Raw genomic sequence first — 72,089 nt, forward strand, 5'->3', positions numbered from 1 at the left:
AATTCTATTGGATCATTCAGAGAATTAAGTCAGGCTTTTATTAAGCAATTCATCAGTGGAAGAGTCCATGAGAAAAGTTCAGCATCTCTTATGAGTCTTGTGCAGGGAGCTAAAGAATCCTTAAGAGATTACCTAAATCGTTTTACAAAGGAGGCTTTAAAAGTCCCAGACCTTGATGATAAGGTAGCCATGATAGCGCTGCAACAAGGAACTAGGGATGAGTTTTTCAAGATGTCTTTGGCCAAACGACCCCCTGAGAGCATGTTGCAGCTCCAAGAGAGGGCAGGGAAGTATATCAAGGTTGAAGAGAGTATGAGGAAGACCGTAGTAAGTAATGAGCCCACTGGAGGCAAGAAACGAAAAACTGATTTGGAGTACATCGCTAAGGATAAGTATCCTAGAACTGAACAAAACCCTGATTCAACCCCCAAGAAGGGAGGACCTGGGCAAAAGTTCACTGAATACGCTAAGCTGAATGCCCCCAGAAGTCAGATTTTGATGGAGATTGAGAAAGACAGAGATATTCGCTGGCCTAAGCCCTTGAAGGCTGATCCCGCCAAGCTAGATAAGGGCAAGTATTGCAGGTTTCACAAAGATGTTGGTCATGACACCGATGAGTGTAGGCAGTTGAAAGATGAAATTGAGTTTTTGATTCGAAAAAGAAGTCAGGAGACAAGTGTTTGTCAAGGGCAGATGGAGTCGGGGGGCAGGTTCTTCCTATTGAAGATATGGATGTTCGAGAAAATGATGAGAATAGAGGAAGGCCAGCAGAAGAATTGGATTCGGTTCCTTTAGATCCCAAGAATCCTGAGAGGATGACTTTCATTGGAGCTACATTAGAGGAGCCCCTTAGAGGGAAGTTAGTGAAATTTTTGCAAGAAAATAGTGATGTGTTTGCATGGTCAGCAGCTGATATGCCAGGCATAGACCCGGGGTTAATTACCCACAAGTTAAACGTGGATCCAAGCCGGAAGACAGTGAAACAAAAGAAAAGAAATTTTGCCCCGGAAAGACAAGAGGCTATAAAGCAGGAAGTGGAAAAGCTCTTAGAGGCTGGTTTCATTGAGGAGATTCAATTTCCGGAGTGGTTAGCAAACCCTGTAATGGTGAAGAAGGCTAATGGAAAGTGGAGGATGTGTATAGACTTCACCGATCTGAATGATGCATGTCCCAAAGACTGTTTTCCGCTGCCTAGAATTGATACTTTGATTGATGCTACCGCTGGACATGAGATGCTGAGTTTCATGGATGGATTTAGCGGATACAACCAGATCAAAATGCATAAGGATGACATTCCAAAGGTATCATTTATCACTGACTTTGGTGTTTATTGTTATCTTGTTATGGCGTTTGGTCTCAAGAATGCAGGAGCCACCTATCAAAGGTTGGTGAATAAAATTTTTAAGGATCTTATTGGGAAGACTATGGAAGTCTATGTTGATGACATGCTAGTCAAGAGTCTAGTAAAGATTGATCATATAATCCATTTGAGGGAAGCTTTTGAGGTCCTGAGGTACCACAAGATGATGTTGAATCCCACGAAGTGTGCCTTCGGAGTAGGATCTGGAAAATTCTTGGGATTGATGGTCTCAAAGAGGGGAATTGAGGCTAACCCCGATAAAATAAAGGCAATCCTGGACATGGAACCCCCAAAAACTGTCAAGGATGTTCAGAAACTCACAGGAAGGGTTGCTGCGCTAGGGCGATTCATCTCCAAGTCAGGAGACAAGTGTTTGTCATTCTTCAAGTCATTAAAGAACATTAAAGACTTTGTATGGAGTGAGGAAAATCAGAAGGCATTTGAAGAGTTAAAGAAGTATATGGGCCAGGCCCCGTTGTTGGCCAAGCCAGTTCTGGGTGAAGTTTTATTCTTGTACTTGGCTGTTTCAGAAAGCGCCTTGAGCGCGGTGTTGGTTAAGGAGGAACTGAAAGTCCAGAAACCCGTATACTATGTCAGCAAAATTTTGCGTGGTGCTGAGTTGAATTATTCAGCCATTGAGAAATTCGCTTTAGCCTTGGTGATGGCTTCAAGAAAGCTGCGTCCTTATTTTCAAGCTCACCAAATTGAAGTGCTAACAAATCAGCCACTGAGAAATATCATTCACAGTCCCAAGGCAAGTGGGAGACTAATTAAGTGGGCAATAGAATTGGGAGAGTTCGATCTCAAGTATAAGCCACGTATGGCCATAAAAGCCCAGGCACTAGCTGACTTCGTGGTGGAATGTACCATACTCAACCAAGAAGTCGGGGGGCAGGAAGATACCACACCTCAAGACAAGGGAGTCGACAATGGGGACAAGGAGAAAGAATATTGGGTTCTCTATTTTGATGGAGCATCAAAAACAAATTCCAGTGGAGCAGGGTTGGTTTTGCAAAGCCCTGATGGATTCTTAATTGAGTATGCCATGAAGCTAGACTTCCCAACCACAAACAATGAGGCAGAGTATGAAGCCCTGATTGCTGGCCTTGGTCTAGCTGGGACATTTAGGGTCAAAAACTTAAAGGTCCGTGGAGACTCGAAGTTGATCATATCCCAGGTAAAGGGAGAATTTGAAGCAAGGGATGATACGATGGCAAAGTATGTTCGCCTAGTAAGGGCTGTGATGACCCAATTTAATGAATGCCATGTTGAACACATTCCAAGGGAAGAAAATGCTAAAGCAGATGCGCTATCAAAGTTTGCTTCATCTGAGATTGAAGAAAGTTCAGGAAGTGTGTACTTCCGTGTTTTGAAGACACGAAGCATAGATGTTAAACTTGTGGCTCCCGTAGGCTTGGGGACGTCATGGATTGATCCCATCAAGGCTCACATTCAGACCGGTTGGTTGCCAAGCGATACAATTGAGGCACGGAAGTTAACTGTTCGAGCACTAAGGTACTCTTTGATAGATGGGATTCTATATAAAAGATCTTTCGTGGTTCCTTACTTGAGGTGTCTCAGGCCCGATGAGGCACGCTTGGCTCTTGAGGAAGTGCATGAAGGCATTTGTGGGCAACACTTGGGGGGCAGGGCCTTGGCTCATAAGATAACTCGTTTAGGCTTCTATTGGCCAGAAATGATGGTTGATGCCAAAGAATATGTAAAGAAGTGTGATCGTTGTCAGAAGCATGCACCAGTCGCCAGACAACCCCCCGAGATGCTAACCTCTATCAACTCGCCTATTCCCTTTGCAATGTGGGGAATGGATATTCTAGGTCCTTTTCCTATGGCCACGGCACAAAGGAAGTTTCTGATTGTAGCCATTGATTATTTCACCAAGTGGATCGAAGCCAAACCTTTGGCCAAAATCACAACTAAGCAAGTTGCACAATTCCTGTGGGAAAATATTATGTGCCGATATGGAATTCCCCGTATCCTCGTCACTGACAATGGAACGCAATTCAACAATGAGGAATTCAAGAAGTATTGTGAAGAAAATGAAATTGAGTTACGATTCACCTCTGTGGCTCACCCGCAAGCCAATGGGCAAGCGGAAGTAGCAAATCGGATAATCCTGGATGGACTAAAGAAGAGGATCGAAAAGTCGAGAAATAATTGGGTAGATGAGATACTTCCCATATTATGGGCTTATAGGACTACCTGTAGAGTCACGACAGATGCAACTCCTTTCATGTTGGCATATGGGGCGGAAGCAGTAGTTCCCGTGGAGATATCACATTCTTCTCCAAGGATTCAGGCTTTTGATGAAAAAGAAAATGAGGAAGGGCAGAAGTTAGCCCTGGATTTAATCGATGAAGTACGAGATAAAGCACACGCAAAGATAGTAGAATATCAGAAAAAGGCTTCATTCTACTACAACCTAAGGGTTAAAGAGAGGTTTTTCAAACAAGGTGACCTAGTCTTGAGAAAAATAGAGGCTTCTGGTGTCGGACAAAAAGGAAAGCTTGCCCCAAATTGGGAAGGGCCGTATAGAGTCAAGAGCGTTCAGGGTAGAGGAACCTACAAGCTGGAGACTATGGATGGTTTTGAAGTCCCGAGAACCTGGCACGCACAAAACCTGAAGGTTTACTACGTGTAAGATGGTCGAAGTACGATTCTCACTCGTCAGGATGGCGAGTAGGTTGAAAAGCACCTTGAAGCTTTGCTTGCTTAGGATTTATATGTTTTAGTTTTATTACGAAATTTATTAAGACTTGTGTAAGGGACGAATCCCAGACAATTTTATGAAATTCATAAGTTCTTCAAAGTATGATTGTGGCCTAACAAATAAAAATCAAATGCATGGATGCAAAGCATAAAAGGTGATTAATGAGATAGATCTGATAGATGTTACAAAAAGTTTGATAAATAAAGTCTCGAAAATAAAAAAAGCCACGCAGGGCTGAAAAAGCTCTAAGGAGCTGAGGTGCCCTCGGCGTCCATATCATCGTCTTCTCCGCTCTCGCTAGATGTCTCCGTCGTCTCGGAGGAGGAAGAGCTGTCATCCTCAGCAGGTCTGGAAAAAGACTCGGGAGGAGGAAGAAGTGGATCCTGAGGAACATGATCCGAGACAACTACTCGGGTACGAAACCTCTGTAGCAAAGCCTCATCGTCAGGGCAGATGTAGTCCGCCGGGTTAATATCAGGACAAGCCTCGTTCACGGTCCCAAGGGCCGTGTCCCAGCCAGTCCTAAAAAACTCGGGAAAGACTGAATCATCCCTAATCCTCATGGATTGGGCAAACTCCTCCGAGTCCAGATAATTGTCTATAGCTTTATCCTTCTCCGCCCGAAGTACCACCAGCTCGGCGTTAGACTCTCCGAGTTCTTCCTCCTTGCGCTTGAGCTTCTTCTCCAGGGTAGCATACTTCTTCTGCTGCCTCCTGAGGGCATTATCGGCCTTATCAGAAGCCCGCTTCCATGATTCGGCTTGCCTCACAGCGCCTTGAAAGTAGGCGTTAGACTGAAACAAAACAATTAACAAAGTATAAGGCAAGAAAGTGCTACAAGAACGAGAAATAAGTTTAAAAAAGAGAAGGCATACCGAAGCCAGAGACTGGGCTCCCATGAGCTTAATCCTCTCAAGGTCAGGGGTGGCCACCACATCAGTAAAGTCCTTTGGGGTCACGCTATGGTAGGACCAATCCCAAGCATGCTTCGTGGAACCAACCACGGTATCCCCTCGGCGGAATCCCCAGAGAGGCTGAAAGGCGCCTGTAGCAGCAGCAGCAGGGGCAGCAGCAGTGATAGGAGCATTATGGCCCTCAGCTCCTTCAGTTGAAGCCTCCCCCATAGGCTCCTTGTGCTTTCTCAAGAAGATAGGCTCTGTCGCCTTTCCTCTGGTGTCTAGGCCTGCTAACCGAGCTTTCTTCATCCTAGCTGTTTCCTCGACCAAGGGGACATTGTCCTCGTTAATCTCCTTAGCAGCTGAAACAAAGCAAAAGACAAAATAAGTGATGTTAATAATGCGTGAAATAAAGAAAAATTGAGAAGGGAAGAGAAATACCCTGTTGAGAAACAGAGGATAGTCCCACATGAATCAGGGAAAACTCTTCTAAAAGAGTCCAGCTGGTGGTGGTGCCATCATCCTGAGTAAGCCCATTATAAATGATAGTTTCTTCAGGAGTTAAGTGAATGGATTTGAGGCTACCATCACTGACCTTCCCGAAGGAAGATCGAAAGAGCGTGCCCCAATCGCCATTCTCCCAACGTAACCCGACGAAACTATTCCTCCAATTTGGATTATTATCCGGAATAGAGGCGCTGTTAAAGATATGTTTGCTTTTGGGCCTTTGTTTGACATAAACCCAGCCACAAATATTGGAAGAACTATTGTAACATTGAAAGACTTTCCTAAAAACGGCTACAGAAAGAGGAAAGCCCTCCCTAAGACAACAAACCATAAAACATAGAATATTCCTCCAGGCGTTTGGAGGAAGCTGACACGGGTTAATTTGTAAGTCAGCCAAAAGATGAGGGATAAAAGGATGAAAAGGGAACCTGAGCCCAGCATTAAGGGCGTCGGTGTAGATGAAGAGAGTATCAGGCCTCCAGTGGCAAGTACGGTCACCACCAGAGACTGGAACTAGTCTAAAGGGAGGAGGGACGTTATAACGAGCATTTAGTTTATTGAAATCTATGTTATGCCAAGTATTACAGTGATTAAAGGAGTCGAGATGTGCAGTGGAAGGATATTCATCCCCCCTAGTATTAATCATATCAATTAAAGACATATATGAAGAGCGGATCTCGATATCCTTACCTCGTTTTGAAGCCGAGGCTATCTTGGCCGCCCTCTCGGAACTCTTGTCGGCCATCTAGTAAAGACTGGAAAAGACTTGGGAGGAAGAAGGAGTGGATTTGAGAGAGGAGAAGATTAGAAAGTTGTAGGTGAAGAGAAATGAAATGAGAGGTGTGAAGAATCACACTCTCATCCCACCTATATATAGGAGAAATAAATGGGTAATGGACCTTAAAAAGCCCATTTGGGCCCAAAAGTTGGAAGGTTCTGGAAGTTCCTGGAAAATTCAAGAGAATTCTAGTAAAAAAATCAAAAGAAAAACTTGAGTTTTTTCAAGATTTTGGAAGAATCCAGAAAGATATTAGAAGAGTTTGGAATTTGGGCTTAGAAATGAGGCCCAATTCTAAAAAAACCTTGAAAAAATAAAGCCCAGCTAAGGGCCCAAGTGTTTAAAAAGCCCAGAAAAGGGCCCAGATATTTAAGGTTAACAGCCCATAACCCAAAATCCAGTCATAATGGGCCAAAAGAATGAAGGCCCAGCTAAGTGAAGGTGGCCCAAAAATAAAGTCCAGGGAGAAATGGATAAAAAGATCAGGAATATGACCCAATTCGACCAGGAATCATGGGGAAATCCTGGTCGAAATACAGGAGGTCGAAATTGCTTCGACCTGGGCAACAAATGAAGGTTAATTCGGTCAAAAAGCAGGACTCCTGACCGAAAGGAACAAAATTTCTGGTCGAAAATTTTCTGGTCGAAAATTGTAAAAAAAAAAAAAAAAAAAAAAAAAAAAAAAAAAAAGAGGAAGGGGTGAAAATCCTGGCCGAAATTCGACCAGGATTCCTGATCGAATGAGCCCTGCCCGAATTTGCATCGACCTGGGCAACAAATGAAGGTTAATTCGGTCAAAAAGCAGGACTCCTGACCGAAAGGAACAAAATTCCTAGTCGAAAATTTTCTGCTCGAAAAATTCCTAGTCGAAAATTTTCTGCTCGAAAAATTCCTAGTCGAAAATTTTCTGCTAAAAAAAAAAAAAAAAAAAAAAAAAAAAAAAAAAAAAAAAAAAAAAAAGGGGAAGGGGTGAAAATCCTGGCCGAAAATCGACCAGGATTCCTGATCGAATAGACCCTGCTCGAAATTCAGTCGACCAAGGCACACTGAAGGGTAATTCGACCAGGATCCTGGCCGAATGGATTCCTGGTCGAATTTTATATTAAAAAAAAAAAAAAAAAAAAAAAAAAAAAAAAAAAAAGAAAAGAAAATCTCTGAAAAATTACAGAAAAATAAGGAAATTCCTTAAATATTTTCTGAAAAATGTTAATATTTTCAGAAATAAGGAATAAATCCAGGAAAATTAGGATAAAACCCAGAAATTAAGGGAAAAATCCAGAAAAATAAGGAAATTCCTTAAATATTTTCTGAAAAATTCTCAGAAATAAGGAATAAATCCAGAAAAATTAGGATAAATCCCAGAAATTAAGGGAAAAATCCAGAAAATTAGGATAAAACCCAGAAATTAAGGGAAAAATCCAGAAAATTAAGGATAAATCCCGGAAATTAAGGGAAAAATCCAGAAAAATAAGGAAATTCCTTAAATATTTTCTGAAAAATGTTAATATTCTCAGAAATAAGGAATAAATCCAGAAAAATTAGGATAAATCCCAGAAATTAAGGGAAAAATCCAGAAAAATTGGATAAATCCCAGAAATTAAGGGAAAAATCCAGAAAATTAAGGATAAATCCCAGAAATTAGGGAAAAATCCCAGAAAATTAGGGAAAAATTCCTGGAAATTAAGATAATTTCTGAATAAAAGGAAGATTCGTTGTAAATGTGTAGGTCGCTCCACACTTTACGCAAAAACGAAACCCTGTAAGGGAACGAATAGATTTAACTTCTGCGAAACCTAATCAATGTTTCCCAAAAGTTGGGGGGCAAATGATAGGGATAAATAAGTCCTGGTTTTATAATTAATGGGCTGCTAGGCCCAATAAGAAGATGTATGATATTCAGACCAGAAAGGTTAAGCCTGACGGACCAGATCAGGCCTGGTGGAATAAAAAAAGGCCAAAAAGCCCTGATTATTAATTAATTTCGTAATTAATTAATAAGGGAGAAATCAGATGTTGAAAAGAGTCCCGATGAGGATATAAGTCCTTAGAGATTAGCCTCAAGGGGACCTAAAAGGATAAGGAATCAGCTTCCTACTTCCTAGGACTCCTAAGTCTATCCTAATTCAGAGGCTTATCCACCAAGTCTCCTATACCAAGTCCAATTCAAGGACTCCCACATCTATATAAGGGGTCTCACCCCCACCAATCAGAACTACGTTTTTTGACTTGATCCTTGGCAATCAGCAAGGTACGTAGGCATCTTGTTAAGGCAGATTGAGTCACGAAACACAAGAGCAGTCAAATCGAGCCTCGAAGCTCACGTTCCTTAGTATTAAATACAGCAATTATATATAGTAGTTTTAATCCATAACAGATATGATTACCGCACAAACTTATCATCATATCTTATTTTCCTTGAATCACAATCGAGTATATTTGTTGAGCAAAACTTTCATACTGTTTTGAAGAAAATGCACTAACCTGGAGGCATTACCAGCATATTCAATCCCATATTATCATTTTTTTTGGTTCTAAGAAGTTCTCATACGAAACTGACTGCAATGCTTTCCTTGACGTCTAGTCAAATATGACGTTTATCCTTTCTTTGTGACATACTATCAGAAAGTCTTCTTTGACACCTATATCTCGTGTCATGTTCTTGGAGTAGCTTGAATTCCTTGAGTTATCGATGTTCAGCCAAATTCCTATCTTTTAGTTCTGCCTTACTTAATGCCCGTTCATCTAGGAGTGGTATATACTATTCTGGTTCGACATAATTCATCGTATTCTGAATACTCCTATCACATCTCAAATCAAACAATATTGATCATTTATAATCAATTTCTGGATCTGATGACGTACCATCATTTCTTCAGGCAGCAATTGACCCACTTATTGGACAAACTGTTTATTAATAAAAGAGAATGATTAGGTTTGGATAACCTATCGATAATGATGGAATGAACGTTTTCCTCACCTTCAGTTCTCAGGTGATTTCACTATGACGTTTCCTGACGGAATGTATCTATCTAGCCTTTGATGTCCCGCTTTATTTCTTGGGTAGGTATAACATTTATTTACATGTTTTCCCCCATTTTCTCTTCACGTCTGGTCACTAGATATTTTCTTTTAGCCCTCGGTACTTGATCGTACTCCTGGGGTGCATTCCCTATCTCAATTTACAAATGTTTCCTAATTTTTTCACCTTACTTCTGTCTTTCATATTACCCATATTTTACCTATTTCCTGGCATCTTATAAAGTTTCTTTATCACCCTTTTGATTCCTCTTCTCCGTTCTTCATTCTCATAGCGCCTTCAAAACCGAACTCTTGACATTAATACTCATTTTTATGTCATATCGAATTAGATATCAATATGAACTTTGATGCTCACACCTCCCATTTTGAAGTAAACATCAATCATCTATATTAATACCACCTTCGATATTTAACAACAACCTAAGTATCAACATCAATCAAAAACTGAATTAAAACTGTATCTCATACTTTATCCAAAACAGAAATACTTGGTAAATCATTTATTATATGATCATCAAAATAATTTAAAAACAAGACGTCCTTTAATAAAACTTTATTGTAGATGATTAAATCTCTTTGATGGTCTAATAAAACCCATATTGGTGTAGTTATTAATCTCTGCTTTATTCTATCCCCCCTTCTTCCTTTCCTTCCTTCCTTCTCGTTGCTTTATCTTAACTTTTAGCTCTTGAAAACATTCTTCTCGCTCGTCCATACAAATAACTTTTTATTTCTCTTGTCCATTATGAAGGGCATATTCATCCAAGTAAAAACTCACACATTTACAGCAATTTCTGAATTCTACTAGTGTCCTTACTTTTTCCCAATTCCTCATTGCTTTGATTTTGGATTTGAAAATCACATCAAAATTTGACTTAATCTAATTGGAATCGATTTCCATCTAACTGACAATCAATTGGTAAAATTACCCAATTAACTCACTTAATTGATCAATTGCACCAAATGATGACTAGCTAAATGAAATCAAAGACCAATTATATATAGTCGGATTGGATGTAACCTCTTTCAAGAACTGAGATCATAATTATCTGGAGTATCAACAAGAATATCAATAACACACGGAAGTATACTTTCTATCTTCAATAGTAGGGTATTCTCCAAAAATTTGGGCAGCATCTCCTTTATATTATTGACTACCAGTCGGACTCAAGCCGACACCAACAATCAATCACACAACCAACAATTAACCCAGAAGTAGACCAATCAATTTCCACCTTCTAAACTCACCATTTCACCACTATATATAATACTAATCAGTATAACTCAAATCTTTAGTTCAACTTAAGATTATAGCGAACAGTTCTGATTATACCATACCTTTTTTTCATATCTTCTGATTATAACAGAATATCACTAATGAGTACCATTACAACTTACTCTAGAATTCTTCTAGTTCATGTTTCATTCAAGCTTTCTAAGTATCAGTTTATCCATCCTTGAAAACATACACTTATTCTTATTAGTCAACTTGTTCAACTTCTGATAACCAGCACGTGGTCTTAACCAACACTATTATAATCTTGCGAAAGAATTCATTTGGTTTTAAAGCATCACATCTTAAAAATTGTTGCAGTCAAACCATCATACTTTCATCTCCCCTTATGTTTTTCCACACTAAACCTTCTTTGCTGACCCAGTTAGAAGTATCAAATTTACCATGACTCACTTACTTGAGTGGGAAAGCCCAACCATCCCTTGATGAACACACTCAAAATTTATTCGTAACTTAGCATTTCTTCGATCTTGAATCTTCATGACAAATGTCTCCCACATGATTGAGGTATGCTTCATCTTCACAACGTATTAATCAAGCATCTGGTTATTATTAAGAATTTCTTCATTCGCTTCCGTTGTCCAATCAATCATTTTCCTTATCTGGTATATGCAGCTTTACTTTATTTTTTATCTAGTTAATTTATCTCATACGGTTTGCTAATTACTCCAATTCACGCCAAAATCTTATACTCGCAACGTATCATGTATACATATTTCTGCTTCTGATTTGATGTCCTCACAACAACCCAGTTATCGGCATAATGGTTTTTCTCTACACGTAGGTGTCCACCATTTATTGGCTTGCAATTATCCATACTCATCATATAACTTCATCTGCTACACGGGTTCATTTCACGTCCTTTTTAAAACATTCAAAGGATAGACCTTACACAAGAAGGGAATTTGTGTATATGATTCTGATTGGAAACCTTTCGTAAGGAACAAGAGTACAAGGAAACAATCGGAAAGATCCATGAATCAAGAAATCATAATTGAAGAAGAAAGAATGAATGATGATTTGGATATGAGTGAGACAACTATATTTGTACTCAAGATGGTCAGTCTTTCATACTATATGGCATACAACACATGATTAGGTGGTGTCCCACCAGACTCTTTGTCATTTCGACAAAGCGTTACACCATAACACTGCGTGTCTCAATCAGAAAGAAATATTTTGAAGGAGGAATGATTTGAAAGAGATTCAACAATTTTCTTATCACCTTATAGAGATGATCATGAAAGAAGTTCATAATTTACTCGAGATTCATAAGAATATATAGGATATAGGAAAGAATGATACCATTGGTCGCCACCCACATTTCATCCGTTTACAGCTTCAACACTTGTCCGGTCAATAGATCCCATTCCGAGTCATATATTAACTTTAGAAAGTTCTCTGAAATGCTTTCTTAAATCGATCATTAAAATGAATTCCCATTTATTAGGTCTTGTATTTTTAGTGTCGCGCTTCCCTATTCAATATTTTTATGATTCGACTCTATTTGCAATCTTACAAGATTTACAATCATAACTTTAAATTTCGCTTATATTGCTGATCGTTCAACATATCGCCTCTTTTGCTAATAACGTTCTTCCTTTAGGAAATTCTGGAAATTTCTCAATCTTCTTTGATCCTAGACAGCTTCTTTTAGATCGACATACCCTTTGAACTCTAACAGTCTCAAAAATTGGATGAATAATGTTAGGTCACACACACTGTAGAAGGGGGGTTGAATACAGTGTGTAGCACAATCAAATCGAATTCAAAGAACACAAGTAACAGAAAACAAACTTTATTAAACTCTGTTACAATGTAGAACTGTCCTCTCTCAGTGATGAATAAAATATCACGAGAGCTGTTAGGGTTACAATGAATATTATTCTCGATAATGATAACACATATAGTGTAAACCCTATGTCTGTATTTATATACTACACAGTTACAAGATAATCGCTAATTGATATGGAATATAATTCTGCTTCCTAAAATTGATATCCAGTTAAGTATTGATTTGTCCTGTTTAAGTAAGATCTGAAAACTAAACACAAATCATATTAGACATGACATTATCAAATATATCTAACAATCTCCCCCAACTTGTAAATTAGCATAATATACAAGTTTAACAGATATTTGATGATGTCAAAAACATTAAGTACAAATGCAGGAGAATTTAACTAGATAACTACAACTTACAGTCCTTAAAGCTTTACCAACTTTAACTTCTGATAACAACTTCAGTCTGTATACACATCATAATTTTAGCAGTTGTAGATCTTGACTTGGCTTCACTTTCTGATCTCTTCGATGTCAGGAGTTGTTCTGAGATAGTTCTTTAACAAACATCTCTCAGCATATCTGAGTTCATCAATCATCCTCCTTTTAGCATCTTTAAGCTCTGCAGTATCTTCACCAGTTTGGAAGATAGCATATCTGAGATCATTAATTTTTGCTTTTCTCAACTCCTGATCTAGTCTGATGACATAGGCTTTGTCAGACTCTAGATTGAATTCAAGTCCCTTAATACCAAGATATGTTCTGATCTTTGCAGTATTAGGCTTCATATCAACAATATCACCCTTATGATTTCTGTACTTATGACAGTATGTGCTGTCAGACTTCACAGAATAGAGCTTCTTCTGTCTCTGAATTTGAGTCTTCAAATAATTTGCAGCACTTTCTGTTAATCTGTCATTCACTTGAAGTAAGAATAAAACATGTTCTAGGTCCTCAAAATACTTCAGTGGTATAGCATTTTCCCTTATATGGTAAACCCTTCCATCTGTCATGAAATATAACAATATATGTTCTTTCAAGAAGGTATGGTAAACCATTTGTACAGATTCAAGTTGATTCAATCTTTCAGGAGTTGCTCCAACACCTGGTTCACTTAAGGAAGTTGGATCATTGGTTGTGTTTTGCACTCTTCTTTCATCAGCACTACCCAATCCAGATTTATCTCTTGCTTCCTTTCCAGTAACCACTCTTGCTTCAAAACCACTTGCTGCAGTCTTCAAAGGTTGAGTCTGTTTGGCTTTAGTGAATCCTGGTAGGAGTAACTTTGAGGATTTAACATGAGCAATGTCAGAGGTTTCCTTTGACTTATCTTCTGATATCAAGCCAACTTGAACTATGTCAGAAGTTGCTTGCTTTATAGTTATATGAGAACTAACTATATCTTGACTCTGAACAACTTGAGCCATGTCAGAGGTTGTCTTAGAAATCTTCCTTGAAGTCAGAGTAAGATTAGCATCTTCATCAGAGATTTCTTCATCCATAGGAGGCACATAAAGCTTTACAGGTTCACCAACTTTTTCTTTGTCCTTGGACCTTGGATCTATCTACAATTATGATTTAGCCTTAGTTGCCACATGATTTGTCCTTTCTTTTATCACAATGCCTTTAGCCGTAGGAAGTTTCTTTTCAACAACAGAAGCTTCAGATTTGGAGTTGACTTTTTCTAACTTAAGTCTAGCTTCTTCTTCCTTTAGACTCTTAAAGTCTATTCCTGGATTTTCTTTCAAAAATAACTGTCTTGAAATTTCTTCATCAAGTTCCAAAAGTTCATCAGAACTTATCCTTTTACCAGTATCAGAAGTTATTCTTCTCCTAGTATCAGAACTTGTTCTATGACTTGTAGTTCCAGCTTTACTTGATGAATGATCTTTACCTTGACCATGACCTCCACCCATTCCAGAGTTTCCTGGGTCATTACCATCATCCTTTTTCTTCAGTGTCTTAACAGGTTTGCATTTGGACTTAATTACCTTCTCCCCCTTTTTAGCATCAGCAGGTAAAAGAAGAGAGACAAGCAATTTCACTGAGGATTGGATCTCATTGAGTTGATCTTGCCGAGAAGCTTGATTTTTCAAAATTTCATCAATCTGAGATTGTTGCTTCTCTTGGGTTTTCTCAATGTTGGTAATTTTGTCAAAGGAAGGTTGGAAAAACCTTTTCTTGTCCAACTTGACAACTGTATCTTGCTGAATTAAGGTTTCTTGAATCTTGTCCACCATGGCCTGAGTTACAGATTGTTGACCTTGAAGGTGCCTTGTACTAATTGCACTAACTCTTAGCTGTGTTTTGAAATCATCATTAACTAGCATCTCATCAGCTTTTTCCAAGTGATCAGCAAGAATCTTTTCAGTAGGAACAAAGGTAACTGTGTTTCACTCCTTAGTCCACTCCTGTCCTCTAGGAGTTTCACTCCAAGGTACTGGTGCTTCCCCTGTAACAAACTTTTTGACAATCTCAGCTTTTGAAGGAGCTTGTAAAGGTGCATGTCCAGAAGGACCAGCTGCATTAGCATCGATATTTGTATCAGCATTACCAGTATCATCAACATTTGCAGCATTAGAACGTATAGAGTCAACATCTTCAGCATCCTCTGATAAAAGAACAGTATGAGAGGCTATGGAGGCTTCAACATCATCCTCTAAGTGCTGATCTCCAACTATGTTCTGATCAACAACCATATTTTGATGCTCACCTAAAATCTGATCTTCAGTATGTAGATGCAGAGAAGGTGTTGTAGGCAATTCTGGATTAAAATCAGCATCAGGAATTGGTGTTGTTGGTGGACTGACTTGAGTTGGTGGAGCTTCTAGATTCAAAACCTGAGGCACTTCCAAGTTATTTATGTCAATTTCATCACTTGACCCCTGGTTATCAGCATGAACTGGAGATTGATGAGTTGCATGAAGGTCTGGATCAGCACTAGGAGAATTATGAGCTTCAACAGGGTCTTGTGAGATCAGAGATTCTTGACACCCTTCCTTAGCTGCTGCTTCCATTCCTTTACCAGAATCTTAAGGCCTTTTTGCCAATGTTTTTAATCTTTTAGCTTTTAAGGAGACTTTAGGAGCTCTATCATCAGAATTACGCTTTCTAAACCTTGTTAGGGGCCTAGAACTCCCAATATCAACATCCTCCTGAGAAGAGACCTTCTCAGCTTCTAGAACAACAGGTTCTAATACAGGATCCTGTTCCTCAGCATCTGATTCATCTTGCAGAATGAATCTCCTTCTCTTCTGTTGTGTCTGAGGTACTTTCTTAGTCCTCTTAGTTTTGGAAGATGAAGGCTGCACTGTAGGTTCTGAAGTTTGAGATTGAGAAGTTTGAGGTGGTTGAGTAGAGGAGTTAGGTGCTGATGGATGAGGTGTAGACGGTTGGACATCAGGATATAGTGTAGTGTATTTAACGGGATCATAGGTTATTAAGGCTTGTTTGACAGATAAGGGAATTAAGAGGGGTCTTAACACAACCTTCTTATTATCGGTAAATAATCAGTCAGTAAAAGCTCTTTTAGCTATTCTGAATGATGAAATTAATTCACTAGCATTTCGGGGCTTATTATCACAACATAAACTATAGATAAGCTGACATAATCTAGCAAAATAAACAGTAGATCTATCTTCATTCATTCTGTCCCCAATAAAACCTAAGACAACACTTGCATAGTCAAAATCAATTTAATTTATGAGAGCATACCCGATTTGTTGGCTGAATATGGGAATTGCATCAAAATTGGAACATTTGTTTGCAAAAGCATTGGTTATACAATCAAAGAAGAAACTCCATTCCCTCCTTATGAAATATCTCTTCAACTGGCCCAGCTTTGCCAATGTCCTCTCATATCCCAGACTGGCCATCATGTTTTGAAGAACTGGATCTTCAACAGTAGAATAGACACAGTTCTCAGGTAGCTGCAGTGCTTGTCGAACCGTAGACAATGTCAGAACATACTCATCCTCCCCTGATGAAAAAATAATACTTGGGGACCCTTGAGCACCACCATCATCATATACACCGCTTCTCCATAACTCCAGGACTTGAGTACCAGAGACTGCTTCGGGTTCAGTCAGAGCATACCCAATATCAGAACTAGCAAGACAGTCCTGAATGAAGTGAAGTTCAGAAGGTGCTTCCGACTTGCTAAGAATAGCGGAGAAGTTATTAGGAACAAATGTAGCTCCATCGAAAATGATGTCCTTGGGTGCCATGAGAAATTCATGAGAAAGAAAATTGCCTGTAAGGTGTTTGAGAAAATGTCTGTATGAAAAATTGTCAGTAGATGAGAGAGAATAAAAGTAAAAAGAGAGAGATAAAATATGAAAGTAAATAAAAGATTTTACAATCTTTTCTGTCTTTTACTTATACTCGGTAAAAAAAGTAACCGTTGAGACACCTGTCAGACATGCAGCAGTAAAATATAATTAATGGGCATGGGTATTCAGTAATCATTACTTATCACATGCAGTTTTTCAAGGAAAAACCGTTCCACTTACCAAGTAATCCCATTAATCAAGGACGTTCAGTTTTATTTTAAATTTTAAAACTGTTCCCACTTAATAAATTATTATTACTGCTTTACCAATATTCTGTAAAAATATGACCAAGGAGAGAATGACCATAAATAAACCAAGTAAATAAATACTACCACGTCAGAATCAGAACTTGATTTGTATCAGAGCTAAAAAGGTCATCAGAATATGGTTAGTATCAGGATTTAAAATATTATCAGAATATGAAACGACTCAGAGACAAATTTTTGCAAAATATAAAATTTCATTAATATATTGAGCAAATACATTTCATGAAATTTAAATTACATGCATAAAATTACAAGATTGTCCTAAGCTATAAATCCTAACATCAACATCTTTAGTCCTAAGCAAAGAAGCCAGACAAAGCTGACGGTGAAGAGAAACAGATAGATAACAATTATTTCTTCTTCCTACTCTCAACAAAAAGAACAGCAAGACGAATGATTCGCTCCTGCTGTCGGAGAGCTTCTCTCCTTTCTTCTTTCAGACGCTCAAGATGGCGATGATAGTCCATATAGAAGAATAAGAGGTCTGTGAGAACCTCTTGGGGAACGGAGTCCCAGATATCATCAGGAATGGCAGTGACTTGCCACTCCTGCCTCCATTCAGTATACCTCAACTCGATAGTGAAAGTGTCATAGTTCAGAACTAAGTTGAAATGAACCATGTTTTTTATGAGAAAAAAAATGAGTTTGAGAGAAAATGAGAGATGTGTTGGCTGGAATGAGATGTTGGTTTATATAACCAATAGAATACCAAGAGACGCAAGGAAAATTGAATGGTTACAGGTAGAAATAATTATACCTCGTCTCTCTAGACTGATGAGAATAATAACAACCATTGGAAGCTTAAAACAGGATTTAATGCGCACACGAAACAAGTAAAAATTACTGTGCATAGACGAGTACCACTTACCAAAATTATGTTGACTGTTAATATCTCACCCAAACATATTCTAATTTTAAATAAGACTGTTTCAGATTTTAGCCACAAATAAGTCAAGTAAAGAAGCAGGATTTTAATATCAGAACTTAGACTTATATCAGAACTTAGCAGTCATCAGAACATGATTCCTTAACTCGAAAAGTGAATGCCTATTTCTGTAATTCTTCACACAAATTCTGATTTTGTTTCTTTAGAACTTAATCATCAGAACTTCCATCATTATTTGTCCTCAGAATTTATGCAACTGACACTTAAACTGTTCATCTAAAAGAACATTTATCACCACAATAATTTTCATTATTCATATGAAGTGTATGTGTGTGCAGTAAGCTAAATATCAGATAAAGATTAAAGTTTGATTCACTTCAGTGCATATTAGAAATAAGCATAACTGAGAACTTTGCTCAAAATCTGTCATGATTCTGAAGTCTACTTTAGAATGAGTTCATGCATCAGTCCACCTCAACTGTTTTGTGCTCATTTTATGCATCTTTTGAAATTCCATTTTATAGTGGCTTCTCAGTGTAAGTGAGTCACGACTGCTTATTAGAATTTATGCTATTATCAGAGTATTTCTCCAGTAATCATAGAGTGTAAAAAGTCACCAAGAAAATATTTAGTTGCTTTTCTGATGCATATAACTTAATACCAGCAATGCACTTGGGTCGTCCCTTCCACATTTTTACTCTAGATCTCAAAGGAGTACCTGATTTTTATTTCTTTTTCTTTTCCTTTTCTTTTGATAAGTGAGGCTTATCAGCACTTAGTACATTCATCAGATTTACTGACATCAGAACTTAACATATAAGAAACTTTATTCTAGTTTTTGATTTAGTAATAAGATAGACAAAGTAAACTTCAACTAAGCTCAATATCAGAATTTGCTTGTGTTAAAAGTTTTCCACATTAACAATTACTTCAAACACGGGATATTTAGTATATTAAAGACTACTAGGTCAACATCTAGATTAGTTATCCTCATTGGATTAAATAGTCATAGAAATATTCATATCACTATCATAGTGTAGAAATTCACATCAGACAATAATCAGTACTTAAGCAATTTTCAATTAAGCACAGAATACACAAAGATAGTAACATCTGTAAATACTAATCATAAAATCTGATGAAACAGAAGATAAACTAACCAGACTTAGAGAAAGAACCTGAAACCATTCCAAGTTCATTTACCAATCTTGTAAAAGTAGCTTCACACAGTGGTTTTGTGAAGATATCAGCTAGTTGTTGATCGGTTGGAACAAAGTGCAATTCCACTATACCTTCATCCACATGTTCCCTTATGAATTGGTACCTAATACTGATGTGCTTTGTCATTGAGTATTGAACTGGATTACCTGTCATAGCAATAACACTTTGATTATCAGAGTAAATAGGGATTTTAAAGTATGTTAACCCATAATCCAGTAATTGATTCATCATCCAAAGAATCTGTGCACAACAGTTCCCTGCAGTAATATACTCTGCTTCTGTAGTTGATGTGGAAATTGAATTTTGTTTCTTGCTAAACCAAGAAACCAATCTGCCTCCAAGAAATTGGCAGCTTCCACTTGTGTTTTTCCTGTCAATTTTGCATCCTGCAAAATCTGCATCTGACTAACCTATTAGCTTAAAGTCTGATTCTCTGGGATACCACAATCCCAGATCAGCTGTTCCCTTAAGATACTTGAAAATTCTTTTCACAGCTATTAAGTGAGGTTCTCTTGGATCTGCTTGAACTCTTGCACAAAGACAGGTAGCATACATGATATCAGGTCTACTAGCAGTTAGATAGAGTAGTGAGCCAATCATACCTCTGTAATCAGTAATATCTACTGATATACCAGTATCCTTATCAAATTTTATTGTAGTGGCCATAGGAGTGGATGCACTTGAACAATCTTGCATTCCAAATTTTTTCAGCAAATTTCTGGTGTACTTGGATTGAAAAATAAAAGTGCCTTCTTCATTCTGCTTGACTTGAAGGCCCAGAAAATAGCTAAGTTCCCCCATCATACTCATTTGATATCTTGACTGCATCAGTTTGGCAAACTTCTTGCAAAGTCTGTCATTTGTAGAACCAAAAACGATATCATCAACATATATCTGCACCAAAAGTAAGTCCTTTTCATGGTTGAGGTAGAATAGAGTTTTGTCAATAGTTCCTCTGTTAAATCCACTTTCCAGAAGAAACTGAGCTAAAGTCTCATACCATGCTCTGGGAGCTTGCTTAAGGCCATAAAGTGCTTAATCAAGCCTGTAGACATGATTTGGAAATTTGGAATCTACAAAGCCTGGAGGTTGTTCAACATATACTTCCTCTTCCAATTCTCCATTGAGAAAAGCACTTTTCACATCCATTTGAAAGGCAGTAAACTTTTTGTGAGTAGCATAAGCCAAAAATATCCTTATGGCTTCCAATCTAGCAATTGCTACAAATGTTTCATCATAATCAATTCCCTCATATTGAGAATATCGTTTTACAACCAGCCTTGCTTTATTCCTTGTAATTATGCCATCACTATCAGTTTTATTTCTGAACACCCACTTTGTACCAACAACAGATCTGTTATTTGGTCTTAGCACAAGGGTCCAGACTTTATTTCTTTCAAATTCATTTAACTCTTCCTGCATTGCTTACACCCAATCAGCATCTTGAAGAGCTTCTTCCACTTTCTTTGGTTCAGTCTGAGAAAGAAAAGAATTATAGAGACATTCACTTGAAGTAGCTGTTCTAGTTCTGACACCTGCGTCAGGATTTCCAATTATTAAATCAGGTGTATGTGATTTAGTCCACTTCCTTACAGATGGAAGATTTTCTCTAGAACTGGATGCTCTCCCATGATCCATGCTGTCTTCATCAACATTTTCTGATGCTCCCCTGAAATTATGCTCTCTGAGTTTGATCCTTCAGAATTTGAGTTTCCAGAATTATCAGAACTGGGCTCATCAGAACTTGATGAATCAGAACTTGAAGAGCCAGTTGTAGGTTCTGATGCTTCTTGAGATGTGGTTGTATCTTCAGTATAATCCCCCTGCACAAGTGCATCTTCCTTTGGCGTAGTCACCACAGTTTCAATTACATCAGAGTTTAATCTATCAGAGTTTGCAGTATCAGGATTTAGACTGTCAGGATTTTCAGTATCAGAATTTAAGTCTTCATTTTCAAATCTCAGCTGATCATGATCATTGAAATCTTCAAGTCCAGTAATCTTCTTGTCATCAAAGGAGACATTGATAGATTCCATGACAACCCTTGTTCTTAAATTGTAGACTCTGAAGGATTTTATGGAAAGTAGATATCCAACAAAAATTCCTTCATCAGCTTTTAAATCAAATTTGATTGTTGTTCAGGATGAGTCTTAAGAACAAAACACTTGCATCCAAATATATGAAAATACTTCAGATTTGGCTTCTTTTTCTTTACCATCTCATATGGTATCTTTCCATGCTTGTTAATGAGTGTTGCATTCTGAGTAAAACAAGCAGTCTGCACTGCTTCAGCCCAAAAATAGGTTGGTAGCTTTGCTTCATCAAGCATTGTTCGTGCAGCTTCAACAAGAGTTCTATTCATTCTTTCAACAACTCCATTTCGCTGTGGAGTTCCAGGAGCAGAAAATTCCTGCTTGATTCCATGGTCTTTGCAGAACTCTTCCATGATCAAATTCTTGAACTCAGTGTCATTATCACTTCTTATGATCTTCACAGAATCTTTGACCAATTTATCCAGTTGCTTGACATGATCAATCAAGATAGATGCAGTTTCACTTTTTATGTACAAGAAATACACCCATGTGTATCTGGTGAACTCATCCACTATGACCATAGCATATTTCTTCTTTGCAATAGACATGACATTCACTGCACCAAATAGATCTACATGTATTAGGTGATAAGGCTCAAGAATTGATGATTCAGTCTTGCTCTTGAATGAAAATTTTCTTTGTTTAGCCTTCTGACATGAATCACAAAGGCCATCAGGAGCAAATACTGATTTTGGCAGTCCTCTCACCAGATCTTTCTTGACTAGTTCATTTATATTGTTGAAATTTAAATAAGAGAGTTTCTTGTGCCAATTCCAGCTTTCTTCAATTGATGATCTACTTAACAGACAGATTGCAGAACCATCAGTACTTGTTGAAAGCTTGGCTTCATAAATATTACCATGCCTATATCCTTTCAGAACAACTTTGCCTGTAGATTTGCTTACAACTTCACAGTGTTCTTCAAAGAAATCCACATGATAACCTCTGTCACAAATTTGACTAACACTCAGCAGATTGTGTTTAAGTCCTGAGACCAGAGCTACTTCTTTAATGATGACATTCCCAAGATTGATATCGCCATATCCCAGTGTTTTTCCAATGTTGCCATCTCCATAAGAAACACTTGGGCCAGCTTTCTCCACAAAGTCTGATATCAGGGCTTTATTTCCAGTCATATGTCCCGAGCATCCACTGTCCAAAACTAGGATGTTTTTCCTGTTGCCCTGCAATTACAAAGACCACTAATGATTAGTTTAAGGACCCAGACTAGCTTGGATCCTTTGGCCTTATTAGGTTTGTTAACATTTTTAGTGGATTTAGCATTAGAGTTTATGTTAACATTTTTCTTATCAGTATTTACACTATCAGACTTTGTATCAGAACTTACACTAGAAGGAACAATGCTAACTTTCTTTAAAGAAGGTTTTATTTTATAATAATCATAGTACAAACTATGATATTCCTTACAAGTATAAATGGAATGCCATAAACTACCACAATGAAAACAAGGATTCTGTGGCCTATATCTAACATACTGACTCTTAACTCCTGACTTTGAAGGTAAGGAGTTTATGTTCTTATTCTTCCTGTAAAAAGAAGCCAGATGGTTAGAACTTCCACAGTTATGACATGTTTTTTTAGGAGCATTAGAAATAGGCTTATAATCATTGCTTTTATTTAAACCTTCCTTTCCATTCCTATTTTTCCTAGGTGACTTTACCTTGTTTACATTCTGAACATCTTTTAGCTTATACTTAAGCTGCTTCTTTGTCATTAAGCCTACGTTAACTTCAGTTGGCTTTTCCTGTGTTAGTTTGTCAGATCTTAATTCCTCTTTAACTTCTGATTTCTCAGTTTTAGACTTTACAGCTACAAACTTAATAGGTTTTACCTTTGGCTTTTGTTTAACAACTATATGCTTAATTTCTACAGTTCTTTTATCATTCTTATCATCTCCATAACCTAAGCCCTCTTTCCAGTTTCTACTACTTAACAAATTCTGAGTTGTTCTTCTAGAGTTAGTCCAAGTCCTGATAATCTCTCTTTCCTTTTCTAACTCAGTTTTTAGAGATTCATTCATTTTAAGTACTTCATCCCTAACATAGAAAGCATCATCTCTATCTTTCTGAGTTTGATGGAACATGACTAACCCTTTTTCTAAATAATCATTCCTCTTTTTACAGGAAAGATTTTCAGAAGTTAATCTTTCACATGTTGAAGTTTGATCTCTATAACTAATGAACATGGTTTTAGAATATCTTCTTAACTCATTAATGTCATCAGTATGAAAGGCATTAGTAGTTTGAGGTAATTTTAACTCAGCAGCTTCAGAACTGCTATCAGCATTTGCCATCAATGCATAGTTCACCTCACTTTCAGAATCTGAAGTGTCTGTCCAGCTTTTCTTCTTTATGACAAGAGCCTTGCCTTTGTCACTCTTCACTTTTTTGCAATCAGGAGATATGTGGACTTTCTCACCACAGTTGTAGCATTTGATATTTGTGTAATCTTCTCTGTCAGAATTCCCTCCTTTGCCTTCAAATTTTCTGAAACTCTTCTTATCAGAACTTGCACCTTTCCTGGAAAACTTCTTTCCCTTCCTGAACTTTCTGTATGCAATCAGGAGATATGTGGCCTTTCTCACCACAGTTGTAGCATTTGACATTTGTGTAATCTCCTCTGTCAGACTTCCCTCCTTTGCCTTCAGATTTTCTGAAACTCTTCTTATCAGAACTTGCACCTTTCCTGGAAAACTTCTTTCCCTTCCTGAACTTTTTGTATGCAATCCTTGTGATTCCTTTCACCATAAGAGCACACAGCTTCATCATCTCTTCATCAGCATCCATCTCAGGCAAGCTTTCAGTTTCTGAGTCATCATCACTATCATAACTTGATGACTCAGTATCAGACTTTGTGATGAGCGCTTTTCCCTTGCCTTTCCTTGAGGTAGCTGCTTTGGGGGATTCTTCCCAGCCTTAAGAGCAACTTTCCTTGACTTACCTCATTTCCTCTTGCTTTTTTGTTCTATCTCAAGTTCATGAGTCTTGAGCATCCCATAAATTTCATCAAGAGTTATTTCTTCAAGATTATAGTTGTCTCTTATAATTGTGGCCTTCAAATCCCAACTTTCAGGAAGAGCTAACAGGAATTTAAGGTTTGAATCTTCAAGATCATACTCCTTGTCAACTAGTGACAAATCATCCAAGAGTTTGACAAATTTTTCATATAAATCAGTCAATGACTCATTAGGCTTTGAGTCAAAGTGTTCATATTCTTGAGTGAGTATAGTCTTCATGTTCTTCTTAATCGAATCAGTTCCCTGGCATCTTGTCTCCAAGGCATCCCATTTTTCCTTTGCAGTCTTATAGTTAATTACCCTGTTTGACATTACATTATTAATGGCACTATGTAGCAAGTGTCGTACCTTAGCATCCTTAGCAATTGATATGATATCTTCAGCAGTGTAATCACTCTTTTCCTTTGGTACAGATTTTGCTGCTTCACCTGTAACTGCAACATCGAGTTTGGTTGGCTTGTGAGGTCCTTCATTGATTCTGTCAAGATATTCTGGATCTGTAGCTTCCAGAAACATAGTCATCCTCACCTTCTATATGGGATATTCAGATGGTTTCAGTATGGGAACTCTTATAGCCTCATATCGACTATGGATTTGAGTCTTTGGAGGTTCTTCAGTTTTGGTGGGCTTGGTTAGAGTTTCTGCTTCAGACATGATTGTTTTTGGATCTTAAACTGTTTGTATGTTAACAGATAGGCTCTGATACCACTTGTTAGGTCACACACACTGTAGAAGGGGGGTTGAATATAGTGCATAGCACAATCAAATCGAATTCAAAGAACCCAAGTAACAGAAAACAAACTTTATTAAACTCTGTTACAATGTAGAACTGTCATCTCTCAGTGATGAGCAAAATATCACGAGAGCTGCTAGGGTTACAATGAATATTATTCTGAATAATGATAACACATATAGTGTAAACCCTATGTCTATGTTTATATACTACACAGTTACAAGATAATCGCTAATTGATATGGAATATAATTCTGCTTCCTAAAATATATCAATCAGATATCTTTTTTCCAAGTATTCCATTCTTCATAGAATTCCTTCTTCATGCATATCTCTTCTTGCGTTTATCTTGATCTTCTTTCCTTTCAATCAGCCACCTTCCTTATCTGAAAGTTTCTTTAAGTCCTGATATTATCTCCTGATAAGTATCTCCTGAAACTTAAGTACTGATAACTTAAGTTCTGTCTTCAGTATAAGTGTTGATATCCAGCTAAGTACTGTTTTATCCTGTTTAAGTAAGATCTGAAAACTAAACACAAATAATATTAGACATGACATTATCAAATATATCTAACAAATAATTTCTCCGTACATTGGTTCTGTCATTTAAATTTATCAAGCAAGATTTGCACTCTTTAGTTAAAAAACAATCAAATCTTTTATGTAATAGCGGGTCCACTTGGCCTTATAAATGAACCATACTAACTTCTAGAACCAGTATTCTTCTAGGTAATCAAAATCTTATAACAATCGAGAAACTCAAGTAATAATTGGACAACTAAGCTTTTAAAACTTGTTTTGTTCAGAGGATTTTTAGAAAAATTCTGTTAAGAAAATCTCTTTTGAAAACTGGTTTAAAATTTTGAAAATCAAGAACCTGGTCGTCATTACTATATGAGTTGGTTGTCGTCTTTCTCAACAATTATAAGGTATCAAATTAAGAAAACAATCAGGTAAGCGCCCATTTATTTCCATATATTTTCTACCCTTTATTGGGTCCATTTGTCTTCATTGGTTGACAAAAACTTGAGTTACCGTTGCATATTATCTTATTTGTAACTTCACTTCTAACTTTCCATACTAGTAACACGCCCATAATCATCTCTTACGATTACTAAGTATAATAGGTCTATCAAATTTATTTTATAAAGCAAGATCGGCTAATATCACATCACATTACTACTATACGCATCATGTTTGGTCACATCATCATCATCTACTTCCAAGAAAACTCTTAATATCCAACCTTCTCAAATTCCTTTAAAATCCATCTAGCTTACTTCACAAGATAATAATGGGTGGCATACTTACTGGTAGTTCCATATAACCTGGTAGTGGCTATCTTCTGGAACATACGTATCCTCACTCTAGGTTCTTTCTTACATTTCTTAATATCTCGTGTACTCACTATTTGTTGTAGCTCTCGAATCCATCCTTATAGGTGTTGTTACTTCATAAGATGCGTTCTAAACTGATGGTATTGAACAAGGCGTAGGGTAGACAGAAGATATGCGCTCACAGCTGAATATCCGGTAGAACCAGAATTAGCATGTAGGGAATTCCTGAATAGGTAGTCTCGCATCAGTGGATGGGAGAATAACTTGAAGGTGCAACCGTCACAACAGAAGGTGATATGACTAACACCAGTGAAAGAGCAGGGCGTGAATCAAATAATGGTCCTCCGACTGAAGGCTCCGAATGATCAGACGATCCTGGGATAAAAGAATCTGCCATCACCGCTATCTGACAATCGCGTCGCTAGATAAGAATCTCGAATTTCATCACGAATCATACCAAAACCTACTATAAAGTCACACTCAACTTCTCGATGTTCTATTTCTCTATTTCCTAATCTTAATCCTAACCCTCTATCCATTCCCCACAATCTAGGCTTGTTTCAGTGACTTATAACCTGTGGCTCCGATGCCAAAACTATAACGCCCTCCAAACCCGGGTCAGAAGTTTGGGGCTCACAAAACATACACACCATATTATATAAACCTGTTTATAAAATATTATATACATTGAACCTTCTTTACACAACCACGGATCGCAACAGGTTAAAGTATGAAAACAAGCCACAACCTTAACTTTTATTACATCGTACCAAATTCCAACTAATTCAACTTACAATTGCTAATGATATCATACTTACAATCTTGCATAACTCATCTATAATATAAAGGTCCTTCTAGCTCGATCCAACTTAACCTGGAATCCTAGCTCACACACTGGACTGGGAATTCTCGTTACCAACAATTTTCCTTTTCAACTGTTGAAAACATAAAAAGGTTTGCAAGAGTGAGCTAACTAGCTCAGCAAGTCATAATAGCGATAACTGAGGTTAAACAATAATCAATTAAAATGATTCAGAAGAACCATATTTCTGAATAAGCAACGATTAGAATTGGATATTCACTTTTCATTTTAAAAAAACCAAGGTTAGACTGCTGATCAGTCACGCACTAACCCCGAGCAAGGCTCCCAGCTTTGCTCTATATACTGGATCCAAGGAAAGCATTGGCCTATTATAACCACGAATCTGGTCCGACCACGAATCTGGTCCATATTTATAAAACCATCCCCTTCTAAAACAATTTAATATGATAACCAATGTAATTCAATAAGCTGAATCATAAACAACATTTATTTTGAAGCATAGGGTGATTCACAATACCATGAAGGTATAAAAGGAATTCAAAAAGATTGGCTTTCAATAAAGGAAAGAATCAGAAAGTAGAAGACCACGGGTTCAAGGGTTCCAAGGATTGGTCTTCTGTTAAACAAGGAATGAGAGTTGGTATGTCAAGCAATTCTATATCAGAAATTGGTATGTGGTAGATATGTATTTGTGGAGTAGTATCGTATGTGTCTGGCTCGTATCTGAGAATTCAACAATCAATGATTTATGAAGAATAAGGCTTGTGGCTCAAGATCAATAAGAATCAGGGTTCAAGGTTGAATAGTTTAAAGTGCTTGCAATATAAAACATGATTTATTCTGAATACTAGCAACATGTTATGAGAAAGTTTGAAAATATTTGCAATATATCTTGAAGAAGGTTCAAAAGTACTTGCCTTATTACCGATGATTTCCTACTTTACATGTACCCATCTAACAGTTTTACTTTTCCATCATTTTCCTTCTTTTTATATGCATTACTTCCATTCATCGATCACTTGCTTTTTTTTTCTACACTTCAGTTCTACTTACTGATCACTGGCTTTCTTTTCTATTCCTTGCCTACTCTTCTAGGAATGACAAGTATCTATAAATACTCAATCTCATATCATTCTAATCGTCATGTAGACGTCATCAGTTTTTATCTACCCTTCGTTTTACCCAAATCCGATTTACGGATTGAAAGTTATGACTTAAACAGTCAAAAGATAACCACACAGGCATATAACACATTAATCAGATAGCACGTAGCACATAGCACGCAAGATATTCGATCAAAATAATTTTTCAAAGAAGATTCGGGGTCGAAATGATTTTTCAGGTATTTATTACGAATTTTTGATCATTTTTCGGAATTATAATGGGACTCCGAATCAATTTATAATTAATTGACCAATTAATTAATTAATTAATAATTAAGATTAATTAACCAAATAATTCAGATTTATTTCTGAAGTTTTAAATAATTTAAAAGTATTTTTGGAATTAAAATAATTAAATAAAAATAATTTTTTAAAAAATGAAAATTCCAACGGGTAAAGTGTAAGGTTTTGAACTTTGTTCGGGAGGTTAAAAGTGTAAACTTTCGAAAGTATCCGGCTGATTTGCAATTTTTAAAACTTCAGTGACTTAAAGTCACCATCCTCGAAAATCGGGGGATTGAGTTGCAGTTTGCTGTCGCCATTGTCGCCGGCGACCTTTGTATCGTCGGAATCAATAAAATCAGTGGCGAGTGGCCAGAAGCTTAAATACATAAACAAATTCATTAACCACATCAGGATCACGTCGGAAAAATCGAAGAAACTCGTCGTCGCCGGTGAGCCTTCCCTTTTTCCGATCTGCTTGAATTTGACTCCTTGAGATCTACTCAACTTGTTAATGATATCATGTTTCGTCCAGAATCAGTAGAAAGGAAGATCCCAATTTGAATTAAATACATTCATATGAAACTAGAACCCTAATTTCAAATTTCCAGAATCAAACATCATTTTCGACATGTTATTGAACTTAAAACTTGACATATAATATACCAAAATGACCAGGATGAAAAGATCTACATGGTTATGCCATTAAATCATACAAACAACATCAAGAACAAAAATCATATTTCAAAAGAAAATAATTAAATCAGAAAAATACCTTGATTTCGGCACTAGGATAGATGGTGGATTCAGAAAGAGGTTTTCAAGAGATTCGATTTGATATATTGTATGCCCGATTCGGAGTTCGATAACGCCTTCGTTTGTGCGTTTGATTATCAAGAACACGACGAATAATTAGGGTTTTCTCTGTAAATTCTATATTTTTACTGATCGATTATAATTATACGAATAAAATGAAATAATAAAAAAGGCTATATATATTTATGGAATATTATTTCGTGTTGTATCGTTTTGGATCGATAAATTAGTTACTTAGCCGCTAAGTAACTACAAAAATGATCCGATTTGATACCCGTAGTGGATAATGATCCAAACCGGGCTTCTTATAAAACATTTTATATGAAAATAATGTAATATTATCCCATCTTTTAAGAATACGGATTTTGTTGCTTTATCGAAATTATTATCGTATCGAAAATCTTGCGTCGGGCCGCGCATGGGTCAAATCATAATCCGTATCGAAAAAGTTAAAACACGGAAAATATCCGGAATTACCAGATTAGGTTAGGAAGGAGTTTTCAGAAGAGTTTTGGGTTGTAAAAATGTAAAACGGCTGAAGTTGGACGATTCTCGACTTTATAAAATAATTTTTGTAAGAAAATAATTAATAAATTCATAAATCAATATGAAATCATGTAACAGTCCAAAAATTACCAGAAAGATAACTTAATTATCTATATTTTATTCTGGACATAATAAAATTAACATACCTATACTTTATCACATATAAACATCCACATATCAACACCAATCATAGATAATTCACCAAAAATCACATAATAATCACATAATAATTATTTCTTGATAAAAATAATTATACGCTATATCCCGTATATTACAATAACATCATTGCATTCATCTTTAGAAAGATGTGAAAGATTAGTAGTGATTACGTTATTGCTAGATGAGCTAACATCTGTTTCATCTGACTTGGCCATGAGAGCAAGGTTGATATAGTTCATGTCTTTATCTGCATCATCTCCATCAAAGCCCGATCATTTTCTTGAGTTTTGAAGGCTTTTTTTTCTGTTTGAAAAATTCAAAATATTTCTTTTTGTAGTCTATAGGCTCAAACCTTTTCTTCTCATAGCTTGGCTTTCTGTACTCATTTGCAAAATGACCACTTAGCCCACACTTGAAATATTTGAATTTGGTTTTGTCAACCATGTTTTTTTTGGACTTTGCAGCTCCAAATTTTTTCTTGAATTTGAGCATTTCAAATCTTCTGGACAGAAAGACTAGATGCTCATCAACTTCATCCATGTCATCTTGGCTTGGACAGTCTTCATCTTCAGCCATCAACCTTTTTCCCTTGCTCAACTCAGACATGTCTTCCCAAGTATTGTTGTTTGGTACATCTTTAACAACTTCAACCTTCAATTCCAACACTCTCTCTTGCTCAGCTACCAGTGCTACAGATCCACCTTTCTTCCTTCCTTTCTCTATCAGCTCATCTTGTTCCATTTCAATCTCATGGGTCTTCATGATTCCATACAGTCTCTCAAGGGTAAATTCCTTGTATTCTTGTGAATTTCTGAGAGAGACTGTCATTGGCTTCCATTCATCATAGTTTGATATACCAACCACAAATTTTCTTTTGGGAGTAGTAGAAGGTTTAATAAATTGAGAAATTTGGGCATTCTTTCCACCTTGCTTCTCAGTAAATTTGGAATGTGGTTTCTGAGAAGGTCTTAGTCCTATTCTTTGTGGGCATCAGACTTTGCTGCCTTCTTTGTTTTTACAATAGATGCCTTTTGAGAGACACTTGAGGGGGATTGTGTTTGTTGTTTTGTTTGGGTTGTAGAGCTTGGGTTTAGCTACAGGGGGTTCCTAACAGTGATTACATGTAGCTTAACTATTTGCACATTTTATTGTGCATAAGGCTCAAGGATCCTTACAATTAGCAAGTCCCTGGAAGAAACTAGAATCCTTAGAGATGCAAGAATAGTCCTCTATTTATCTTTAGAAATTAATTCAAAGAAATCTCTTTTTATAAGCTTAAACACTAATGTATTTTAATTAGCAGGGACGGTGACATCAGGAAAATAGTGATTAAATATAAGTTGACAAAGTCTAGCATAATACACTATATTTGCATCAGGTTTTAATCTGTTAGATATATTTGATAATGTCATGGCTAATATGATTTATGTTTAGTTTTCAGATCTTACTTAAACAGGATAAATCAGTACTTACTGGAAGTCAGGACTTAAGGATATCAGTACTTATATTATCAGGAGATAATCATCAGAAGATGGATATCAGAACTTAAGTGCTGAAGGACGTTCAGATAAGGATAGTAGTTGATTAAAGGAAAGAAGATCGAGATAAACATAAGAAGAGATATGCATGAAGAAGGAATTCTATGAAGAATAAAATACTTGAAAGAAAAGATATCTGATTGATATATTTTAGGAAGCAGAATTATATTTCATATCAATTAGCGATTATCTTATAACTGTGTAGTATATAAACACAGATATAGGGTTTACACTAAAAGTGTTATCATATTCGAGAAGATTATTCATTGTAACCCTAGCAGCTCTCGTGATATTTATTCATCACTGAGAGGTAACAGTTCCATACTGTAACAGAGTTTATTATTTCAATAAAGTTTGTTTTTTGTTACTTGAGTTTTTAGAGTTCGATTTGATTGTACTTTACACTATATTCACCCCCTCTACAGTGTGTGTGACCTAGCAAGTGGTATCAGAGCCTATCTGTTAACGCACATACAGTTTAAGATCCAAACACAATCATGTCTGACACAGAAACTCCAACTAAGCCTACCAAAACTGAAGAACCTCCAAAGACACAAATTCAAAGTCGGTATGAGACCATCAGAGTTCCCATACTAAGACCATCTGAATATGCCATATGGAAGGTGAGGATGACCATGTTTCTGGAAGCTACAGATCCAGAATATCTTGATAGAATCAAGGAAGGACCTCACAAACCAACCAAGCTCGTTGTTGCAGTTGCAGGTGAAGCAGCAAAGACTGTACCAAAGGAGAAGAGTGATTATACTGCTGAAGATATCGCATCAATTGCTAAGGATGCTAAGGTACGACACTTACTGCATAGTGTCATTGATAATGTAATGTCAAACAGGGTAATTAACTGCAAGACTGCAAAGGAGATATGGGATGCTCTGGAAACAAGGTGTCAGGGAACTGATATAATTAAGAAGAACATGAAGACAATACTCACTCAAGAGTATGAACACTTTGACTGAAAGGCTAATGAGTCATTGACTGATTTATATGATAGATTTGTCAAACTCTTGAATGATTTGTCACTGGTTAATAAGGAGTATGATCTTGAAGATTCAAACCTTAAATTCCTGTTAGCTCTTCCTGAATGTTAGGATTTGAAGGCAACAACAATAAGAGACAACTACAGTCTTGATGAAACAACTCTTGATGAAATTTATGGAATGCTCAAGACTCATGAACTTGAGATGGAACAAAGAAGCAAGAGGAAAGGAGGAAAGTCAAGGACAATTGCTCTTAAAGCTGAAGAAGAATCCTCCAAGGCAGCTACCTCAAGGAAAGACAAGGGTAAAGCTCTTTTCACAAAGTCTGATACTGAGTCATCAAGTTCTGAAAGTGATGATGACTCAGATTCTGAAAGCTTGCCTGAGACTGATGCTGATGATGAGATGATGAAGCTGTGTGCTCTTATGGTGAAAGGGATCACAAAGATTGCATACAGGAATTTCAGGAAGGGAAAGAAGTTTTCCAAGAAAGGCACAAGTTCTGATAAGAAGAATTTCAGAAGATCTGAGGGCAGAGGAGGAAAGTCTGATAGAGGAGATTATACCAATGTCAAATGCTATAACTGTGGTGAGAAAGGCCACATATCTCCTGATTGCAAGAAAGTGAAGGGTGACAAAGGCAAGGCTCTTGTCACAAAGAAGAAAAGCTGGACAGACACCTTAGACTCTGAAAGTGAAGAGAACTATGCTTTGATGGCAAATGCTGATAAAGAAAGTGCTGAGAGCAGTTCTGAAGCTGCTGAAACAAAGGTACCTCAGACTACTTATGCTTTTCATACTGATGATATTAATGAGTTGAGAAGATATCTTAAAACCATGTTTGTTAGTTATAGAGATCAAACTTTAACATGTGAAAGATTAACTTCTGAAAATCTTGTTTTTAAGAAAAGAAATGATTTCTTAGAAAAAGAGTTAGTTATGTTCCATCAAACTCAGAAGGATAGAGATGATGCTTTTTATGTTAGGGATGAAGTGCTAAAAATGAATGAATCTCTAAAAACTGAGTTAGAAAAGGAAAGAGAGATTATCAGGACTTGGACTAACTCTGGAAGAACAACTCAAAATTTGCTAAGTAGTGAAAATTGGAAAGAGGGCTTAGGTTATGGAGATGATAAGAATGATAAAGGAACTGTAGAAATTAAGCCTGTTGTTAAGCAAAAGCCAAAGTTAAAACCTGTTAAGTTTGTAACTGTAAAGTCTGATAATGAGAAATCAGGAGTTAAAGAGGGATTAACTTCTGACAAACTAAAACAGGAAAAGACAGCTGAAGTAAACATAGGCTTAATGACTAAGAAGCAGCTTAAGCATAAGCTGAAAGATGTTAAGAATGCAAACAAGGTAAAATCACCTAGGAAAAATAGGAATGGAAAGGAAGGTGTGAATAAAAGCAATGATTATAAGTCTGTTCTTGAAGCTCCTAGGAAAATGTGTCATAACTGTGGAAGTTCTAACCATCTGGCTTCTTTTTGCAGGAAGAATAAGAACATAAACTCCTTACCTTCAAAGTCAGGAGTTAAGAGTCAGTCTGTTAGATATAAGCCACAAAATCCTTGTTTTTATTGTGGTAGTTTATGGAATTCCATTTATACTTGTAAGGAATATCATAGTTTGTACTATGATTATTATCAAATAAAACCTTCTTTAAAGAAAGTTTCCATTGTTCCTTCTAGTGTAAATTCTGATACAAAGTCTGATAGTGTACATTCTGATAAGAAAAATGTTAACATAAATTCTGATGCTATATCCGCTGCAAATGTTAACAAACTTGATAAGGCCAAAGGATCCAAGCAAATCTGGGTCCTTAAAACTAATCATTAGTGGTCTTTGTGATTGCAGGGCAACAGGAAAAATATCCTAGTTCTGGACAGTGGATGTTCAGGACATATGACTGGAAATAAAGCCCTGCTATTAGAATTTGTGGAGAAAGCTGGCCCAAGTGTTTCTTATGGAGATGGCAACATTGGAAAAACATTAGGATATGGCAATATCAATCTTGGGAATGTCATCATTAAAGAAGTAGCTCTAGTCTCAGGACTTAAACACAATCTGCTGAGTATAAGTCAAATCTGTGACAGAGGTTATCATGTTGATTTTTTTGAAGAACACTGTGAAGTTGTGAGTAAATCTAAAGGAAAAGTTGTTCTGAAAGGATACAGGCGTGGTAACATTTATGAAGCTAAGCTTTCAACAAGTACTGATGGTTCCGCAATCTGTCTGATGAGTAGAGCATCAATTGAAGAAAGCTGGAATTGGCACAAAAAACTCTCTCATTTAAATTTCAACAATATAAATGAACTAGTCAAGAAAGATCTTGTGAGAGGACTACCAAAGTCAGTATTTGCTCCTGATGGCCTTTGTGATTCTTGTCAGAAGGCCAAACAAAGAAAATCTTCATTCAAGAGCAAGACTGAATCATCAATTCTTGAGCCTTATCATCTACTACATGTTGATCTATTTGGTCCAGTGAATGTCATGTCTATTGCAAAGAAGAAATATGCCTTGGTCATAGTAGATGAGTTCACTAGATACACATGGGTGTATTTCTTGCACACAAAAAGTGAAACTGCATCTATCTTGATTGATCATGTCAAACAACTGGATAAATTGGTCAAAGAATCTGTGAAAACCATAAGGAGTGATAATGGCACTGAGTTCAAGAATTTGATAATGGAAGAGTTCTGCAAAAACCATGGAATTAAGCAGGAATTCTCTGCTCCTGGAACTCCACAGCAAAATGGAGTTGTTGAAAGAAAGAATAGAACTCTCATTGAAGCTGCACGTACAATGCTTGAAGAAGGAAAGCTTCCAACCTATTTCTGGGCTGAAGCTGTGCAGACTACTTGTTTTACTCAAAATGCAACACTCATTAACAAGCAAGGAAAGACACCATATGAGATGGTGAAGAAAAAGAAGCCAAATCTGAAGTATTTTCATGTATTTGGATGCAAGTGTTTTGTTCTCAAGACTCATCCTGAACAGTTATCCAAATTTGATCTAAAAGCTGATGAAGGAATCTTTGTTGGATATCCACTTTCCACAATAGCCTTCAGAGTCTATAATCTGAGAACAGAGTGGTCATGGAATCTATCAATGTCTCTTTTGATGACAAAAAGATTACTGGACTTGAAGATTATATTGATCATGATCAGCTGAGATTTGAAAATGAAGACTCAAATTCTGATACTGAAAATCCTGGCAGTCTAAGTCCTGATACTGTAAACTCTGATGGATTAAACTCTGATGTTATTGAAACTGTGGTGACTACGCCAAAGGAAGATGCACCTATGCAGGGGGAGCATACTCAAGATCTTACCACATCTCAAGAAGTATAAGAACATACATCTGGCTCTTCAAGTTCTGATCTGTAAAGTTCTGATAAGCCAAGTTCTGATAGTTCTGAAAATCTAAATTCTGAAGAATCCAACTCAGAGAGCATAGTTTCAGGGGGAGCATCAGAAAATGAAAATGAAGACAGCATGGATCATGGGGGAGCATCCAGTTCTAGAGAAAACCTTCCATCTGCAAGGAAGTGGACTAAATCACATACACCTGATTTGATAATTGGAAATCCTGATGCAGGTGTCAGAACTAGAACAGGTACTTCAAATGAATGTCTTTACAATTCTTTTCTCTCTCAGACTGAGCCAAAGAAAGTGGAAGAAGCTCTTCAAGATGCTGATTGGGTGCAAGCAATGCAGGAAGAGCTAAATGAATTTGAAAGAAACAAAGTCTGGACCCTAGTGCCAAGACCAAAGAATAGATCTGTTGTTGGTACAAAGTGGGTATTCAGAAACAAAACTGACAGTGATGGCACAATTACAAGGAATAAGGCAAGGCTGGTTGCAAAAGGATTTTCTCAACAGGAGGGAATTGATTATGATGAAACATTTGCACCAGTTGCTAGGTTAGAAGCCATAAGGATATTTTTGGCTTATGCGGCTCACAAAAAGTTTACTGTCTTTCAAATGGATGTGAAAAGTGCTTTTCTCAATGGAGAATTTGAGGAGGAAGTATATGTCGAACAACCTCCAGGCTTTGTAGATTCCAAATATCCAGATTATGTCTACAGGCTAGATAAAGCACTTTATGGACTAAAGCAAGCTCCTAGAGCATGGTATGAGACTTTAGCTCAGTTTCTTCTGGAAAGTGGATTTAACAGAGGAACAATAGACAAAACACTGTTCTACCGCAACCATGGAAAGGACTTACTTCTGGTCCAGATTTATGTTGATGATATCATTTTTGGATCTACAAATGACAGACTTTGCAAAAAGTTTTCCAAACTGATGCAGTCAAGGTATCAGTTGAGTATGATGGGGGAACTTAGCTATTTTCTGGGCCTTCAAGTCAAGCAGAATGAAGAAGGCACTTTTATTTGTCAAACTAAGTACACCAGAAACTTGCTGAAGAAATTTGGAATGCAAGATTGTTCAAGTGCATCCACTCATATGGCCACTGCAACAAAACTGGACAATGATACTGGTAAATCAGTAGATATTACTGATTACAGAGGTATGGTTGGCTCTCTACTCTATCTAACTACTAGTAGACCTGATATCATGTATGCTACCTGTCTTTGTGCAAGATTTCAAGCAGATCCTAGAGAACCTCAATTAACAGCTGTAAAAAGAATATTCAAGTATCTTAAGGGAACAGCTGATCTGGGATTGTGGTATCCCAGAGAATCAGATTTTAAACTAATAGGTTACTCAGATGCAGATTTTGTAGGTTGCAAAATTGACAGGAAAAGCACAAGTGGAAGCTGCCAATTTCTTGGAGGCAGATTGGTTTCTTGGTTTAGCAAGAAACAAAAGTCAATTTTCACATCAACTGCAGAAGCAGAGTATATTGCTGCAGGAAGCTGTTGTGCACAGATTCTTTGGATGAAGAATCAGTTACTGGATTATGGGTTAACATATTTCAAAATCCCTATTTACTGTGATAATCAAAGTGCTATTGCTATGACAGGTAATCCAGTTCAACACTCTATGACAAAGCACATCAGCATCAGGTACCACTTCATCAGGGAACATGTGGATGAAGGTACAGTGGAATTGCACTTTGTTCCAACAGATCAACAACTAGCAGATATCTTCATAAAACCACTGTGTGAAGCTACCTTTACAAGATTGGTAAATGAACTTGGAATGGTTTCAGGTTCTTTCTCTAAATCTGCTTAGTTTTGTTCTGATGTATCAGACCTTATGATCAGTATTTACAGAAATTACTCTCTTTGTGTATTCTGTGCTTAATTGAAAATTTACTAAAGTACCGACTGTTGTCTTATGTAAGTTTCAAAACTCTGATTGTGATATGTCTGTTAATATAATTACTCAATCCTATGAGGATACTTGTGCTAGATGCTGACCTAGTAATCTTCAATATACTAATGATCCCATGTTAGAAGTAATTATTTCTGTGGAAATCTATTGACACAAGAAAATTCTGATATTGAGCTTAGTTGAATTTACTTTGTCTATCTTATTATTAAGTCACAAACTAGAATAATGCTACTCAACTGTTAAGTTCTGATGCTAGTAAATCTGTTGAATGTCCTAAGTGCTGATAAACCTCACTTATCAAAAGAAATAGAAAAAGAAATAAGGATTAAAAATCAGGTACTCCTTTGAGATCTAGAGTAAACAATGTGGAAGGGAAGACCCAAGTGCATTGCTGGTATTAAGTAATATGCATCAGAAAAGCAAATAAAATATTTTCTTGGTGACTTTTCACACTCTATGATTACTAGAGAAATACTCTGATAATAGCATAAATTCTGATAAGCAGTCGTGACTCACTTACACTGAGAAGCCACTGTAAAATGGAATTTAAAAAGATGCACAAAATTAGCACAAAATAATTGAGGTGGACTCAAGCATGAATTCATTCAATAGTAGGTTTTAGAATAATGACAGGTTTTTAGTAAAGTTTTAGTTATGCCTTATTTCTAAGATGTACTAAGGTGAATCAGACTTTTCTCTTTGTCTGATATTTAGCTTAATGCACACACTAAACACTCCATATGAATGATGAACATTACTGTGGTGATCTATGTTGTTTTGGATGAACATTTATTGTGTCCCATTGCAAAAATTCTGAGGACAAGTTCTGATTGCACGTTCTGATGATTAAGTTCTGAAGAACCTATATCAGAACTTGTGTGAGGACTTACTAAGATAGGCATTCATTTATCAAGTTAAGAAATTATGTTCTGATGACTGATAAGTTCTGATATAAGTCTAAGTTCTGATATTAAATTCTGATTCTTTACTTGACTTATTTGTGGATAAAATTTGCAAACAGTCTCAGTTTAAACCAGAATATGTTGAAGTGGAAGATTAACAGTCACTATATTTAGGGATAGTGATACTCGTACATGCACAGTCAATTTTTACTTGCTACTTGTGCGCATTAAACCATATTTTACCTTTCCAATGACTGTTATTCTTTTTCCAAGTCTGGGGAGACGAGGTAGAATTAATTCTACCTGTCCGCATTAAATTTCTTTGCGTCTCCTGGCATTCTCTTGCCTATATAAACAACCAATTCACATCAGCCTTCCCATCAAATCTTTTATCACAAACTCACCTTCATAATCTTTATATCAAAAACACCATGGTCAATTACAATATGTTTTTGAACTATGAAACATTCAAAATGGAGCTGAGCTGTGCCGATTGACAACAGGAATGGCACGTCACTGCCATTCCTGATGAGATATGGGACTCAGTTCCCCAGGAGGTACTCACCCACCTCCTGTTCTTCTACATGGACTACCATCGCCATCTGGAGCGAGTGGAGGAGGAAAGGATAGAAGCTCTCCTCCAGCAAGAGCGAATCATACGACTCGCTATTCTGTTTGTCGAGAGTAGGAAGAAGAAATGATTTATTTTCTTCTTCCTATTTTTCTTCATCATCAGCCTTGCCTTGCTTCTTGAGCTAGGACAAAGGCTGTTGACGTTAGGTTTAGCAGCTTAGGGCAATCTTGTACAAGTTCTGATGTAATTTAAATTTCATGAATGTATTCTCTTGATATATTAATGAAATTTGTTTTTTTTCAAGATCTTGTCTCTGAGATATTCTGTAATGAATTGATAAATCCTGATAAATATTCATATTCAGTTGACCATATAAATTTTGTTTTAAATTAAGTTCTGATTTTACTTTATCAGTACTTGCTCATCTGATTTATTTTGGTCATTTTCACTCGATTTTTTTTTCCAGAATATTGGTGTTGCAGTAAAAAATTGAATAAGTGGGAACAATTTCAATTCTGAATTAAAACTGATTTACCTTGTTTAATGGAATAACTGGGTAAGTGGAACGGTTTTTCCTTGAAAAACTGCAAGTGGGTAAGTAATGATTACTGTTTTCCCGTGCCCATTAACTATTCGTTATTACTGCATGTCTGACAGGTGTCCAACGGTTACATTTTTTCAAAAGTATAAGTAAGACAGAGAGAGGATTTTCTAATCTTTTATTCACTTTTATACTTTTTTCTCTCTATTTGCTTTTACTCTCTTTCTTCTTCTAACAGGCACTTATAAATCTCGATTAATTTCATGGCACCTAACAGGCACTTATAAATCTCGATTAATTTCATATAGACATTCTATCAAACACCTAACAGACACTTATAAATCTCGATTAATTTCATGGCACCTAAGGATTTAATCATTGATGGAGCTAAATTTGTTCCAAATAACTATGCTGCAATTCTTGATAATGCTGAAGCTCCGTCTGAATTGCATTTTGTGCAAGATCTTCTTGCACACAGTGAAATCGGGTATGCCTTGACCCAACCTTTAGTCTTCTCAAGCCAACAAGTTCTGACATTTTGGAGGACTGGAAACTTTGATAATGGTGGTCCAAATGGTACTCCTAGTATTGTTTTTGAAGTGGGTGATTCTCCATATGCAGTCACTCCTGGTACAATACGCAAGGCTCTACATCTACCAGAAGGATGTACTTTTTCAACTCCAGAGGAATCAGCTCTTCAGGAGTTAATGGCCAGTTTGGGGTATGAGCAGAGTTTGGCCAAGCTTGGGCAGTTGAAACGGGCTCATATCAGGAGGGAATGGAGCTTCTTCTTTGACTGCATCACTAAAGCTTTTGGGAACAAGTGTTCAAATTTTGATGCCATCCCTATAATGAGTCAGCACATCGGGTATGCCATCACTAACCAAACTCATTTTGATTTTACAACTGTTGTAATAGGTTTTATTGGGGATAGGATGACAGAAGATATGAATGTTGTCTACTTTGCTAGATTCTGTCAACTTATATATACTTTTTGTACTGATGAACCTCGACTAGCCAGTACCTTAACTCCACCTTTCAAAGTTGCAAAACGTTACTTTAATGACCTGGTAAATGCTGACACTAAGAAACAAGTGGTTAGACCTTTACAGATTCCTCAGTCTGTAAAACAGATCTTAGTAAATGCTGATCCTGAATCCTATAGATCTATTTTTCCTGATGTTCAACCAACAAACACCTCCCAAATACCACAACAACCATCAGAACATACCACCCATACTACTCAACCAACCCTCAGGCAATATCTCAAATCATATCTCACCACTTCACAGAAAGTTCAATCTTCATCCTCAGAACCAACTGTGAAGCCTTCATCTTCCAAGCCTAAGAGGACAAAGACTGTTCCTCAAACACCTCAAAAGAGAAGGAGGATTGCTTTGAGAGATGAGTCAGACAGTGAGGAACAGGTTTTTACATCAGGACCTGTTGTCAAAGAAGCTGAGAAAGTGACTTCTCAGAAGGATTCTGGAATTGGGGGATCTAAGCTTCTCAAAAGGCTTAGAAGAATGACTGTTGCTGAAGCTCCCAAGGAATCCATATCTTCAAAGAGATACAAGAAACAGAGGGCAAAAAGGTCAATTTCAGATGATGAGGAAGCAGCAGCTAAGGAAGGAGATCAGGAATCTCTGATCTCACAAGAACCAGAATCTGCTAAAGCCACTGTTTCTCCATCAACTCCAACTCAGGAAGCTGTAACTGAAAATGCCAACACACCATCTGTGTCTCCTAAGACTGTATCTCCTGTTAATACAGGCACAAGTGCTGATATAGATATCCAGACCTTGGTTGTGCCTGAAGTAATTTTCTTAGAAGCTCCAATAGCAACTAATCCATGAACAACACCTGTTACTGATGTTGCTCACACTCCAAAATTATCTACTACACCTTCTCTGCATCTAGATACTGATGATCAGAATATAGGTGAACATCAGGATATGGCTATTGATCAGAACTTGGAATCAGATCAGAAATTAGAGGATGCTGAAGCCTCCATTGCTACTCACACTATTGTTTTATCAGAAGATACTGATTCTGTAAGTTCTGATGCTGCAAATGCTGGAGATACGGGTGATGCTGCTCCAAATACAGATGCTGATGAAGCAGGTCCTTCAGGACATGCCCCTCAACAAACTGTTCTTAAATCTGAACTTGTTAAGAAGTTTGTTACAAGATAAGCACCAGTGCCTTGGAGTGAAACTCCTGCAGGACAGGAGTGGACTAAGGAATGGAACTCAATTACTTGTGTTCCATCTGCAAAGAATTTGGCTGAGCACTTGACAAAAGCTGATGAGATGTTAAATACTGATGATTTCAAAACTCAGCTTAGAGTCACTGCATTGAGTACTAAACATCTACAAGGTCTTCATTCTACTACTCATGTAGAGCTACATAAGATTCAGGAAGAATTCATAAAACAGGAACAAATTCAAAAGATTGATAAGAAAAAGTTCTTCCAACCTACCTTTGACATGATTGCTTATATTGAGAAGACTCAAGATACTCAACAAGCTCAGATTGATGATATTATGAAAAATCAAGCTTCTCAGCAATCTCAACTTAATGAAATCCAAGCCTCAGTGGAATTGCTTGTCTCTCTTCTATTACCTGCTGATGCCAAAAAGAGGGAGAAAGTAATTAAGTCCAAATGCAAAACTGATAAGACACTGAAGGGGAAGGATGATGAAAGGGATGATCAAGGAAACTCTGGAATGGGTAGAGGTCATAGTCGAGGTAGAGGTTTCTCATCAAGAAAAGCTGAAATCACAAGTCACAGGACAAGTTCTGATACTGGGAAAAGAATTAGTTCTGCTACTGGTAAAAGGAAAAGTTCTGATGAACTTTTAGATCTTGATGAAGAAATGTCAAGACAGTTGTTTCTTTAGGAAAATCCAGGAATGGACTTGGAGAGTTTAATGGAAGAAGAAGCCATACTTAAATTAGAGAAAGTCACATCTAAATCTGAAGCTTCTGGTGAAAAGACACTTCCAAAACTCAAAGGCATTGTGATAAAAGAAAGGACAAATACTGAAGCAACATTGGCTAAATCACAACCGCAGATAGATCCAAGATCCAAGGGTAAATAAAAGGTTGGTGAACCTATCAAGGTTTATGTGCCTCCTGAGAATGAAGAAATCAGTGATGAAAAGGATGATCTTACTCTGACTTCAAGAAAAGTTCTTAAAATAACCTCTGACATGGCTCAAGTTGTTAAGAGTCAAGAGACTGTAAGTTCTGATATTTTGAAGAAGCAAGTAACCTCTGACACAACTCAAGTTAACTTGATATCAAAAGATAGATCAAAGAAACTCCTACCAGGATTCACTAAAGCAAAACAGACTCAACCTTTGAAGACTGCTGTAAGTGGTTTTGAAGCAAGAGTAGTTACTGGAAAGGAAGCAAGAGATAAAACTGGATTGCGAAGTGCTGATGAAAGAAGAATACAGAACACTACCAATGATCCAACTTCCTTGAGTGAACCAGGTATTGGAGCAACTCCTGAGAGATTGAATTAACTGGAATCTGTACAAATGGTTTACCATACCTACTTGAAAGAACACATCTTGTTGTACTTCATGACAGATGGTAGGGTTTATCATATAAGGTAAAATGCCATTCTATTGAAGTATTTTGAAGAATTGGAGCATGTACTATTCTTACTTCAAGTGGATGACAGATTGACAGGAAGTGCTGCAAACTATTTGAAGGATCAGATTCAGAGACAGAAAAGGCTTTATTCTGTTAAGTCTGACAGCACATATGTTCCAAAGTACAGAGATCGCAAGGGTGATATAGTTGAAATGAAGTCCAACACTACTAAAATTATAACTACCTTTCTGGGTTACAGGGCTGTGGAATTCAATCTTGAGTCTGATAAGGCATATTTGATCAGACTGGATCAGGATATAAGAAAAGCCAAGATTAATGATCTCAGGGCTGCAATCTTTCAAATTGGTGAAGATACTGCAGAGCTTAAAGATGCTAAAAGGAGGATGATTGATGAACTTAGATATGCTGAGAGATGTTTGTTGAAGAACTATCTCAGAACAACTCCTGACATCAGAGAGATCAGAAGATGAAGCCAAGTCAAGATCTACAACTGATTAAATTCTGATATTTGTACAGACTGAAGCTGTTATCAGAAGTTAAATGTTGGTAAAGCTTTAAGGACTGTAAGTTGTAGTTATCTAGTCTAATTCTCATGCATTTGTACTTAATGTTTTTGACATCATCAAATATCTATTAAACTTGTATATTATGCTAATTTACAAGTTGGGGGAGATTGTTAGATATATTTGATAATGTCATGGCTAATATAATTTATGTTTAGTTTTCAGATCTTACTTAAACAGGATAAATCAGTACTTACTGGAAGTCAGGACTTAAGGCTTATATTATCAGGAGATAATCATCAGAAGATGGATATCAGAACTTAAGTGCTGAAGGACGTTCAAATAAGGACGGTAGTTGATTAAAGGAAAGAAGATCGAGATAAACATAAGAAGAGATATGCATGAAGAAGGAATTCTATGAAGAATAGAATACTCGGAAGAAAAGATATCTGATTGATATATTTTAGGAAGCAGAATTATATTTCATATCAATTAGCGATTATCTTGTAACTGTGTAGTATATAAACACAGACATAGGGTTTACACTAAAAGTGTTATTATATTTGAGAAGATTATTCATTGTAACCCTAGCAGCTCTCGTGATATTTATTCATCCTGAGAGGTAACAGTTCCATACTGTAACAGAGTTTATTGTTTCAATAAAGTTTGTTTTCTGTTACTTGAGTTTTTAGAGTTCGATTTGATTGTACTTTACACTGTATTCAGCCCCTCTACAGTGTGTGTGACCTAACATAATCTATCTCCTATAAAACACAAAATCATTCTACCATAATCATAATTACAGTTCTGAATTAGAGTGTACCCATCTGCTGTGACATTATAGGGGGTGCATCAAACTTTATGCACTTGTTGTTGAAGGCCCTAGTGATGTAGTTAAAGAAGAAGTTCCATTCTTTTCGAAGCCCTGGTCTTTCCTATTAACCCATATTCTTCATCATCTTATTATAGCCAATCAGAGTTACAAATCTTCTCATTTCAGCATCACCAATGAAAGTAGTGTAGAACTGATGAGTAGGTAGATGAAGAGCATCCCTAACAATTTGAGGTATTAAAACCTAGGTTTCTCCATGGTTCTTGAAAATTATACTTGGAGTACCACTTTCACCACCATCATCATAGACACTTGTTCTCCATAAAGAAAATACATTATCCCCAGAAACAACAATAGGGTTTGTAAGAGTATACCCTACCTCACTTGTAGTTAGCAAATCCTGAAAGATGTGATAATCAGGATGGACACCCGTTTTGTCCAGAATTGCTGTATAGTTGTTTGAAACAAACTTAGCACCATTGGCAGTAAAAGCCTTGATGGCAACTAGTTAAGTCATTATGAATTGTTTGTGAAAAAACTTAATAACTGATTAGGGTATCAGAGTTTAAACGAGAGAGAAGAAGAGGTAAGAGAGTAAAAAGAGTTTGAGTAGAGATAAAGTGATATTTTAAAATCAAAAATTAATTTTATATATCTCAATACTCTTTTGGTTACAAACGGTTCACTTTAGTGGGATACATGGCATAAATTTATTGCTTAAAAAATAATCACGAAATAGATAATTAGGAGAAGTAAAGACGTGCACAGTTACACAAGGTAATGTGTTGTAGTACTGAAATGTTTTTCCTAAACACACGCCACCTACCATGCAAATTTTAATCATTACATAAAATTACCCACTAAATCACAGTTACTAATTTAAATAAAATACTGACATAGATGTTTTTTGAATAAATTCAAAAATCACCAGTATTTAATAGTCTATCAAAGCTTGACTATTATCAGTATTTAACCGACTACTGTCAGAGTTTATCAAACAATCACATTATTAGAGTCTATTCATGAAACTACTTTAGAGAGTAAATTATCAGAATTTAACACACTATTTGAGTTTCATATGATAAATAGCATGAATACATGACATCAGTGTTTAATAAAATTATCAGAATTTAATAAATACTAATACATAGAGAAAGATACAAACTCTGAACTCATATACCTGTTACAGAATACAATTCATTCATCATATTTTGAGAAATATCCTGAGATCATTCCCAACTCATTCAACAGTATTTTAAATGTAGCTTCACAGAGTTGTTTGGTGAAGATATCTGCAAATTGCTGATCTGTAGGCACAAAATGCAATTCCACTATACCTTCCATTACATGTTCCCTTATGTAATGATACCTTAAACTAACGTGCTCTGTCATTGAGTGATGTACTGGATTTCCTGTTATTGCAATAGCATTTTGATTATCATAATATACATTCAAATTTTAGAAAACTCTAACCCATAATCCAGTAACTAATTCTTCATCCAAATAATTTGTGTGCAACAACTTTCTGCAACAATATACTCAGCTTCTGCAGTTGAAGTGGAAATTGACATTTGTTTTTTGCCAAACCAAGAAACTAATTTACCACCAAGAAATTGGAAGCTTCCTGAAGTGCTTTTCCTGTCTATCTTGCATCTTGCAAAATCAGCATCTGAATGTCCAATTAGCTTAAAACCTGGATCTTTAGGATACCATAATCAAAGATTCATTGTGACTTGAGATATTTAGAAATTCTTTTCATAGCTAATAGATGTGGTTCCTTTGGATCGGCTTGGAACCTTGTACACAGACAGGTAGCATACATGATATCATGTCTACTAGCAGTCAAATGTAGTAGTGAGACAATCCTAGCTTTGTAGTTAGTTATATCTACTGATGAACCCGTATTTAAGTTTATCTTGGTTGCAGTGGCCATGGGGGTTGCAGCAGTTGAACTGTCTTGCATTCCAAACCTTTTAAGTAAATTCCTGGTATATTTAGCTTGATTAATGAAGATCCCTTCTTCACTATGATTGACTTGTTATCCCAAAAAATAGCTTAATTTTCCCATGATACTCATTTAATATCTAGAGTGCATAAACTTGGCAAACCTCTCACAGAGTTTATCATTAGTAGACCCAAAAAAGATATCATCAACATAAATCTGAAATAGCAACAAGTCCTTACTATGACACTTATAAACAAGAGTTTTATTAATGGTACCTCTTTTGAAATCACTTCCCAATAAGAATTGAGCAAGTGTTTCATACCAGGCTCTTGGAGCTTGCTTTGGTCCACATAGTGCTTTATTCAACTTATAGAAATGAGTTGGATATTTTGGATCAATGAACCCTAGAGGCTGTTCAACATAAAATTTCTCATCAAGTTCACCACTCAAAAATGCACTTTTTACATCCATGTGGAACACCTTGAATTTCATGTGAGCGGCATAGGGCCAAAAAAATTCTGATTGCCTCTAGTCTTACAGCTAGAGCAAAAGTCTCATCATAGTCGATACCTTCTTCCTGAAAATATTCCTTTGCGACCAATCTTGCTTTATTCCTTATTATAATACCCTCACTGTTAGTCTTGTTTCTGAACACCCATTTAGTATCGTTGACGGAGGAATCTTGTAACAAAAAACTTTGAGGTTCTATGCCGGAAACGAGATCTACGTTGGTGGTTCTTCGCCGAAAAATCAAGCGGCGTGTGGTGTTTGTGTGTTAATTGATGGCTGAGATTGATTAGAATTAGCGGTGGCCCTTTTTTAGCTTTCAACTTCCAACCCCTTTCAATGTACCAAGCCTGTCATAGTTCTTGGGGAACAAGGGATTAGACTTCTTGTTACAAGCCCCGGTAAAAGTCCTTCCAGAATCCTTCTTCTGCTAGCTTTAGGAAATTCAAACTATGAGGCCCAACCGCGAAGGCCCAAGGCTCATTCATAATCTTAAGAATTCACGAATAATGCATCTCCCTGTGCAAGGATAATATTCTGGTACAGATATCTCCCTTATGTTACAGATACAGGTATAGTCACGGTTTACCCCAAATGTTGGACACGTCCCTATCCCCCGAATGAGGATAACCCACCAGATAGCAGGACAGTTGATTCCAAGCTCCTAGGTGCAAATTGTAGGATGACTCTAAAATTCTCCAATGAGGACACCGGTTGAATACAAGAACTAATCTCATAAAGCACACACCAATGTTAACCCCGCATCCCCAACGAGGAGACCCGTTGAAACATGAAGAGGCCTTCAATTATCAGGCATACCCTGAAAGCCTTCAAGCTTTTCACGGACATCCCCCTCCGTGACCGACTCAAGGAGGAAATTCTTCAAAGAGTACCTATAATAAATGTTTTAGTGAAAATAATCATCCATTACTCCCTCGATGTTTCCCTTATCTTGAACTTGTCCTTATTTTCCTTGTCCTTGGTAAGGACAAGCCAAACTATCCAAATCAATCCAAAAGTATGTATCTCCCCAGGCTAGGATGTGTCCTCACCCTGTAGAACATACACATTCTCCTTCATATTATTTCCCAAGCATATAGATAATCCATATACTGCATTTCATCCTTTGTGAGCGCGTCCTATACTAGGGCGCATCCTCACTCTAAGGGGTGCACCCACTTCCTCTTGCATTGCAACCTTAATTCCAAATGTCCCATATCATGTATTTCACCCGATAAGGGCGCATCCTACCCTAGGGTGCATTCTACCCTCATACCTTACGGGCTAATCCTAATCCATCATATTTTTTCCCCAATTTGATTTCAATTGACCCATTCTTGACCTGAAATGATCCAGTATCAAATTTTGGCTATAATAGCTACCCCTCCAATTCTATTTGAAGTTGAAAACAAAATTGGAATTTCAACACAGAGATACTTGCAAAATTTGCACCTTGTGAATTATCGTGAGGCGCGTCATCAGTCTTGGACGCGCCATCCCTATAATTTATGAACTTTTACCGTTACTGTTAGCTGTCACACACGTCATCATCGCCATTACTCCTCTCCACTTACAAATACTTCTCATAAGTAAAACCCTAATTTTCAACATTTTTCTCTCAATTAAACTGTCATTGCCGCTGCTTTAAAAAACTTGTAGCCTAGAATTCAGCAATTTCAATGGTCGTTCCTTGAATTTTCTTGCTCAAACCGTTCCACAACTTGCAGGCAACTTAATTATTTCTTCATTTCCAAATTTATTGCTTTATATTGTCCATAATGTGCAAAAAATAATTCACATTCTTCATTTTCTCTCATTGTTCTTCATCTTGAGTTGTATGTATATGTGTATACATGTCTAAACCTCCATATTTTGCTTTCTTGATTCTTGATTGCATGTTCTTAGGGCTTAGATAATTTTCCCCAAATTGATGATAATTGACCCGTATTCCATTTTAGTAATGATTACAACGTGGACGCGTCCACCACCCATGACACGTCTTCTTTTGTGCCTTGCTCCATTTTTAATTGATTTTGTTGCTATTTGCATAATACCTTTAATTAGGCTTCATTTTATATTATATATAATAGGTAAGTAGGACGCGTCATAATATATACGCTTTTCATTCTTCCATTTCTTTTAAAAGTTAAGGCGCGTCTTTCTTGTGGACGCGTCATACCTTTTTTTAACTTTTATCTCTTTTTAATGAGCCTTTAGTATTCTTTTTTTTCTTTTTTCAGCTGGAAGGTGAAGGTGCGTCTTCTCCTTTACACCCCTTTTAGGCTTTCAACGGACGCTTGGGCTTTGATTCCCCATTTGCTCTATATTTATTCTCAAATTACCTGAGTTTCATACAACTAACTCTTTCCTTGAGGCTGAAGCTCATACTTTTAAAGAAATCAAATGTCAAGGCTTCATCATGTCAACCACTAGTCATGACCTTATCGATGATGTCTGTTTAATTAAAAGGATGAAGAAGAAGAGGATTAAACACAAAAGATCCCCTAAAGCCACCATATCATTAGCCATAGAAGATTGGACCGATAACGAAATCATCCATTCTACTTCTCATAAACCACAATCTCAAGTTGTCGAATCTGAACCAGAGTTGGCTCATTTACTTATTCAGGATGATGAAGATGCGGAAATGCATGAGGACGCGTCACCCATTCAGGACGTGCCTTCCCCTTACAGTAAAAGTGAGATTGAGAAAAGGGCTCCTAGTAGATATCTTCATTCGCCACAAAAATTTGACCATCCATTTGTGCATTGGGAGCTAGAAGATGTGGAGCTAGACTTTTATTAAAAAGAGCTTGAAAATATTCCTAAAGTAGAGAAGAACGCTTGGAGGAAAAAAGAGGGAAAACTTGCGTGTGTTAGTCTCGACTCCACTACCACAGATTTGGAAATCGGGTGGAGCATGAAGTATTATGATAATGATGGCATATGGGCGTGTCCACTTCATAAAATGATACCCAATATCTTCAATGTTGAAAATCCTAGAGTCCCTATAATGGTGTTAAGCCCAAAATTTCTTTCGTTAGGTGTGGGTGCGCCCTTGCATTCATAAACTAAGAAAATTCTCAAGTGGTATGTTGTTACTCTAATACAGCTATCTCACAATTCATACAAACTGACATGGGCATTGTACATCATGTACCATGATTTGAAGCTGGATGCACCCTCCGTAAAGGAGTTCAGCTTCTTTTTAGCATCAGAAAGTCCATTTCAGGTTACTATTTCTTTGTTGTTAACAAGTGGCTTAACAACAAAGGTTTCAATAAAGGCAAGATTAGTCATGAATGGGATTGAAAAGAGCTAGTATTCTATCTTTGTAATGTGAAAAGAGCATGTGTTCCTTTCAACTTGGATCCAAGTAAGTTAATATAGGACGCGTCATTGGATTAGAACGCGCCCATTATTATTTTCTCTATATTCTTCTTCTTTCTCTTTTTTATTGACTTGCATTATGTTCTTTTAGAAAATAATACTAAAAAAGAGTTGACGTGAAAAAGAAAGAAAAGGGCTGAAAAGGTTCTGAAGTATGCTGAAGAGCACTTCAACCTCAAAGACATAATTACCGGGGCCAACTTGAAAAGAGTTGGTGCCCTTTCTAAGAGAGTTGGTTCCATTTGCAAATGGTATGATTTTGCAAATGGAAAACCCATCCCTACTTCCTCTGAGAAATCCAAAGGGTTTAATGTTGAAGAGTTAGTTCAGATTGATATTAATAGGAAAGTTGATCTAGGGCAAGTTAAAATTAGTGATCTGAGGACACGTCTTACCTTAATACTCGTATCCACTTACTTGCATTTTTATCTGCTTTCCTTTCATATGCATATGTTTGATGCGTCTACTCCAAGGACGCGTCCTATAACTTTTCAAATATCTTTCTAGCCTTAACATGTTTAATTGTTTAAATTGCATCCAATGTATAAGCCTGCTATTTGGATGCATCTTACGTAAAGAGCGCGTCATCTGTTGTGTCTTATACTTGTAGTTTATATAGTACATTGAATCTTTCTTTATATATTTTGAACGCATCTCCCATGTAGGGCGCACCCTGATTTTACTTTCTCCATATTTACTTTACAGAGATGACTTCCCTCCCCAAGGGCTTAACTATTGGTTCCACCAAAAATCCAAAGGGTGGTAGAACAAAGCATGTGGGTACCAAGATGATCCAATGACAAAGAACCCCCCCGTTGTCATTGTCCCTCTTCCCATTTCTCCCAAGATTATCGACACTACTTTGGTGGACATATCAGACAAAGAGGGTGCACCCTCAAAGCGATAAAAAATCATCCCTGATGATCATTTACTGGTTCACAGGCATCTATACGCGTCCTCTACTGGCTATTTCACTGAAGATGAAGTGAAAGGTTGGAGTTTCAGGACTAAGGATTAAACAAAAAAAGCTATAATGAGGGCTGCAACTGAGCTTCATATTCACACAGAACAAAATGAAAATACCGTTGCCAAACTCAGGACGCGTCATGCTAGTGCTGATATTGAGAAAAGCAAAGCTATGGATAAAGTGAAGTCTTTTGAAAAGTATATCTAAATTCTCACCAAAGAAAAAGATACTGAGATTCTCAGCTTGCAATCAGAGAAGACACGTCTTGAAGCCAAGTCACATCCATGCAAAAAGCTATTGACCAAGTAATTGCCTTAAACTCCACAATGCAAATGGTCTTGGATGTTCTCAATGATGATAGGCTACATGGCTGGAAAGCAGAGAAAAAACTGGTGAGGGAGGCTGGGTTTATAGTTGGGTTTGAAGATGGTGTTATTGCTTCATTTCTTAAAGAATGGTATACATTCTTTAAGCTTGATGAAGAAACCCAGAAATGGGTGAGTGACTTAAGGGTAAGAGCGACTGATTTCATCAAGAAAAAGAGAATTGCGCTTGGATTGGAAGAAGCTGAGGAGGAAGAAGACGCATCTCCACCCCCTTCACTGCTCCAAACTCAGCCTCACCAATCTCATCCTAAAAATGGTAATCAAGATGGCCACCAAGTCAAGAACCAGGACTTAGGACGCGTAATCTCCATATATCTTGATATATTAAATGATTATGGGTGCAGGTCCATTTAAGCCTTGCAATATGTAAACTTGTGTTTCTATTTATTATTGTTGGATGATAACTCTTTAAGGCCTTTGTGCCTTGAACTATTTCATATGTGATGGTTTTATTTTCCATACTTCAGCCATTTCTATTTTATTCTTGTATAAGTGTATATTACAGGGTAGGGTGCGTCCATAAACTAGGGTGCGTACTCATAAAAAAAATAACATGAAATAACTCATGATATTTGCATTATTTATTTTATACCACAGGAGGACGCGTCCTCATATAGCATATACCCTCAACCTTGTATGTGGAAATTTTAACATATTTTCTCAACATTTAACATGAATATTTCAATATTCCAATTGAGTAGTGTATCATAAGGGCGCGCCTTGTAGCTAATGTGCGTCTTCCTCCTTGTAAAAGATAAACCACTATAGAGTAATTCCAAGTATTTATAAAAATTCCATCTCATTTCATTTTATTATAAAGACAAGGGCACGTCCTCCATGCAGGACGCGTCATGATCTTATATAAATTTTAACATGTTACTTAGATATTTTTCCAATCTTCTGTATTTGACTATGTAATCCTTTTGCGGGACACATCTATTATGGTATTGATAAAAAATCCTCAATTATATATGCATATACAAAAGTAAGCAAGTAAAAATAAACAACAAGTGAGAAATTTTTCAGTCTTTATAAATAATGTGCTCCAATATTGAAATTACACCGGGCCCATGGCTACTATGCTCTGTGGGAAAATTATTTAGAAATATGATCCTTCAACTAATTCTGGAGAAGAGTGGTACATACACTACCCCCTAGGCTAGGAGGAATTTTATTGATTATATTCTACTATTCAGGCATAACCCTACTTAAATCAACTGTAAATATAGATAATAAAAGGTAAAGGCAGTAACCGCACCTTACTGATAATACTATCGAAGGTATTCCGCATTCCATGCATGCAGGACAATCTTTCCTTCTAAGTCTTCAAGATGATAAGTTCATTTCCACAATATTTGTTTGAGCTTGTATGGTCCTTCCCAATTGGCTCCAAACACTCCATGATGAGGATTATTTGTATTTGGCATCACTTTCCTGAACACTAGATCCCTAACTTTTAACTGCTGCCCCTTTACCTTTTTTTGTAATAACTCGCTACGCGTTGCTAATACGTTGTAAGCTTTAGCTGAGAGTTTTTTCTTGCTTCCTCTAAGAGATCCAAGTGAAGCCTCTGATTAACCTCAGCGTCTCCTTCTACATAATGATCCCTATGAAGTGATCCCGAACCGACTTCCACGAGAACCATATCATGATATCCATAAGTAAGCATGAAGGGAGATTCTCTAGTTGTAGATCTTAGAGTTATTTTTTCCATAATACCTTCTGGAGTTCTTCAGGCCAATTCCGTTTCCATTGCTTCAGGTTGGTCTTGAGAGTATGTTTTATGATCTTGTTAACAACTTCAGTTTGTCCATTACTCTACGGGTGATACACCACCGCAAACTCCTTCTTGATTTCAAAATCCTCACACAACTTTTGTATCTCCTTGCTATCAATTGTTTCCCATTGTCAGAAACAAGCTTGTATGGAATCCCAAATCCGTACACAATAGAATTAAAGACAAAGTCTCTAATTTTCTTAGTAATGATGGTTGCTAATGGTATGGCCTCGACCCATTTAGTGAAGTAGTCAACCATAACCACTGCATACTTGACATCCTCTTTTGCTTTTGGGGGTTCTCCAATGAGATCAATTCCCCAAATGGTGAACGACCATGAGCTAATCATAGATATCATAAGTATTGCAGGCATAGATGAGTAATTCGCAAAGCATTGACATCGATCGCATGCTCCCATAAAGTTTATAACATTCTCTTTCATTGTAGGCCAGTAGTAGCCTTGGGGTAATATCTTCATTGCCAATGAGCTACCCCCGAGTGGTTTCCACATATTCCTTCATGTACCTCTCTCAAGATGTTATTTCCTTCTTTCTCGTTAACACATCTATACAACAGCTAATTGAAACCTCTTTTATATAATACTCCATCATACACCACATACCATGCAGCCTGGTATCAAATTCATCTATCCTTAAACTTCTTCTCATGGAGTGTTCCCTTACTAATATATGATAGAATGGATGTCATCTATGTTTCCTCGGGAGTATCATCTATTTGCATCACTTCCACCTTTAGAATGCTGGAAACTTCCTGAATTTCCAAGGGTATGGAGCCTAGAAATACAGCTTCATGTTGAGATCCTATTTTGGCCAAAGCATCCGTGTTGCTATTTTTCTCTCGTGGTACATATTCCAGCCTCACTTCCTTGAATTTTCCAAGTAACCGCTTCGCACACCTCAAGTATAATTCTGTTCGTGGTCCTCGAGCTTGGAATCACCCATTCACTTGGTTGAACCAATTATGAATTACTCTTGGCGATCAAATTTATAATTCCCATTTCCAAAGCAATCTTCAGGCCATTGATCAGAGCTTCATATTCTGCATCATTATTTGTAGCACGGAACTTAAAATGAATAGCACTCATTAGATGATGTCCCTCTGGAGATACAAGTGCTATGTCCATGCCTGCCCTTCATTATTATCTGCACCGCCCACATACAAAATCCACCAAGGATGTAGAAGCTCTTCTTCCAGTGATAGGTCAACATTTTTTTTAGGACAAGGCGGAATTAAGGCTACCATGGGTCAATTAATAATTTTAGAGTCAAATTCTGATAGGAAATCTGCTGGGGCTTGTCCTTTGATTGTTGTATGTGACATATATTCCAAGTAAAATTTCCCCAATTCTATATCCCACTTCAACATCATTCCCAATGATTCAAGTTTATGAAAGACTTTCCGCATATGATATGATGTACAGACTTCAACTTTGTGAGCTTGAAAGTACGGGCATAACTTCTGCGATGCAAGGACTAATGCATAAACCAACTTCTCCATACTTGTGTAATGAGTCTCAGCATCATGCAAGCTCTTACTCACATAATACACTGGTGATGTTGTCCATCTTCTTCTCTTACCAATACAGCGCTGACTCAATAATCAGAAACTGCCAAGTACATGAGAGGATTTCCTAGCTTCTCCTTTATCCTTTTGATGGCCTCCTCAAATTCTGGTGTCCATATAAAATCTTTTCCCGCTTCTTTGATTTCATTGAAGAACTCTTTGCATCTGTTAGATGATTTGGACACAAATCAATTTAATGCAATAATCCTCCCAATCAAACTTTGCACTTGTTTCACATTTTTGGGGGACTTTATGTCAAACAGTACCTTAATCTTTGTGGGGTTAGCCTCAATTCCCCTATGGTTGACATTGAATCCAATGAACTTTCCCAATTCAACACCGAACACATACTTTTGCGGGTTCAATTTAATACAATATCTCCTCATGATGTTAAACATCTCCCTTAGGTATTTGACATGCTCACCTGCCTCCTTAGATTTTACCAGCATATCATCCACATAAATTTTTATGGTTTTCCCAATATGATTCTTGAAAATCATGTTCACCAACCGTTGATAGGTTGCAACCGCATTGATCAGACCAAAAGGCATCCCTATGTAGAAATACAACCCTCTATCAGTGATGAAGGATGTTTGCTCCTGATCGGGTACATACATTGGAATTTGATTGTAGCTAGAGTACGCAACCATAAAACTAAGCATATCCTGCCGTTGCATCGACCAACTGAGCAATCAGTGGAAATCTATCTTTTGGGAAAGCTTTATTCAGATTCGTGAAATCCATAAATGTTCTCCACTTTCCATTTGGTTTCTTTACAAGCACCGGATTTGCAAGCCATTCTGGGTAAAAGGTGTAACACCCCTAGATCTGGGGTCGGGAACCCGAGTTGTCATGGTCTTTTGTCCATTAATATCATTTAACTTAAATTAAAATTATTAACTGCATATCGTGACCCCATAATAATACACAGTTCACAACACGTTATATTCTCAAAGATGAAATTGAAATAGGTAACAATAATTAAATCCATAATTTAAAAGTTATTACAACCCAAAATGATTACTTAATAAGTTTACAGTCCATTGCCATTATCCAACAAAATTTATAATTATACATAATTTGATTCCAAAAAGCTGAATGCCTAAACTACAGATAGATCTACCTCTACAGCAATGGCGGCTAGGATATCTGCGGGTAGACGCGGGACGCTTCCCACGCTGTTGCGCTGGGTCTGCTTGGGTCAGTCCATCCTTCCTAACTATTTTATGTGATGAAGAAATGAAGCAAGAGTGAGCGATACAGCTCACAATATAATATATAGTGTTTAATAATGCAAAGTACCTCAATAGACAACTTTCTGAAGATCTATCATGCATAAAATGATCATATACTATATATGTGTTTAAAGATGAAGGAACAAGGTAAGAATTGTATAACGACCATCTTTGAAATATAAAAAGGAAATAAAGTTACGAAATACTTCATTATATTCATATGTATATATATATATAAATATAAATATATATACATATATATATATATATATCATATCTGTGTATATATACATCTCTTCCATACACTCCTTGAAAACCTTTATTATGAAAAGTATAAACAGAGTTATAATACCCAATGATTTTGGAAGGAAGAAAGCTTTGGCATAAACCCGATACCTTGATGATCAGGAAAAGATATCAATCAAGTCATTTCTCTACTAGCAGATGGATGAATTCTCGCCGATTATCACCCTGGCTGCATTAGGACCTCATGTTGGACTGTTGCCCAGCCACTTACGCATTGATGGACTGTATCCCATCCACTTTCGCGTTGATAAACCTTTCCCCGGTCTATGTCGCCTATGCCAACGAATTTAGATGGACTTACTTATCGAATGTTGGAAAAGTAATCAAAAACTCTTCTGTCAAGATAGCAACCTCGTTGCGAATATATAAATACATCACGGAGCCGGATCCCTCATATTTTTAAGCGAGTATTTCAATCCCTTTCGAAAAGAAGATCTTAAATTTGAAAACAAGTTTTGGGATCCGCACTAAATTTTAAAATAATTGTGAAGACTTGGAACATTTTTGAAAATGTTTGGGATAGGGATGATTTCAATAAAGAATAGCTTTTATAAAATAAATGAAGTAAAAGTTTTTAAACTAATACTTGAAACGAAAAATAATTAGCAAAAGATATACTTATACGAAAGTAAAATCTTTATTTAAATAATCGAAAATAATGTTTGATTATTATTTAAAACTATCGTATACCTTATTCGATTAATAGTTATAGAAAACTATATATATATAATACACTCGGGAACATGGCCTCCTGATTTAGAAAAATGTTCAACTTTGGGTCCCCTATACTAAGGGTATACACAATTACTGCTTATCTCTAGCATATGTATTATACAGTTTATAAGTAATTGAATTGATAATGAAATATCAAGATTTCGAATCAGGCATGCATATATATATATATATATCATATCAACATGCTTCCCAAAATATACATGTAACAATATATCGCAAGATTTTCTAACAATAATCATGCACTTATCTCAAGATAATGCATATGTATATAACATCACAATAACAGTGATACGGGTAGAAAACTTGCCTGAGCGATCTCGAGTGGAAATGGGTCTAGGATGAGTCCGGTAACCTATAACTAACACATAAGCCGAAATTAATCCTTGGCCTCTTAAGAAACTAGATCTTATCCATTTATACCCTAACGCTCGATTCTACGCTTAAGGATTTATATTAGTCGCTCGCGTACCCTCAGCTCAACCATTTTTATAAAACTAACCGTTAAACATTTTAAGGCGACTCTTTCGCAAGGGCTTTATCAACTGTCTAATACACTATACATAATTGTTTTGTGTTCCGATTAGTCTTTTAAGGGCTCTCAACATGGTTTCAAAGTTATGTGAGGAGTAAGGGTTCGTTCGCAAAACACAGTTATTTAAAATGGCCATTTCTCCTAAACCATAAATCGGATCGAAGAGAACCATATCTCAAAACGAAGCTTACGATATGATCTAGCTAAACATGGCAGTTATGAAGTTTTGATAGTGATTTTTATGCTTCTAAAGTTTAGCACAAACATTTTAAAAAGAAATGGGCATTACGACAACTATATTTACGTGATTTCCAAATTTTACCAATCCAAATCAATCCATTCTAACTACAATCCATCCATAAATCAACATCTCACTTAATCAATACTAACCCAAGTCAAAAAATTTAATATTATCACTTATTTCAATCAGTAATCATAGATCAATCAATAACATCACTTTAACAACCATAACTAACTATATATACATGAATCATGCTTCTCATCACTAACTTATCAATAAAACTCATCAAAACTACAAATCAAGGCTAGGGTTTTAGATATTATACCATCCTTGGAGTTTATAAGGAGCTACTAAGCATTGTATGATCCTTGTATAGCCTTACTTTAGCTTAAATCATCCAAGAAAACAATATCAAGCAAATAACTTTTGGAAAACACTATTCATCATCACTTTTGATGATTTCTTTAGGTTAGTTAGGAAGATAATTTGATGCTAATATTCCTAGGATAGCTATATCTAAACATCAAGAAGCCATAGAAATTAGCTTGTGATTTATGCTTGAGTGGAGCTTGGACTTGGAATTTTTCTTCCTTGTTTTATCATGAAAGCCGAGAGCAATGAAGGTGGGGAAGAGATGAAATGCTTCTTTCTTTTTGCTTTAAGATTTGTGTGGTGATTTTAGGTCTTGGTTAATTTAACCTTGGCTTAATCAAGGTTAATTTGCTTGGCCATAAATTAACCAAGCAAAATATATACTAACTTGCTTACCTCATCATTCCTATGTCACTTTTTTGCCACTTGTCAAACTCTTATGGTGTGATGACATCATCTTACTCTAAACCTCTTGATTAGTACTTGATTGTTTGTTTAATCTCCTTGTAATTTGCATAAACTTGATCCTTGGTCGCTTATTTATTTTACGGTTCACGTAACTCTCATTCTCGTTGTTCGTTTAAGGGATCATATTCGGGATCTTATTACTTGGGCTTACCTAAACCTTTATTAATATTTTATATTTATTTAATGATCCTCTCTTATAATCCTTCAATTGAAATCATTTTAATCATGTTACCTTATACTTAATTCTTTCGGTATATGGTGGATTTTTGGGAAAAATCAAAGTGCTCGAATTAGAATTCAAATTCTGAAGATCTTTACATACACTCATTTATATTATAGAGTACTAATATGACCTTGGAATATCCATAAAAGAATTCCTATATAGGGTGGTCTGATTTTTTTTATTAATTAGCAAAATCAGTACAAGTTACTATTTATCAGGATTACAAAATTTGGGGTTATTACAGTCTCCCCTCCTTAAAAGGATTCTGTCCCAAAATCAGATAGAAAACAAATGAGGTTACTTTTCTAGCATTGCGCTATCTAGTTCCCAAGTTGATTCCTCCACATTATGATTCTGCCACAGTACTCTGGCTAGCTTGATCACCTTTTTCTAAAGCACTTGCTCCTTTTGATCCATGATCCTCACTGGTTGCTCCGCATAAGTCAGGTCTGGTTACATGTCCACGTGCTCGTATTCCACTATGTGCCTGACATCCCGATGATACTTCCTTAATATTGATACGTGGAACACATTATGAACTTGTTGCAGGTTCGGGGGTAGGGCTAGATCGTAAGCTAGCTTCCCAATATGTTTTAATATCTTGAAGGGTCCAATGTATCTTGGGCTTAGCTTTCCTTTCTTTTCGAACCTCATCAATCCTTTCCAAGGGGATAACTTTAATAGCACTAGGTCCCCTATGTGACACCCTTCAAACCCGGGTCAGAAGTTTGGGGCTCACAACATACACCACAATAATTAAACCTGTATATAAAGTATTATATGCATTGACCCTTCTGTACACAACCACGGATCGCAACAGGTTAAAGTATGAAAACAAGCCACCATCTTAACTTTTATTACATCGTACCAAATTCCACTAATTCAACTTACAGTTGCTAATGATATCGTTGTTACAATCTTGCATAACCCACCTACACTATAAAGCTTCTGCTAGCCCGATCCAACTTAAACGGAAATCTTAGCTCGTACACTGGGCAGGGAATCCTCGTTACCAACAATTTCCTTTTCAACTGTTGAAAACATAAAAAATTTTACAAGAGTGAGCTTACTAGCTCAGCAAGTATTAATAGCAGCAATTGAGGTTAAACAATCACCAATTAAAATGATTTAGAGGAATCAAGTTTCTGAATAAGAAATGATTAGAATTGGATATTCACTTTTCATTAAAAACCAAGGTTAGGCTGCTGATCAATCATGCACTAACCCCGAGCAAGGCTCCCAGCTTTGCTCTATATACTGGATCCAAGGCACGCATTGGCCTAATCTGACCACGAATCTGGTCCACATTTATAAAGTCATCCAATTCTAAAACAATTCAATACGATAACCAATATAAATCAATAAGCTAAATCATAAACAATATTTATCTTGAAGCATAGGGTGATTAATAACACCATAAAGGCATAACAGGGAATTCGAAAAGATTGGCTTTCAATCAAGGGAAGATTCAGAAAGTAGAAGACCAAGGGTTCAAGGGTTCTAAGAATTGGTCTTCAGTTAAACAAGGAATAAGGGTTGGTATGTTAAGAAACTCAATATTAGAATCAGTATATGGTAGATATATATTTGTGGAGTAGTATCGTATGTGTATGGCTCGTATCTGGGAATTCAACAATCAATGGTTTATGAAGAATAAGGCTTATGGCTCAAGATCAATAAGAATCAGGGTTCAAGGTTAAATAGTTTAAAGTGCTTGTAGTATAATAGCGACATATTATGAAATAGTTCGAAAATATTTGCAATATAACTTGAAGAGAAGTTCAGAAGTACTTGCCTTATCATCGACGATTTCCACTTTACTTGTACTCATCTAACACTTTTACTCATCAACCACTTTTCTTTTCTTTATATGCCTTGCTTCTATTTATCAATCACTTTCCTTCTCTTTCTATGCTTTGATTCTATTTATAGATCACTGGCTTCCTTTTCTATGCCTCGGTCACTCTGCTAGGCATCATAAGTATCTATCAATTATTCATACTCATATTATTCTAATTGTCACGTAGACGTTATAAGCTTTTATATACCCTTCGTTTCACCCAAATCCGATTTACGGATTGAAAATTATGAATAAAACAGTCAAACCATAACCACATAGGCATATAACGCATCAATCGGTGAACACGTAGCACATAATATGTAAGGCATTCAATCAAAATAATTTTTCAAAGAGGATTCGGGGTTAAAATGATTTTTCAGGTATTTATTACGAATTTTTGAACATTTTTCGGAATTAAAATTGGACTCCGAATCATTTTAATAATTAAATAATAGGGTTTGAACACCCGAATCTGACTTTAAAATAATTTTATAATAATTATCGAGCCTTGAAATAATTTAAAATAATATTTTAAAGCTCAAAACTATTTTTCAGAAATTTTAAATCAATTTTAAATAATTAAATCTAATTACTAAATCAATTAAAATTAATTAATAATTAATTAAATTAATTAATCAATTAATTATAAATTAATTGATCAATTAATTATAAATTAATTGATCAATTAAAATAATTAAAATTAATTAAAATTAATTAATAAAATAATTTTGATTTATTTTTGAATAAATAATTAAAATAATTTTATGAATTTAAAATAATTAAATACATAATTTTTCTGATTTTTAAAATGATAACAATATCATTTTTTTATAATAAAGTAAACAGAATTCATGTTTTTGTACGTTTTTAAAACAAAGGTACGAAATTTGCAAACTTATTGAAACTTGGGTGGCTGGATTGTAAAAACAATTTTTATAACAAATTTCTCAGAATCTATGGATCAAAACCGGGTCAATCCCGGGTCCAAGATCGACCCGAACGGGTCAACCAAGAACTGGAAGAACCCGGCCACCGAAGTGTTATCCGGCGTGTTCAATCCGGCTAAAATACTGGTGATTCCTGCATGTTCTCGAGCCCAATTAGTTTCCCAGTGTCCCAGAAACACAACCACGACAATCATGCTTGCAGATAGATTCCTGTTTAAACTTTTCGGCGAAAACACCATTATCGCCGGCGAAGCTTCGAGCTTTTCCGGCGATAAATTTCCGGCCTCCAACAGAGAAGTAAAACACATGAATCACTTCATTTTGACACGATCTATCGACTGGTACAAGTTAATCATACCCAGAATAAACGAATCACAAGTTCCCAATTTTGATTAAGAACATTCAAAGTAATTAAAAACCCTAATTCAATTAATCCGAGAATCAAACCCCATGTTCTATATGTTATTGAACTCCAAATTCATCTTATAATATACCAAAATGATCAGGAGAAAATTATCTATATGATTATGCCATCAAATCACACAAACAACATCAAGAACAAAAATTCCTATTTTAATCCATAATTAATTCGAAATAAAATAATTAAATCAAAAAACTACCTTGATTTCTGGGCAAAAACAAATAGTTGATTCAGAAAGAAGATTTCGAGAGCTTCGTTTTGATATATTACATTCCCGAATCGGAGTTCGATAACGCCTTCGTTTGTTCGTTTGATTTTCAAGAACGCGGTTTTAATTCGACATTTTCTCTGTATTTTACGGGGTTTTACTGACTGATTGTGATTATACGAATAAAATGAAATAACAAAAGGGCTATATATATTTTGTCACACCCCCAACTTAAACAGCAAAATAAATATAGCTATTACAACATTTTAAGGGAAGAATACACAACCAACTCCAAGATCTTACAGTTTAGGGTTTGGAACATCCCAACACTACCAACTATTACATCTGATTACAATTACCGAGTCCTCACACAAACTATTATTACTTATTCTACCTGAGCTCGAACATAAGCATCAGCATCACAGGTCTTACGGGCAGTCTGCTTGAATCTAACCATAGCTACTAGCTGTAATATCAAGGTAAAGCAAGAAGTGAGCCAAATGCTCAACAAGTGCTAACAATACGATACAAACATAAATCGAGATATACCTTTAAGAATGACAATGGAAAGACATAACCAATGATAACGAGAGATAAATCTATGTGAGATGGCATCATTTTGCTTGTATCAAACAATTTTAAAATCATGTCTTAATCAAAATCATTTTATGACGCTACGGATTACAGCCGGTGATCAGCCGCGAAGTAATCCCGAACCTCGCTGGGTTCTAAAACATTAACGGGAATCCCTAGGCAACTTTTAAGCCTAATATAAGTGTGGAAAGGACTCGCGTCTCAGTCTAGATCCACTATTCAAGGAAAACATTTATCTCCCTTTGGGACTGAAAACCCATATTTTATTTATTTCAAAAACTGATGCCGAATTATAACAAAATCTCTTTTAACAGTAAACATTTTTTTTTATTAATGGATTATAGATCAACTCGAAACACGGGAAATATGGTACTAAATCTTAGGGCCACGAATCATAAAACTATACTCTATTAGGGTATCTGAATGGTTTTCATGTATCAAGGTTTGGACAAGGGAATTTAGTGAGGCTATTGGATATTATGAAAGGAAGTGCCAAATTGGGCTTAAAACAATGGATTCTCGTCAAGGTACAGGTGTTGGATCATTAAGAAGATAAGCTTCATGAATACTATGGGTGTTAAGGTATGAAGAAATGATTATTTAGCTCAGGATATATCAGAGTTGTCAAGCTTTAGGATAAGAAAGAGGGGTATCAATCAATGAGGGATCACTTTGATAAGTTTCTGACTTTCAGGATTCAAGGTAAGGTTCTATAGGGATTCAAGTATCAAGATGAGATATCAATACTTAGGAATCATCAGCATGTTAATCAAGAGGATCAATCAAGTAATATATCAACTCTTCATTTTATCATGGCATTTAACTATCATGAAAAGGATTTTGAACTACTTGCAATACATACTCGAGGGTTCATGGCATTTCTATATAATTCAAAGACAAACGAAAGATACGCTTGATTTAAAACATATCAAATGACTCAGGATAATTGCATTAATATATATGAACTATTTAGTAAATACGAAGGTCAAGTTGAATCACTTGCCTTGAGAAAGGCTGGTCTGGTCTGACTGGTAGGAGCAACAACTGGAGCTTCACTCGACCTTTATGGCAAGTTTTCCCTCGTCTCGATATCCTACATAAATAATAATCCTCATTATAATATATTCTCACTAACTTAACCTATTTACAACCCGAAATTAAACACGGATGACACTTAGGCCTATACACACTTAATTTTATATTCACTTTTAAATTATAAAAGTACACACATAGCCACATATTCACATATCATATATTAACACCAAATACCACCATATATACCATAATGCAACACTAGGCTTGGATGATCTCGACTCACATCTTAAGTCACTTGGTCGCTAAACTAGACAAAGTCTTCTAATTTTGGCTTCCTAACTCGATGTGCCTATCCTAAATTATCCAAAACCTACTGACCCTCACTTGTGCCTTTTGCTCTACTGACCTTATACTATCTTACAACTATGGTGGTCGACCTAATACTCACTTCTAAGTGTTCTAAAACTATGTGATAAGTGAAAGTGCTCACTGGTGCAAATTTCAAAATGACAACTATAGTTTCTTGAGTGCATTAGACACTCTTAAACTACAAGTTTTCCTTCAAAACTTTTACACAAGACTCTCCTGACCTAAGGGCATCTCACAAACTTGAGGTGGCTCAAGGGCCTGGCTTGGGCCTTCTTGGGCCTAAGCTAAAAGTCCAAGGTTCCCCTGTTTTTCTGGGCAGAAAACCCCCTGACTTGAATTAACTTGTGACACATGGTTCTAACTCATATCCTATGAACTATGGTTGGTAAAACTTCTCTGACACTCCCTCTAACTAAGGCCCAATAGGGCCTAATGAGGGCCTACCCTTGACATCGTCAAATCTTCCTATTTCTAAGTTGCAACAAAACTGTCCCCTGCTGGACAGATTTTGCTATTCTACTTGTTCACCTAACCAAATGACATGCAAACCTCCAACCAACTCCTAAAACCTTTTATATACTCCCAATACTAACTTCTGGTAGCTTGGGCCTCAAAGTACACATCAATGACATGGTCAAAACTCACTCTAGACCTCAGGGTACTAAACTGATTTTCTGCAGAAACTATAACTCTCATTTTCCAAGGTTTTTGACTTGACAAACTCAACTAACAACAACTCAATACTTACCAAGACTTATACATGGTAATCTACTGAACTAACTCCCTTATTCTCAAAATACCCTTGGGTGAGATCATCCTTACCTAAGGTACAATTATGGCAAAACAAAAGAAACTACACTTCACAACTCACAAATCTTCATGCTTTTGAAACAACAAGGTATATATTTTTTTATAAAAGATAACCACGAATTATTACCATGCAACAAGAAGCATAAATCAATATTAACACATTATTCCTACTGAAATTAAGGCTCTCTAACAAAATCTTTCCAAATGATCAAAATCTTACAACAAACTAAGAGAAATCCACATGCATGCATGCCTTCGGGTATTTCAATCCAAAACAACACATTTTCTACATATGTTCTATCATAAAATTGACATGCAAGCCTAGTATAAGATATACCTAGATGATCACTTAGCATGCAAGGAGTTTTATCAAATTTTCACCACAAAATTCAAGTCATTATCACATAAACATGCAAAAATTGAACAAAACAACAAGAATGATCTCAAGGACCATTCATTCGGCTCCCATATGGTCATGGCCGAATGAATTGGAAGGAAATGGCCATTTAATCATCAAGAGTTTCCTTCTCAAGACTTGGCACTTATTCATTCCTTGTAGTCCTCTCAAAAACAACCTTAAATCCATAAGAATCAAGATTGTATTTTGAGTTTCACTAAAACCTTTACATGCAACCTTTTAAACTTAAACTTTCTACTCAAAACTCTTTGAAATATGAGTGATCATGGTATGGGAAGTAACATTTACTTGTGTAAAGAGTGGAAGCTTGGTTGAGGATTGAAGAAAAAAAATGGGGAGGGGGTTTCAGCTTTTAGCCGAGAGTGAGAGGGGAGAGCCGAGAGGAGGGGAAAAAGAAGGAGGGAGGTGTGGAATGGTGGAGTGAAAAATGAAGTGGTAATCATATTTATTTGGTTTTTATGCTTTTGATTTGACCCCAAGTGAGTGGATTTAAGAAATGACACAAGTATCCTTCTAGCTAAAGTTAGGTAGATTTGCATGCAAGGACAAAGTGGTAACTTGGTTAGTAGAATGAAAGTGAGTGGGGTTGGAAATGTCTTCCTTGCCCCTTAGTTAAATGGAAGATTATTTGCATGCAAGGATAGCTATGTAATTTGCTAATTATAACAAATAAAATTTGTAAAGATTTATTTTTATAAAATAAAATACAAGTTCAAAAATTATAAAATTTATACCATAAAATAAGTTGGATTTTTAGAGACTTTTTAAAATCATTTTCACAATTTGTGAACAAAATACTTTTTAAAAGAAAATTTTCCAAGGCTTAGAATATTCCTTATAAATCAAAAATAAAGAAATTAAATAAACTCTTGCTTTGAAAAATCATATACTACATAAAGCAAATTTATAGTACAGAAATTTTCACTCACACAAACGTACAATCATTGAATATATTTTATTCGGCTTTATTATTATACCAAATCCACAAATAATATTACACGAAAGTACCGGTCGTAACATATTTTTGGAATATTGGCTCATTTTGGATCATTTTGGATCGTTAAATTAGTTACTTAACCGCTAAGTAACTGCAAAAATGATCCAATTCGATACCCGTATTGGATAATTATCCAAACCGGGATTCTTATAAAACACTATATATGAAAATAACGTAATAATATCCCGTCTTCCGAAAATACAGGTTTTATTGGTTCACCGAAATGATTATCGTATCGAAAATCCTGCGTCGGGCCGCGCACAAGTCAAACCGTAATCCGGATCGAAAAAGTCAAAAAACGGAAAATGTCCGGAACTACCAGATTAGGTTAGGAAGGAGTTTTCGAAAGAGTTTCGGGTTGTAAAAACATAAAAACGGTTGAAGTCGGACGATTCCCGGCTTTATAAAATAATTTTTGTAATTATTTAGAAAATTATTAATAAATTCATAAATCAATATAAAATCATATAACAGTCCAAAAATTACAAGAAAAATACCATAATTATCTATATTTTATTCTGGTCATAATAAAATTAACATACTTATACTTTATCACATATAGCATCCATATATTCTCACCAATCATCAGATAATTCACCAAAAATCACATAATAATCATTTAAAAATTATTTATTGATAAAAATAATTACACGCGATATCCCAGATGTTACATCCTTCCCTGCTTAAAAGGATTCTGTCCTCAAAATCATACTAAGGATCAGATAATGATATATTCAAGTATCTCGCTTCCATTTTCTCAGGTTGATCTTTCAACCCTACAACTTTCCATAAACTTGTACTCGCAGCCTCACTCACTATTTAAGAACCTCTTATTGGCATCATAATCTATCTGATGCTCATATAATTCAACTCGAGTCTCCATCTTATATATAATGGAGCTAAATTACTCTTCTAGAGTATACACATATAAATACCCTATGAATCTGCTAAATGTGTGGCGATAAAGCTAACTTACTTACATTTATCTTAACTATTTTACTGTCTAAAAAGGGACCAGCATAATGCTTATGAACGCTTGCAATAGCTACTGGTTATTGAGCCTCATTCCCACATGTTTCTTTATTCAATTAACTTAGTTCATAATCACTTCGAATCGCATTTGAGGCACCTTAGTCGTACTTTTAATCTTCTCGTTCATATGCGAATGATATACTGGAACTATGGCGTATTCGATTTCTAACGTTCTCGAGATTACTCCAGAGTTAAGAATTAATGAGAAATTCTCGACTGAATAAGACTGACGCACAGACTTATCACCATATTTTATTTTACTTGAAGCACAATCGAGGAGGTTTATCGAGCGAAGATCTCTTACCATTTTAAAGAAAGTACACTAACCTGGAGGCATCACCGACATACTTTTAACCTATATTATCATTTATTTTGGTTTCAAGGAGTTCTCATACGAGATTGACTGCAATGCGTTCCTTGACGTCTAATCACATATAGCGTTTATTCTTTCTTTATGCCATACCATCAGAGAGTCTTCTTTGACATCTATGTCTCGTATCATACCTTCGGAGTAGCTTAAATCTCTTGAGTTATCGTTGTTCAACCAAATTCCTATCTTTTTAGTTCCGCTTTACTTAATATCTGTCCATCTAGAAGTAGTACATACTATTTTAGTTCGACATAATTTATCGTATTCTGAATACTTCTGTCAAATTTTAAATCGCACCATATTGATTATCTACAATTAGTTTCTGCATCTGATGACGTATCGCCATTTCTTAAGCAGCAACCTACCCACTTATGGGATAAACTGTTTATTACTAAATGAGAATGATCAGGTTTAATTATCATATCAATAATAATGCAATTAACGCTTTCCTCACTTTTGGTTTTCAGGTGACATCACCATGACGTTTCTTGGCGCAATATATCCATCTAGTCATTGATGTCCCGCCTTAACTCCTTGATACGTGTAAGATTTGCTAATATATCCCACCATTTCTTTCTTTATATCTGGCCACCAATTATTTTCCTCTAAATCTCTATACATATTGGTACTCCATGGATGGATTGAATATCTTGAGTTGTGAGCTTCTTGTAAAAGTCCATTCTTCAATTCTGTCACTGGTGGAATCCCATATTCGGAAATAAAATTTGGGAATGCCTTGATTATCTTTTTGAGTATATATATATATATATTTCTTCTAACTGTTAATATCTTAATCTATTATTTCCCCTTGACATTTCTTTACCTTCTCTAGCAATTCTGGCTGAAAGGTCATACTATATATCTTTACATTGTTAGGTTTGCAAACTCTGGCTTTCAAATTTTAATTTTTGAAATTCCATGTAGGATTCTTCTGACACTATCAACACGTTCAGTTCTTCCATTCCGTTTAATGCATCTGTTACTACGTTTGCTTTTTCTGGGTGATAGTTAATCGTGCGGTCATAGTCCTTGCTCAACTCCAGCCATCTTCGCTGTCATTCATATCATCCATATCTTACCTATATTCTAGCATTTTATATAGTTTCTTTATCATCCTTTTGATTCCACTTCCTTTTCCATTTCCGTTCTTCATTCTCATAGCTTATTTAAAACCGAACTCTTGACATTAATACTCATTTTGTTGTCATATCAAATTAGATATTAATATGAACTTTAATGCTCATAACATCCCATTCTGAAGTAAACATCAATCATCTGTATTAATACCACTTTTGATATTTAACAACAACCTAAGTATCAACATCAATCGGAAACTGAATTTAACCAATACCTCACACTTTATCCAAAACAGAAATACTTGGCAAATCATTTATTGTATGATTATCACAAAAATTTAGAAACAAGACGTCCTTTGATAAAACTTTGTTGCAGATGATATAATCTCCTTGACTGTTTAATGAAATCCATATTGGTGTAGTTATTAATCTCTACTTTATTCCATCTTCCTTCTTCCTTTCTTCTCGTTGTTTCATCTTAAATCTTTAGCTCTTGAAAACATTCTTCTCACTTGTCCATACAAATGACTTTTCATTTCTCTTATCCATTATGAAGGACATACTCATCCAAGTAAAAACTCACAGATTTGCAGCAATTTCTGAATTCAACCAGCGTCCTTACTTCTCCCCAAATTCCTCGTTGTTTTGATTTCGGATTTGAAAGTCACATCGAATTTTGACTTAATCTAATTAGAATCAATCTCCATGTAACTGACCACTAATTGGTAAAATTAACCAATTAACTCACTTAATTGATCAATTGTACCAAGTGATGACTAGCTAAATAAAATCAAAGACCAATTATATATAGTCGAATCGGATGTAACAACCTCTTTCGAGAACCGAGATCACAGTTATTTGGAGTATCACAGGAATATCAATAACATACAAAAGTTTACATTATATCTTCGAAAGCAGGGTAACCTCTGAAAATTTGGGCAGCATCTCCTCTATATTATTGACTACCAGTCGGACTCAAGCCGACACCAACAATCAATCATACAACCAACAATCAATCCCCATGTGTACCAATCCATTTCCACTTTTTAAACTCACCATTTCACCATCTCATGTAATGTTAATCAGTACAATCCATATTTTGGTTCAACCTAGGATTATAGCGAACGATTCTGATGATACCATGTCCTTTCTCATATCTTCTGATTATAACAGAATATCAATAGTGAGTATAATTATAAATTATTCAAAAATTCTTCTAGTTCATGTTTTAAGGAAAGCTCTCTACTTAACAATTCGTCCATCCTTGGCAATATACACTTGTTCTTATTACTTAACTTGTTCAACCTCTGATGACCAACACCTGGTCTCAACCAACATTCTTAAAATCTTGCGAATGAGTTCATTTGGTTTTAAAGCTTCACATCTTAAAATTTTTTGCAGTCAAACCACCATACATTCATCTCCCCTTATGCCTTTCCATATTGAACCTTCTTTGCCGATCTCACTACAAGCGTAAATTTTACCACAACGCATTTTCTTGGGTGGGAAAGCTCAGCCATCCCTTGATGAACACAGTTAAAGTTTATTCGTATCTAGCATTTCTTCGACCTTGAATATTCACGATAAATATCTCCCACATGATTGAGGTATGCTTTATTTTTATAACATTTTAATCGATTATCTGGTTATTATTAAGAATTTCTTCATTCACCTTTATTATCCAGTCGATCATTTGCCTCATCTGATACATGCAGCTTTACTTTCTTGTTTCTCTAGTTAATTTACCTCATACAGTTCGCTAATTACTCCAATTCATGCTAAAATCTCAGACTCGAAACGTATCATGTATATAGATTTTCCGCCTTTGATTTGATGCTCTCGCAACTATCTCGTTATCGGTATAATGATTCTTCCATGCACGTAAATGTCCACCATTCGTCGGGTTGCAATTGTCCACACTTGTTACGTAACTCCGTCTGCTACACAGGTTCCTTTTACTTCCTTTTTTAAAATATTCAAAGAGTAGACCATACATAGGAAGGAATTTGTGTATATGATTCTGATTGAAAACTTTCTGTAAGAGATAAGAGTACAAGGAAACAATCGGAGAAATTCATATATCAACAAATCAGGATTTAAGAAGAAAGAATGAATAATGATTTGAATAGGAATGTGACAACCATATTAGTACTCAAGATGGCCAGTCTTTCATACCATACGGCACACATCATATGATTAGGTGGCGTCCCACCAGACTCTTTGTCATTTCGACAAATCGCCACACCATAACACTGCTTGTCCCGATTAGAAAACAATATTTTGAAGAAGGAATGATTTCAAAGGGATTCAACAATCACCTTATAAAGCTGATCATAAAAGAAGTTCATACTTCACTCGAGATTTATAAAAATTATAGGAAATAATGATATCATTGGTTGTTATCCACATTACATATGTTTATAGCTTCAACGCTTGCTCGATCAATAGATCCCATTCCAAGTCATATATTAAC

The 72,089-nt window shown here is 36.2% G+C and overlaps 1 protein-coding gene across 1 annotated transcript; it reads right to left on the reverse strand.

Annotated features, from left to right (window-relative positions):
- Positions 1 to 4,301: 4,301 nt before the first annotated feature.
- On the reverse strand, positions 4,302 to 47,247 carry LOC141674031 (uncharacterized). The gene is made up of 7 exons (XM_074480755.1): positions 47,052 to 47,247; positions 46,169 to 46,243; positions 45,117 to 45,335; positions 14,903 to 14,995; positions 7,078 to 7,179; positions 4,964 to 5,346; positions 4,302 to 4,882 (listed from the first exon to the last, which is right to left on the reverse strand). Exons 1-7 carry the CDS (start codon positions 47,245 to 47,247, stop codon positions 4,334 to 4,336), a joined length of 1,617 nt encoding a protein of 538 aa, XP_074336856.1. The 3' UTR covers positions 4,302 to 4,333.
- Positions 47,248 to 72,089: the final 24,842 nt, after the last annotated feature.

This window comes from Apium graveolens, chromosome 7 (assembly GCF_009905375.1).
Source record: "Apium graveolens cultivar Ventura chromosome 7, ASM990537v1, whole genome shotgun sequence".
In the NCBI taxonomy this organism is placed as follows: Eukaryota; Viridiplantae; Streptophyta; class Magnoliopsida; order Apiales; family Apiaceae; genus Apium; species Apium graveolens.

Bases quoted from the DNA above. Each gene is read 5' to 3' on its own strand.
- LOC141674031 (XM_074480755.1), bottom strand. From the start codon at position 47,247: ATGGATGTAAAAAGTGCATTTTTGAGTGGTGAACTTGATGAGAAATTT. The intron at 5,347-7,077 runs GTCCTGCTTTTT...GCTTTGTTTCAG, and splicing joins TTTGTTCCTTTCGGTCAGGA to CTGCTAAGGAGATTAACGAG. The intron at 4,883-4,963 runs GTATGCCTTCTC...GTTTTGTTTCAG, and splicing joins GAGCCCAGTCTCTGGCTTCG to TCTAACGCCTACTTTCAAGG.